Source organism: Arachis hypogaea, chromosome 6, assembly GCF_003086295.3.
Source record: "Arachis hypogaea cultivar Tifrunner chromosome 6, arahy.Tifrunner.gnm2.J5K5, whole genome shotgun sequence".
Lineage (NCBI taxonomy): Eukaryota > Viridiplantae > Streptophyta > Magnoliopsida > Fabales > Fabaceae > Arachis > Arachis hypogaea.
In genome coordinates, this window is record NC_092041.1 from 98795802 (window position 1) to 98867890 (window position 72089).

The 72089-nt window shown below is 33.5% G+C and overlaps 2 protein-coding genes across 2 annotated transcripts; one reads left to right on the plus strand and one right to left on the minus strand.

Annotated features, from left to right (window-relative positions):
- Positions 1-26360: 26360 nt before the first annotated feature.
- LOC112697097 (histone-lysine N-methyltransferase, H3 lysine-9 specific SUVH4) lies at positions 26361-40218 on the plus strand. Its single transcript, XM_025750104.3, has 16 exons — positions 26361-26635; positions 26758-27370; positions 27558-27632; positions 28186-28248; positions 28669-28723; positions 28909-29018; positions 29120-29293; positions 31335-31460; positions 34114-34212; positions 37476-37525; positions 37639-37727; positions 38062-38221; positions 38304-38409; positions 38504-38686; positions 38788-39021; positions 39822-40218. The coding sequence occupies exons 2-16, from the start codon at positions 26840-26842 to the stop codon at positions 39933-39935; spliced, it is 2169 nt and encodes a 722-aa protein (XP_025605889.1). The 5' UTR covers positions 26361-26635; positions 26758-26839; the 3' UTR covers positions 39936-40218.
- A 13456-nt stretch (positions 40219-53674) lies between these two features.
- On the minus strand, positions 53675-55819 carry LOC112697098 (uncharacterized). The gene is made up of 2 exons (XM_025750105.3): positions 55321-55819; positions 53675-55101 (listed from the first exon to the last, which is right to left on the minus strand). Exons 1-2 carry the CDS (start codon positions 55690-55692, stop codon positions 54163-54165), a joined length of 1311 nt encoding a protein of 436 aa, XP_025605890.1. The 5' UTR covers positions 55693-55819; the 3' UTR covers positions 53675-54162.
- Between the last annotated feature and the right edge of the window lie 16270 nt (positions 55820-72089).

Here is a 72089-nt window from a genome sequence, read left to right on the forward strand (position 1 = left end):
TATTATTAATATTATTATTAATATTAATAAATGGTTACTAACCGTTTAGTACCATTTGGTTGAAAGGACACAACCTTTTAAGGATTGTGTATGTTCAAAACATTGTGTCTATTGGCTAAAGGGACACAACTTTTTAAGAATTGTGTATGTTCAAAATATTGTATCTATTGACAATAGAAAAGACACAACCATTTGTATATGTAACTAATCATAATTGCTACGTGCAATATGTATAAATAAGTTCTTGTCCACTATTTCAAAAATACAAGTACTAAGTGTATATTTTAATCAACTATTAAGAAATTTTCTTTGTTTAAGAGAGTTGAAAATTTCTTACTATTGCTAATTAAGAAATTATTAGGTTTCATTGTATCCTGGGAGAGTATTGTCATCAATTCTATAGCAACTAAGTGTGGGGACAAATATCTCTCTAAAGAAAGCGATCTAATCGTACCTTGAAACCACTACACAAATATAAGATTTTGTCATCTTCTCATACTGATATACCCAACAATTTTAGGAGATATTTCTTGAAGATGGCACAAGATCAAAACACTACGTTCAAGGTCATGAATCAAGAGTTTGTCAAATTAGATCGCTTTGATGGAACGAACTTCAACCGTTGAAAATACAAGATAATGTTTCTTCTTTCAGTTCTTAATCTTGCATATGTGATTGACCCAAAAACTACACCAATTGCCAATGCCGCTGAAAATTCCACACCGGAAGAGAAAGAAAAGATTATTCAATTGAAAAAGAAACGTGATGAAGATACTTTTGCATGTCGAGGTCATATTCTCAATACTTTATCCGACCGACTCTGTGATCTCAACATGTCAATTCAATCACCATTAGAGATTTGGAAATCTTTGGAAGAAAAATACAATACCGAACGACAAGGAACAGATAAGTTTATTATGATGAAATATTTTGAATTTATTATGAATGATACTATGCCTGTCATGGATCAAATTCATGAATTACAAATCCTTGTAAGTAGACTTCGTGATCTACAAGTGGTGATCCCTTAATCATTACAAGTTGGAGCAATTATTTCAAAATTGCCTTCATCTTGGAATAGTTATAGGAAGAAACTTTTACATCTTGGTGAGGACTTCACAATTGAGAAATTACTAAGGCATATACTTATAGAGGAGGAAACTCGAAAACGTGATGCTGTGTAGCTTTCTCAAAGTTCTAAAGTGAATCATATTGGTGAAAATAACACCAATAAGAAGAAAAGAAAGTTCTCTAAAGATTCAAAGCAAGATAAGAAGAGACAAAGAGAGTGTTATCATTGTCATAAGAAAGGACACTATATCAAAGAATATAGACTTCTGAAAAAGGAAGCACCAAAGACCAACTTAGTGGAAGAGAAGGATCAAATTGCTATGGTTGTAGAACAAGTACAAAACATGCATATTGGCATGGTTACAGAAGTTAACATAGCAACACAAGAAAAATCACTTGAATGTTGGTTAGATTCAGGGGGCTACTGTTCACGTTTGCAATGATCACAACCAATTCAAAACATATGAAGAATTGAACAATAGAGAGGTCTTAATGGGCAGTGACAACTCAGTCAAAGTTTGTGGTCAAGGAACTGTGGAATTGAATTTTACATCTGGAAAGAAATTAAGTTTAATAAATGTACTTCATATTCCAGATTTGAGAAAAACTTTAGTTTCTGTTAGTCTCTTGTGTAAGAAAGGATTAAAAGTTGTAATGGAATCCGATAAAGTGATCTTGCTTAAGAATGATGTATTCATAGAAAAAGGATATTGTACTGAAGGCATGTTTAAACTTAGTATTAATAAAGTGAATGTTTCATTGTATGTTGTTGATTCTTGTGATTTATGGCATAGTAGATTAGCACACTTAAATTACAAATCAATTGAATATATGCAAAAGAATAACTATATTGATCTTAGTATCAAGGATTTTAATAAGAAATGTGATATTTGCATACAATCCAAAATTACTAAGAAACCTTTTCCTAAAGTTGAAAGAAATACACATTTATTGGAGTTGATTCATAGTGATATTTGTGAACTAAATGGCAATATTACTAGAGGAGGAAAAAGATATTTTATAACTTTTATTGATGATTGTTCTAGATTTACTTATGTGTATTTACTTAGAAATAAAGATAAAGATTTTGAAATGTTTAAGAAATATAAAATGGAAGTAGAAAATATGCATAATAAGAAAATAAAAGTTCTTCGTAGTGATCGAGGTGGAGAATATTTTTCTAACGAATTTGATCACTTTTGTGAATTACATGGTATTGTGCACGAATCTTCCGCTCCATATACTCCGCAACAAAATGGTTTGGCGGAAAGAAAAAATCGTACCTTAGTGGATATGGTTAATTCAATGTCACTAAATGCAAAATTGCCTTACAATTTGTGGGGTGAAGCATTATTGACATCATGTCATATCCATAATAGGATACCATCAAGACATAGAAAGGTTTCTCCTTATGAATTTTGGAAAGGAAGGAAACCTAATTTAAATTATCTTAATGTGTGGGGGTGTTTATCCTTTTATCGAGTTCTTGATCAAAAGAGAACCAAATTGGGGCCAAGAGCCATAAAAGGTACTTTTATAGGATATGCTCAAAATTCTAAAGCATATAGAATATTAGACTTAGTGTCTAATATAGTTGTTGAATCAAGAGAAGTAGAATTTATTGAAAATAAATTTATCAATGATTAAACTTCTAATTCAGAGTATCCCCAAAATGATACTAATATTTCACAAGAAATAAATAATCAAAATAAACATCTAAGCGACAAAGAGTTGATTGAACCAAGGAAGGGCTTGAGAGTAAGAAAAGAAAAGGACTTGGTTCCAGATTTTATTTCTTCTCAGGCTATCACCTTTTTGGTAGAAGGAACTAGGAATTCTGTAACAAACAAGATTTCTATTGTTATGAACATAGAGGGTGATCCTCAAACATTTAAAAAGGCTATGGTTTCAAGGGATCTGCTTTTTGGAAAGAAGCAATAAATGATGAAATAGACTCAATATTATCTAACAATACTTGGGTCTTGGTTGATTTGTCTCCGGGATCAAAGCCTATAGGATGTAAGTGGGTATTTAGAAGAAAGTATAATACTGATGGTTCATTACAAACCTTTAAAGCAAGGTTTATGGCCAAGGGGTTTAGACAACAAGAAGGTCTAGACTATTTTGATACCTACGCACCTGTGGCAAGAATGACTTCTATTAGGGCTCTTATAGCATTTGCATCCATACATAAGCTTCATATACATCAAATGGATGTTAAAACGGCTTTTCTAAATGGAGATCTTAATGAAGAAATTTATATGGAGCAACCGGAAGGCTATGTGCTACCTGAAAATGAAAAGAAAGTTTGCAAATTAATTTAAGTCTTTGTTTGGGCTAAAACAAGTGCCTAAACAATGGCATGAGAAGTTTGATTTAGTGGTGTTATCAAATGGGTTCTCACATAATAGTGCGGATAAATGTATTTACTCAAAATTTACCAAAGATTATGGAGTAATCATTTGTTTATATGTTGATGATATGTTAATCATCGGAACAAATTTAGAAGGTGATGAGTTTGGAAAACTCTAATTTAATTTGATGATGAACAAACATTATTAAAAATAATTAATTACAAAATTATTAATTTGATCTTAATTCATACTTGCTTAATTAATAATTTTGTGTGCAGATTTGCTATTGGGCCGAAAATAAAAGATAAATGTTGCAAGCCCAAGTGTGAATTTATGTTTAGCATTGATTCAAAAATAATCAATGAAGTATGGCTGAAATAAAATTTTGTTTCTTGGGCCGAAATGAAAAGAAAAGATCCTAAACCCAATAAAATCAAAATTCAGCCTTATGCAATTTTGTCATATGAATGTTGGCTGAAACATTTTATCATTTGGGCCAGAATTCAAACATTATCATAAGCCCAAATTATCTCTCATGCATGATTCGAAACCAATTGAGAAGGAAAGCAAATGTTTTTACTGCTTTATGCCTCCAACGGATCTCATGCTTCACCATGTGATGGAATTCAAATCTCATTAAAGTGAAGTTAATAAATGCATGGGAACTATGAGAGAGAAAAAGACATTTGATTTGATTGCAGCACTTAATGCTACACGCTACTCAGCAAGGGAAGAATCATTTCGTTTAATCTCATTCTCTTTCCTAATTCAATGCTTTTCAAATTTCTCTCTTCTCTCTTTACTTGCTTCTCACTTTCGATCATATCATAGCAGCAACTATGGAAGCTATAGCAAGCTACCATAGAGAAGAAGAAGCACGCCTAAAGACTATCAAAATGATGGCAAGAAAAAGAAAACTAAAAGTATGCTGTGGCTAAGATTTTCACCACTTATGGTAAGATTTAGTGATGAGATCTTGGCTTCTCCATACCAAAAATGGTTGAAGAAGATTTCGGCCAGCAAGGAGAAGATCTTTGGAGGGTGATGCACGAAATTGTGATCATCAATGGTGCCATCAACATGGTACGCACAATTGCAATCTCAACTCTTTATCACAACTTCGCACAACTAACCAGCAAGTGCACTGGGTCGTCCAAGTAATAAACCTTACGCGAGTAAGGGTCGATCCCACGGAGATTGTTGGTATGAAGCAAGCTATGGTCATCTTGTAAATCTCAGTCAGGCAGATTCAAATGGTTATAGATGATTTATGAATAAAGCATAAAATAAAGATAGAGATACTTATGTAATTCATTGGTGAGAATTTCAGATAAGTGTATGGAGATGCTTTGTCCCTTCCGTCTCTCTGCTTTCCTACTGTCTTCATCTAATCCTTCTTACTCCTTTCCATGGCAAGCTGTATGTTGGGCATCACCGTTGTCAATGGCTACAGTCCCGTCCTCTCAGTGAAAATGTTCAACGCGCTCTGTCACAGCACGGCTAATCATCTGTCGGTTCTCAATCAGGTTGGAATAGAATCCAGTGATTCTTTTGCGTCTGTCACTAACGCCCAGCCTTCAGGAGTTTGAAGCTCGTCACAGTCATTCAATCCTTGAATCCTACTCAGAATACCACAGACAAGGTTTAGACCTTCCGGATTCTCTTGAATGCCGCCATCAATTCTAGCTTATACCACGAAGATTCTGATTAAGGAATCCAAGAGATAAACATTCAAGCCTTGTTTGCTTGTAGAACGGAAGTGGTTGTCAGGCACGCGTTCATAGGTGAGAATGATGATGAGCGTCACATAATCATCACATTCATCATGTTCTTGGGTGAAAATGAATATCTTAGAACAAGAATAAGCCGAATTGAATAGAAGAACAATAGTAATTGCATTAATACTCGAGGTACAGCAGAGTTCCACACCTTAATCTATGGTGTGTAGAAAATCCACCGTTGAAAATACATAAGAACAAGGTCTAGGCATGGGAGAGTATTGTCATCAACCCTATAGCAACTAAGTATGAGGACAAATATCTCTCTAAAGAAAGCGATCTAATCGTGCCTTAAAACCACTACACAAATATAAGATTTTGTCATCTTCTCATACTGATATACCCAACAGAAGAATTAATAATGTAAAAGGAAGCAGGAGGAAGAATGAAAAAGGAGAATAAGTTTTGGACTTGTTGAGAGGATGAAGGTGGGAGAACGGAGTTGAGCAAACATAGTTTTAACAAAAACCTTATTAACAATACATTAATTATGCTAATTGTTAGTGAAGAATATGTCACTAGGATAACATTAATGCCATTTTAAATGTTTTGGGATAAAAATAAGATGATTAAAATATTAAGGACCAAAATAAGATTAACCCCAAAAGTTGAGGACCAAAACAGTACTTTACCCTAGTTTTTATATAATTCTATACCTTTTTGTTTTAAAAAATAATTTCTTTTTTAATATTAACATATTTAATATTTATATTATTATATAGAATATTAATAATGACTTACGTAGTTATCTTTTGGTTATCGCATTGTGTATTTTAGATGTTATTTTCTTATAAAAAATACTCATTATTCTATTAAATTTACGTTGTTAAAAAAATTATAAAGATATTCTTACTATGTCTTTCACATAATTAATCGTTTATAAATTGCTTTTAAACTTTCAAAATTTTTGAAAGAATTAATTTTAGTTAATAAAATATGTGATAATTTTTTAACTAAATACACAATAAATTATTGATATTTTATAATTTTATAATGTACTATTGATATTGTTATGTTTATTTTATATAGTCATTATACTAAAAATAAAATTATAAAAAAGAATTTATAATTTTTTTAATATATATTGCTAAACCTTTTGAAAAACCAACTCAATAACTATAAGTTATGTCTAAATTGTTTTTATAGAAAAAAATATAATAAAAAATTAATTAAAAATTTGTCTAAAATTTGGCCATTGCATATTAAAATTTCTGAATCCGTCGCTGTTGACAACTAACATTATTTTGTTTTTAGGTAAAATTGCATTTCACATAAAGTACTATGAGATCAATTTCTAGAAAAGAAATATCTTAAAACATTGGCGTTCGAGGCTTACAATCAATTTTGGAGAGTGTGTTGGTAGACATCATGTACGAGGTATGCTAGTTTTCTTTAAATGAATAATTTGTACGTAATGTACAACATAAGTGCATGTGTGGACTCTTAATATCCTTCATGTATTTTGATCGTTCTCTTTTATTTAGAAAAGCATAGTGAGAATACATGGCTTTTATAAAATACTACTTTCTAGCCAAGAAATTTTAGATGGGGTGTGGCATTGGTCTACAAATTATGTTCTTCATTAGGAGTATAGCGAATTAATTAAAATGTGTTTTTCATGATCTGTATTATTGTATTGCTTAATTTGCTAAATGTTTATGCATATCCCCGATACAAGAACAGGTGACGATATCATAGAGGTGGTTGTTGTTGATGAAGATATTTTTGGAGGCAAGGAGCGTGGAAAAAGGGGTAAGATTTTTTTTTTTTTGGCAAAGGCGTATTGGACCGTTATCTTTTAGCTCCAAAGAATGATTCAAAGGTTTGAACGTATCATTTGAAATGGCATCAAAGTTTCACTTTGGTTTTTCTTTCTAATTAAATTCCTAATCATGCTTATTCTGCATGTTGACCACAGAGGCATCGATTGGAACACGAAGCAGAGGCATAACCTCCTCCCATTGTTGGAAGCATGTAATGTATTGTTGATGTTTATTGTATTTATCTTTGTAGATAACAAGCTGATACATTTTTTGAATAATATGGAAGCGTCTAAGTCACATAATGTAATATCTTATAGTAACTTTCTATGGTTATTCTAACAAATCATAGTAAGGTAAACTAATTGCCCTATACCTCTTTTGAGCAGAATTGATGGAGCGAAAAATGTGCATTACTTAGATTTTGTCCCACTAATGTTTTTTATTGAACTTGCATCACAACCAATAATAGGTTCAATAAAAACAAGGTAGGGGTTACTTTTTGTCTGGAGTATTTTATTAAAGTGTGCTTAAAAAAATTCATAATTTCTTTACACAAGTGCATCATCTGCTGCATATAAATTGTTTGGAAAAAATTATAAGTGAAGTTTGGTGCCTATATTGTAATGATTTATTGGACAATACTTATGTCATAGGGTTCAATGCACCTTTTTAAATTGCACACTAGTTAAATCTCTGATTTTCATAAATGAGCAATTAAGTTCCTTAACAATCCACATCTGCATTGTTAAGACGACAATTCACCCAAGGACAAACGTGGGTGCATGTTTTTTAGTTTAAGGGACTTAGTTGGTCATTTATGAAATTTACAGACTTAATTAGTGTGCGATTTGAATTTTGGGGACCAAATTAGATATTTACTCAAAAAATGAAACAATCTAAAATATTTGTAAGATGAACGATCCCTTGGCCCATATTGCAAATAATAAGGTCCTCGTAGATTTGGTTGCACTCATTACTAAATTAATTAATAAGGTATGTGATTAGAGGCTTGATTCAAGTGGCACATCATGTGTCTTTCAAATAGCTACATTCGAATTTGAATCTCGCGGAAGCCATAACTAAAATTGGAACCCACTTATTGTGTGAATGTGTAGTGTGAGTGAATTGTGTACTAAGACAAAAAAAATGTTTAATTAAATTTTTGTCCCTTTGAAACATTATTTTTTTTATTTTAATCTTTACTAAAATAAAGATTTGCAAAATTTTAACACATCAAAATATAAAAAATTATAGAAAAGAATTTAAACCAATTAATAACCAAATTACATTATACAAGTGATTATAAGATCCAAGCTAAAGTTTGTGCCAAAAAGGATGAAGAAAGCAGAGAGAAACAGAGAAGAGAAATGGAAATGTGAATTGCAAAAATGAATATACTCTACTTCAGTAATGTGTACTCAGCTAATATATATACAACACTTTGTGCAAACTTAATCAAACTATGACTAACTTACTCAGTAATACCCACTCAAAATTAATTGTAGATTTTTAATCACTCTAAGTTTGAATTTGAATCTATTAAACATAGCAACTGAGAGAGGTTTTGTAAATGTATCAGCAATTTGATATGCTGCGGGAATATTGACAATATACAACTCTTTTCTATTGACTTTATCACGCAAGAAATGCAAGTCAATTTCTAGATGCTAGCACCGACTATGAAGAATTGGGTTTGCAGCAGGCAAACATGCATTCTGACTATCTGAATAGATAATGGAAGGGATCGACTGAGGGACTCGCAATTCTTGCAATAGTTATTGTAACAAAATAAGCTCCTCTTGAGCAGTTGCAAGAGCTAGATGTTTTGCCTCTGTTAAGGATCTTGACACCTTTGACTACTTGCCACTCTTTCAAGATATCAAATTGCTTTCCATGAACACACAATACCCACTGATGGATCTACAATCATCCAGATCTGCTCCCCAGTCTGCATCAGTAAAGGAACTTAAACGATAATCATCACACTTATGAAAAACTAAATCATGAATTACCGTTCCTTGAACATAATTCAAGATGCGTTTCACTACCTTCCAGTGATTCATTGATGGGAAAGTGTATGAACTGGGACACCTTGTTGACTGAATATGATAATTCTAGATGTGTAATAGTAAAATACTGCAAAGCACGTACAATGGAGCGATAATGCCGGCAATCTTCATAAATATTAGAATCATTATTTGTTAGTTTGAGGGACGCAATCATGGGAGTGGGGCATAGATTTTGCCCTACACATCCCTGATTTCTTTAATAACTCACCAACATACTTGGTCTGAGTTAATAGAATTCTACCACTGTCCAAATAATTTGCCTCTAAGCTTACAAAATAGTTTAGCTTTTCCAAATCTTTTAATGGAAAAATTTGATTTAAATTTATGATAAGAGCATCTATTTCTGAATTAGAGCTGCCAATTAAAATGATATCATCTACATAAGCTAGTAAATATAAAACAGATTCCTTAGTTCTTCTAATAAATAGAGAATGATCAGATTTTGTATTTTCAAAACCAAAATATTTTGAGGTGAGTGCAACAGTATTAAACCACACCCTAGGAGCCTATTTAAGGCCATAGATAGCTTTATGCAACTTACAAACCATGGTTAAATCAGATTATGCAAATTGGTCTAGTTGATGCATATAAACGTTTTCTTCAAGCATTCCATTAAGAAATTTTTTATCAAAATCAAATTGTCACATCTACCAGCCATTAGTAATAGCAAGGGAAATTATCATTCTTACATTCTGAGGTCTTATAACTAGGCTATATACTTCCTCAAAGTCTATACCTTCATGTTGAAGAAATCATTTTGCTACTAGGCGTGCCTTATAGTGCAAAATATCTCCAGTTGAATTTTTCTTTATTGCAAACACCCCCTTGTAAGGAACAACTATTGAATTGGGTGGAGGTTGTTGTAGAAACCAAGTTTTGCATTGCATCAAAGCATTGTAATCAGTTTGCATTGCATTTTTCCAATGATCAAACTGCATAGCATACTTAGCATTTTTTGGTATATTTCAGAAAGTTTGGATCAACTGTAGTTGTAGAGATATAAGTTTTAGGTTTAGTAATGCCATTTTTTGACCATGTAATCATTGGATGAGTATTTGTGGTTTGAAAGGTAGAGAGGGTGGATCAATTGACGGGAGGATGAACTTCAATTTCACTTATTAGAGTTGTGTGAGAGTGTTTCTGTTCTTATTCATGTAGAGGTGCAGGAATGTCATTAGTATTGTTGTCAATATGAATGGATTGGAAATTGGGTGGGGTGAATATAGAAGATGAGGGAAAGGGAATAATTTGTTCAGATTAGGAAGGAGAAAATGACTTGAAATTAATAGACGGGTTTGGCTTTTCTGTGCAGTGCTCATTATAAGGAAATAGTTTTTCCTCAAAAATCATATGTCTAGTAAAATATAGTTTGCCAGAGCTAGTTAGACATTTATATCCCTTGTGTTGACTATCATATCCAAGGAATAGGCACAATTCTGATATGTAGTCCATCTTCCTCTTGTTGTATGCTCTCAAATATGAATAGCAACCACACCCAAAAATTTTTAAATAATGATAATCTGGTTTTTGATTGAAAATTACCTTAAACGATGTCTTTGATTGTAACACAAGAATTGGTAGTCTATTGATGAGATGTACAACGATTGTGAATGCATCTTTCCAAAATTGAAATGATAAACCAGCTGTTGCAAGCATAGACAAGCCCATCTCTGTGATGTGTCTATATTTGTGTTCAACACTACCTTGTTGCTCATGTGTGTATGGACATGTCAACTTGTGAATAATACCTTGTTTTTGAAGAAAAGATGTATGTAAAAGCTTGTGACAAGAACTCCAAGCCATGGTCAGTTTGAAGAGATTTTATTTTGAAACCTATTTGTACTTCCATTAAGTGTTTAATGTTCTAAAAATCAAGTAAAGCTTGGGATTTATTAGTTAAAAGAAGGTTTAATTACTCTGTTGGTCCTTATAGTTTCGCAAAATTTTTAATTAGGTTCCTATACTTTTTTTCTTCTAATTGAGTCCTTGCACCAATTTTTTTTTAGTTGGATCCCTATAAAATTAAGCCAATTACTACCAAGAGAAACTTAATTGAAAAAAAAAAAGTGGTGCTGGGACCCAATTAAAAGGAAAAAAAGTATATGGACCTAATTGAAAATTTCGCGAAACTATAGGGACCAACAGAGTAATTAAACCTTAAAAGAAAAATGCAAGTAAACTTAGATAAAGTATCAACAAAACGCACATAGTATTTGAAGCCATTTTCTAGAAGCTATTAGTGAAGGTCCCCAAATATCTCCATATACTAGTTTTAAAGGGTGAGCGTAGGTATGTTCAGATAAGTAAAAGGGCTGTTTATGCATTTTAGCAAGGGAACAAAACTCACAAACTATATGAGCGTTTGGATTATAGTTAGATTTTATGTCACATTGTTTAAGAACATCAAGAACAAGTTTAATCCCAGAATGTCCAAGTCTCTTATGCCATATTTCAAAATTAGTAGGTGAATACAAAATAGAATTAAAAGCAATAGGAGACGAAGTAACAAAGGAAAAAGCATCACTATGGTGAGCAATCTTAATATTTCTATGTAAGAATGGTCCATAGTACACATCAGAAGCATTGTTAGATCCAAAACTCAAAGAACTATCAATCTTGACATCAGAATTGAAATGATTTACAGACTTGGACTCAAATTTATTCGTATTTATAGAAGATTCATGGGTGCTTCTGGACACAGCATCTAAATTTGGAAGCAAACAAAGGTTATTATGACAAGAATTAGATTTAAAATTAACAACAGAGGGCATAGGAGAATTATTCAAACTAAGTATTAGAACAACTAAATCTCAAAGCTTATGGATTCCTCCCTCAACAGTGCCATGGAGAAGAAGCTTCCAGGAATCCTGGTCACGGACATCACAATATTTAGGCCAAAACTCAAAATAAACGTGATTATTCTCAGTGAATTTCAACACACTTAAAAGATTTTGTGTTATAGTTGGTGCATGAAGAAGATTAGTCCATTTATAATACATATTATAAGAACAATCATATAATAAAAAAGAATTGATAGTAGGGATATGGATACATTGACCATTACCCACAAAGAGGTTTGGACCCTGAGTATTATCACTGGAATTCAAGAGATTTGTGTGATCATTGGTGACATCCTGACTGGCACCGAAATCGGGGTACCATGATGATCCTACAACAAATGATGGTGCTGTGTAATAGGTGCGAGGTTGATGGAAACTGGGTGGTGATGGTGGTGGGGCTGAATTGTCATAAGGAATCGGGGTGGCATTTTCAGTTTAGGAAGGATTATTTTGGAAGCTTTGATCAAAGCGGAAGTATCATTTTTGCACAACATGACCAAGATAGCCACAGAGTTGGCATTGAGGGTGAGGAGAGGCAAATCTTCCTCCTCTCCAAATCTGTCACCTCTCCCACAACGAGTAAAAGTGCCTCTGCCATCATTGTTAAAGAACATAAAGGATTGAGTTAAGTTGGGCATGGATATACATGATTCTGGTCACTTGAAGCGATCTAGCATATCTTCATATGCTTTCAAGAATGATTTTGCCTCAACTATAGTAAAGGAAGATAGTCTCGACATTACAGACAAAATATAGCCAGAATATTCCTCTAGAAGCCCATAAAAAATAATTTGGATATGATCATCATCTGGAACTTGATATCCAATGAAAAAAGGGCATCAACAACCTTTTGAATATTCGCAAGATATTCCTTTACTAAACCAATTTTTCTCACAGATCCCAATTGCGACTTTAAACTTTGAATTCTGGTCTTAGATGTAGTGGTGAAGTAAGATTGGATAATGATCCATGCCTCATGAAATTGAGTGCATCGATTAACCTTATTCTTGAACAAATTGGAGATGAAGGCAATGAGCCAAGTAAGAAGCGCAAAATCTTTCTTCTTTCATTCTTCGAAAATCTGAGATTCAATATTTGCTGCTTTTTCAGCATTGATGCTGAATCATGGAGGCATTTTGGATCTATTGAGATGATCTTGCATCTCAAGAATCTCTATTGTGAGAAGAACTTGTTGAGACCAGGTAGAGAAATTACTTTATTCCAATTTATCAGTTAGTGATATTAATGAAGCTTTGGTTGAGTTGTCAGCAAGAATTGACGACGTTGTTGGATAAATTACCAAAGAAATTTTTGTGCATGCTATAAAAAACAGAAGGGAGAAAAGATGATGAAAGCAAGAACAAAAAAAAGATGGAGAGAAATTTAGGCTCTTGATACCATGTTAGGGTTCGCCCAAGAAGCATGAAGAAAGCAAAGAGAGAAACAGAGAAGAGAAATGGAATTGTGAATAGCAAAAATGAATGTACTCTACTTCAGTAATGTGTACTCAATCAATATATATATACAACACCTTATCCACGCTTAATCAAACTATGACTAACTCACTAACAGTCCAACCTAAATTTTCTCGTAAGGAAGGATTAGTCTAAGTTGATTTGAGATTTGTTCTTTCAATGAGGCCACTTGAATTAGAAAAGTAAATGAATAATCAAAAATACTAAAATGAGCAATCTTTTTAAGGTTACAAGAATTCAAAATATCAGTTTAGACAAATTATGAAATACTTAATTATGTATAGATTGTATTTCTTACATTTTGAAGCCAAAATCTAATTCTAATCCTTTATCTAGTCAACTTATGGTAGAGAACAAAAACAGAAAGGAAAATATAGAAGAGAATCATGATGAGCTAGCCTCCATTGAGTATGAAACAATGACATGAAAAGGGAATGAAGAGTAGGAGTGTACATGAGTCGGATAAAATCGGGTTTGTCCTAAATCAGACCTAACCTTAAAAATATGTACTGGCCTTTTTTTAGACCTTAACTCAACTCTAGTTCTGATGAAACCTAACACTTTCGAGCTATAACTATACCAGTAAAAATCGGGTCTTTGATTATAATTTGTTAAAGAAGATAAAATCTTATTCGTTAGTTGTTACAAAGAAATTGGTTGCCAGTGCTGAACTTGAATCTCTCAATGAATTCCAATTACATATATCTTGAATCCTTTTCCTAGTTTTATAATTTTCATTAAAAACAACATAATCATTTTATAATTAATATTACATAATATTGGTTAGAAAAAAACAATTTTAAGACAAGACACATTACCTTAAAAGCTAGAATATGAGAATTTTCAAATCTCCAACAATAATTATTTCATAATATGGTAAGTTCACTTAAAAAATATATAGCAAGTAGTAACCAAACTCGAGAATTAAAGCATAATCATCCGTCATTACTAATAACATAAAATATTTAAGTCATATACAAATAACACAAAATATTATGTATTAGTCTGAAGTCTTATACTTCCTAAACACAAAACATTAACTTGTTGTCTTATATTAACTAATAATACAAAATATTAATGTCAGAAATAAATAAAATACTTAAATTCCATAGAAGTGTAGTCAACTCCTATCAATTGATTCATAAGTTGTTATCAATATTGTGAACTTACTTCTTGTGGTATGAATGCATTATTAAAAAAACTTACAAAACATGTAAAATTACTAATTTTACATAAAAATGATTATTACTATAATCAATTAATTCATAAATAATAAAGATATCATAAGTGTACCATCAACAATCTTTTTCTTGTTATTAAAATGATCAAACTCTTGATCTCTAATTCCATGTTTAAATTGGTACAACCAACTTTAAGTGCATATTAAAGCTTCTTTCATTTTTTGTGAAAACAATCTCTTGAGATCGTCACCCTAGATAATACTGCATATCAGCATAGCTTAGCTCAAATCAATTTATCATTTTACAAAACTCAATCCTCCCTAATAATTGAACAATATTTCATCGAGTACAGTAAACTTAGTTGCCAACCATTTACAATCTTCCAAGCTATAACCCGTAAAGCTTTTCCAGCTTCCCCTTCTTCATCAATTTTGGACATATAGGCTTGAAATGTCAAATTTTTCTATACTTTTGTAAATATCTACTTATAAGCATTTCAAGTGCTTATTTAGAGAATTTGTGCAATGTTTAGTAGGATAACAACTATACTTTTTTCTAGCAATGATTATATTTAGCCTTGTGTTATTCCTTAGTTTAATCAATAGAAGTTTAGTAAAATATGTTGAAACATAAAAATTTTTATTTTACAAATAGCTTCTTGATCCTTATTGCCAGCATTCTTGTTTTCTTCATCAACTTGTGGTGCAACAGGAGCTGTGGCAACATTAATAACAGAAGTAGCAATATTGTCAGGTTCTATATCCATCGTTTTATTTTCATTGTTGATATGTGGAAGAATATAATTAAGTTTTCCTTCTCCCCCGTTAGTATCTAATCAAACAAAAATGAGAATCTAGACCAATTCATCAACAAATAAATCAACCATGGTACTGCTAATATCACCCAAATTAGAACAAAATAATCAAAACAGATCAACCTTATAATCAGAACAATAAAAATTAACATACAATTAAAACAAAAAAGCATTAACACATATATAATCAGAACAAAATTTAACATTAGAAAAGATTAAGAATTAAAAGTTCAAAACAAATTAAGCAATAACATATTTTATTTAGAATAAATTAACATATAATCAGAACAAATTATAATTGGACCTTAATTAAGAAAAACATCAAAACAAATTATAATTGGAACCTAAGCTTAACCCTTAATTAAAATGTTAAAAAAAGAAAAAAATATTAGTTTACCTGAAATGAGCTTGAGAACAAAGGAAGGTGGCGGTGACTAACTTTTGCAAGAGTAGTGTGACTTGAGCAGTGATGGTAGTGTGACTGAGCTTTGCATGGAGCTGCTGGTGGTGGCGGGACTAATTTTTGCAGGACTATTGGTGGTAGTGTTAATGAGCTTCACCATTGAGGTTCGCAACAGCATGGGAGATGTTTGAGTAGTTGATATTTCATGAATCAATACAATATATATTACCATATTTCAGTGCAACAATAATCCTCTTAACAATACATTCACTTAGCATCATTTACTGCATCAATTGAATCTTGTATTTTCATGAAATAGTCAAAATTTCAATTCATGTTTGATGATCCATTACATGCAGAGATATTCCATGAAATCACTTGTTTATTAACTAAAAATTGTATGAAACTAAACTATAAACTAACTAAATTAGCTAAGATACACATGCATCAGTAGTGCAGTAGGGCAGAAAAAACAAAGTTTAGCAAAGCAGTGCTAGTGTAGAATAGAAGAAAGCAACACTGGTGCAGAGAGGTTGGTGATGATGGGTATCTAGGTGAGGTGGTGTGTCTGAGAAAGGGTTGAGAGTGAGAGGTCAGAAGCATGTCCTAATTTCAATTAAGAAAGAGGTAGTGCAGTACTGCGGTGTGCCGTTGTGCTGTCAATGTGCGACATATATGTTTTATTTACATACTCTTTCACTGGGTTAGGTCAGGTGACTCGAGCTCTGGCCCAACCGGTTGAGTGGTTTTTTGAGTCACGTTTTTTTTCCCGGGTTTGACTTGGAACACTACAAAATCGAGCCAAAATTCACCAAAGCACTTCAGGCCTGAACTGGATCTTTGAGCCAAACTTAGTTGTGTATTCCCTTAGTTAATTAAACTTGATGAACAGATGGCAACGATCTGCAATTCTAGGAGTCGCGGACAAGTATGAAATACAAAGAAGATTAGTAGGAGGCTAGACGCATGGTGTAGCAAATTGTGGTAACCAATTTTCAGCTCTGACACATTTTGTTATTCTCTTTGTCTTTTATATTCTCTCTTATTTCTTGAATCTTATTTTCCTCATTCAAGTATTCTCATGCATGTGAAGATGTACTGCTTTTTTTTCTATCTCAAACTCTATGTTAGCTCATAATTTGTTGCTTGTTCTAGATTTCCTTTTGCTATTGTTATATTCTACGTTTTGGTTCATCGTGTACTTTTTGTTTGATTCTCCTATTTTCATTTTATGTACTTCTTTTAATAAAATTATACTCGCGAGTTATTATCCTTCTATTTGATGTTTTCATTTGCCATCGCGGTAGCTAACAACACAAGGTTGAAGGAGATCGAGTTAATAAAGGAAGAGAATAGAAATGAAAAAGCTTGTGCTCTGAGGTGAGAAGCTAAAATTTGATGCTATTCAAATTTTCGGAGCTAAGATTATCAACGAACAAAATCATAGCCACTCTCCTTCAAATGAGTTCCTGCATGGATCGATCTTAAGTTATGATCGCACTGTGCAACAACATCGAAATATGATTTTCGATTTATGAAAATTTGATGGCAGTGATGCTTTAGACTTATAATTAAAATTATTTTTTAAATTTTATTTTAATAACAAAATTATTTTATTAATTTAATTTCATAATTGATAATAAAAAATGTTTTATTAAATTTAATTTAATATTAACTATAAATAATAAATAAAATATATACTTATCATTTTACTCTATTAAAGAAAAATCTAAATGTCACATTTTTTACTTTACTTATAACTATCGCCCTATTCTCTTCTCTTTACCTTTTCACATTCAAACCCTAATCTTTCGAATTCACTCTCAATCCACTTTCTTCTCTTATTTGGTCACTCTACTATCCTCTTTGCGCTCTCTTCATTTTTACTCTCTCACCCTACACTTTTACCCTACTTTCTATGAGGCTTTGGTCATCTTCTTTCTTTTTCTAATTTTTCAAAATTCGAATTCCAATCAAATAATATTATTAAGGATTCAAGGTATCTGTTTTATTTTTTATTTTCATTATTATTTTATTTATAATTTTGTTGTTTATTTTTCTACTTTTTCTTATATTATGAATTTCTAGTAATATAAATTTATGCAATTATGTTCGTTTGCTAGATTGATATAATATGTTGTATGCATTATATTTTTTTTGGCAATATTACAAAATTCATAATTTCTCAAAGTAAGGATGTGAGATTAGTTCCAAACAACAATATCATAAAATAATGTAAAACATAAACCATTAAACTAGAAAAACACAACCATCACCTAAATCATATGGATCAACTTCTATCACATCTAATTCAAACATAACACAACATATATTTAATCATTTAAAACATATAATTAAGTCATCTGATGCTTCTGGGCTTGCTTATGTTCTTTGTCTTTCACCCACCAAGTTACATCTTGGACTACTTCATATTTCATCTTTTCAATACTAATCTCTTCTTTTATAAAACTTTTATTATTTTGATCTCTCCAAGAATACCATATTTCAATGAAGAATAATGTCATCCACACTTCTTTTCTTCCTTTACCATTACTCATTAGTGTCTCTATTTACAATTCAAAACACTCTTTTGAGTTATCCGACTACAACCAACTTAACTTCTATTGATCTAAAATAGACTCATACCATCCTAGTCTCTTTATATGTAAAAAACAAATAATGCACCGACTCTAAATTAAGATATCAGTTTACATATTTTCATTCTGCTATAGGAATAATATACAACCCATTCAATCTCTCTCTAGTGTTCAATCTCTTAAACACCACAAACCACACCAGAAGTTCTACACGGGCAATATCTAAACTCTTTTGTAACTTTTTAGTAAAATTATATATATTTGTTTCAACACCTAACTCCATGTTCTTATACACAACTTGTAAAAAAGATTACAGAGTGATAACCATTTTTATCGTGTTCCCAAAGAGAATATTCACATCTTGGTGTTTAATCTCGACATTTACTAGTTTCAAAAGTATTTTTGCTAGTTCTTCCCCCTCCTACTCTCTTAGAGGACACCTCTATTGCACACTCTATCTCCAAGAGTACTTGTCCCACACCCCACACTCATTGACAGTATATTCTCTATCCAAGGCTACCCTATATAATTTTGTAAAGAGGAGTGCCAGGGGTTAGCACTTTTGTTAAATTCTGGCCAACACTTAACCATCAAAAGGAAATTGAATGATTCTACGCCATTAAATACAATCTCACACTATTAAAAACATCATTGATGGTTAATTGATGGCTAAAAACCACAAAATCTGCTGGCCCCCTAGACTTTCTCTTTTGTAAATTTTCGTTGAACTTTCCAACCTTGACCCACAAATCTTGCTAAAATTATCTTTGTATCATCACCCACCTGAATTTGTAGCCTTCCTTATAAATTATTACCAATTTAGTTTCTTTTTAATCTAGACCACCTATATCAACCCACACTCCACCGTTCTTTCTAATCTTTTGAGACTCCAATGCCAAATTGCCATTTAAATTATTACAAGAGCATATGATCTTATTATATAGTGAGAATTTTTCCTTATTAAATCTCCATTACCACTTTAGCAATAATAAATACTTTTCATTGTTACATCACCTAATGCCAAACTACCATAATTTTTTATTTCTGAATCACTATTCACTTAACAGAAGCCATCCCTCTCATAAGCTTTACTCCAAAAGAATCTCGATTACAATGCCACTAACTTTATTGTAACACCCTACCACACAAAATTTTAAACAGAGGTGGTGAAGTATTATGACCTCTAAAATAAAATATACATATATAGTAATAGTTGAAAAGTATTAATAACAAGGAGCCTTGAAAGGAGGCTTAAACAAAATCGTGAAAAGAAAAAGGGCAACCTCACTTACGAAAACTAGAATTAGATGGAAAACAAAGAAATAGATACATAAGAGTGGAAAAACAAAAGATACAGAATATCAAGCTCCGAGCTCGACTTATGAAGTCAAGGGCAGCCGGAGAATATCATATACATACATATATATATATATATATATATATATCCAAATATTCCAAAATACAAAAAACCAAACTCCTATTTCTCCAAAATAGCCTCTATGAGGATTAAACACACACACACACACACACAGAGAGACATATAGGACAGTCTATAAACATAAATACATAACCAACAGTCTAAAATATAACATCCCAACTTCGCTTGCCATAGGAGCATCCAAACGCTCACCGAGGTACATCTTGACCTCCATCTGAAAACAACAATATATGTATGGAATGAGAATCATAGGTTCTCAGTATGGTAAAGGTGCCAACGTACATAATATATAAGGTCTCGGAAAAGTCAGAGGCAATCCTGGAATTCTGACACTCAGATTTAAAACTTAAGGAATAAACTAAACCAGAATTTAGGTAAACTATCTAAGGTTCTCAAGTTCCGAATCTAATCCTAACTCTAACACTTTAATTTTACCTCCTCCAATCCTCCGAAACACCGGTGGAACTACATTCGTCCCACTTCTGCTATACGAGGGGTCTCTCAGTTGCATAGACATACAATTCAAGCAAAGAAAACACAGATAGAATGTAGTTACAGTAGGTAGAACATATAGCAAATAAATATAGATATTCAAATAGGCAAACTCAAGTAATGCAAACTCAAACAAGACACACAAATGCATATGATGTATGCCTTTTTTACTGGCCGTGAGCTCACGTATCGATTACTTGCCAGAACCCGACACACCCAGTAGCTGATTCGAATATCGTTTCTCTGACATGCCTCTACACTCTTAAGATATAGTACCCGTCACACTCTTGGAATATAGTGCTTGATACATTCATGGGATATAGTGTCCGTCGCATTTTCTGGGAGAAAGTGTTCCCACACTCTTGGGATATAATGCCGGCCATACTCATGAGATATAGTCCCTGACACACTTTCCATGGTAAAATACTCCCACACTCTTGGGATATAGTGCCCATCACATTCTTAGTATATAGTGTCCTACACACTCATAAAATATAGTGTCCGACACACCTTACAAACAGAGAGAAAACATAAACATACTCATCCTCAATCATGTCCTATTTATCATATTCATTCAATATTAATCAATCATCATCAAGTTAGCCTTCATTCATAATAGTCTCAATATGCCGCACTTCCTTAATCAACCAACCCTTCATTATTTTAGTTAACACGTCACAAAACTCTTCCAAATGTCTTCTCCTTCGTATTTAACGAACTCATCCTCATTCTAAGGCTTAAAAACTTACTAACGGACCTTAAACAAGTGTAAGCGAGGTTCAAAAAGATAGAGCATTGACTTAACATTCAAAAATCTCATTAACAGAGGCCATCCCTCTCATAAGCTTTATTCCAAAAGAATCTCGATTACAATGCCACTAACTTTGTTATAACACCCTACCACACAAAGCTTTAAACAGAGGTGGTGAAATATTATGACCTCTAAAATAAAATATACATATATAGTAATAATTGAAAAGTATTAATAACGAGGAGCCTTGAAAGGAGGTTTAAACAAAATCGTGAAAAGAAAAAGTGCAACCTCACTTACGAAAACTAGAATTAGATGGAAAACAAAGAAATATATACATAAGAGTGGAAAAACAAAAGATACAGAATATCAAGTTTCGAGCTCGACTTATGAAGTCAAGGCTGGCCAGATAATATATATATATATATATATATATATATATATATATATATATATATATATATATATATATATATAACCCAAATATTCCAAAATACAAAAAACCAAACTCCTATTTCTCCAAAATAGCCTCTAGGAGGATTAAACACACACACACACACAGACATATAGGAGAGTCTATAAACATAAATACATAACCAACGGTCCAAAATATAACATCCCAACTTCGTTTGTCATAGGAGCATCCAAACGCTCACCGAGGTACATCTTGACCTACATCTGAAAATAATAATATATGTATGGAATGAGAACCGTAGGTTTTCAGTATGGTAAAGGTGCCAACGTACATAATATATAAGGTCCCGGGAAAGTCAGAGGCAATCCTAGAATTCTGACACTCAGATTTAAAACTTAAGGAATAAACTAAACCAGAATTTAGGTAAACTGTCTAAGGTTCTCAAGTTCCGAATCTAATCCTTACTAACACTTCAATTTTACCTCCTCCAATCCTCCGAAACACCGGTGGAACTACCTTCGTCCCACCTTTGCTATACGAGGGGTCTCTCAGTTGCACAGACATACAATTCAAGCAAAGAAAACACGGATAGAATGCAGTTATAGTAGATAGAACATATATCAACTAAATATAGATATTCAAATAGGCAAACCTAAGTAATGCAAACTCAAACAAGACACACAATACATATGATGTATGCCTTTTTTACTGGCCGTGAGCTCACGTGTAGATTACTTGCCAGAATCCGACACATCCGGTAGCTAATTCGGATATCGTTTCTCTGACATGCCTCTACACTCTTAAGATATAGTACCCGTCACACTCTCGGAATATAATGTCCGTCGCATTTTCCGGGATAAAGTGTTCCCATACTCTTGGGATATAATGTCGGCCATACTCATGGGATATAGTCCCTGACACACTTCCCAGGGTAAAATACTCCCACACTCTTGGGATATAGTGTCCATCACACTTATAGAATATAGTGTCCGACACACCTTACAAATAGAGAGAAAACATAAACATACTCATCCTCAATCATGTCCCATTTATCATATTCATTCAATATTAATCAATCATCATCAAGTTAGCCTTCATTCATAATAGTCTCAATATTCCGCACTTCCTCAATCAACCAACCCTTCATTATTTCAGTTAACACTTCACAAAACTCTTCCAAATGTCTTATCCTTCGTATTTAACGAACTCATCCTTATTCTAAGGCTTAAAAACTTACTAACGGACCTTAAACAAGTGTAAGCGAGGTTCAAAAAGATAGAGCATTGACTTAACATTCAAAAATATCATTTTTGGCTAAAATATGGGGCTTGCGTATGCGAGACTGTGTCCGCATACGCGAGATTGCAAAACAATGGGGAGTGATTGCATCGCGTATATTGTTGGTGCACGAAATTGTTATCACGAGGCATGACTTCAAGAACTTGGTGCACAATACCATGATTCACACGTCTCTTCACAACTTCGCACAGCTGACCAGCAAGTGCACTGGGTCGTCCAAGTAATATCTTACGTGAGTAAGAGTCGATCTCACGGAGATTGTCGGCTTGAAGCAAGCTATGGTCATCTTATAAATCTCAGTCAGGCGGATTCAGATGGTTATAGAGTTTTGATAATTAAAAGATAAATAAACATAAAATAAAGATAGAGATACTTATGTAATTCATTGGTGGGAATTTCAGATAAGCGTATGGAGATGCGTTCTTCCTTCTGAATCTCTACTTTCCTACTGTTTTCATTCAATCATTCATACTCCTTTCCATGGCAAGCTGTATGTTGGGGATCATCGTTATCAATGGATACCTCCCGTCCTCTCAATGAAAATAGTCCTCTACGATTTCTGTACGACTAATCAACTGTCAGATTTCTCGTCTCGGATGAAAAATACCAGGCACAGCTACCGCATGGCTAATCATTCGATTAGTTTATTTCAATAAAAAATTCTTAGGATTCAATAGAAAAATCTTAATAGCTAATCTTAGAGATTGATCTAAGATTTTAATTTATGAACTAATTGATGAAGATAAAATTAGATAAGCTTATTTGAAAAAAGAGTTATCAACTAAAATTTTTTTGCAAACATATATCATGAAATTTCTATTTAAAAATTTAATGTTGTTTGGTTTGATATATTTTGAATTTATATTTAATTTATATGTGATGAAAAATATATTGAGAGTTGTTAATAAATTGTCTCAACCATCATAAAGAAGTGAGCAATAAATTATAAATATCATGACGTTGATTAAAGTGGCCAAGTAATAATTACAAAGTATAAATGATAGTTGACATCATGGACAAAACTGTGTGTTGCTAAAACAGCGGTGGCCTCCCCCAAAATTGTAATTAATTATGAAAATTTGGAGTTAATATTCAGTTCCTGAATTTTGTATATAAACTTTAATTTAATTTTTAAAATTTTAATTGTTTTTTATATGATTTTTAAATTTTATAAATATACTTCACATTAGTTTTTAGGATGATTTCAGTACAAAAATATTAATGAAGCGATATATACAGTTAGATACTATGTTAAAATTGATAAAAATATAGTTTTAATTTTGACATTTAAATAATCTAAATACGATGTTATATCACTTATTTTGTTAGATAATTAAAATTTTAATAAACACTACTTAAATATTATTTTTGAATTATTTGAGTGTTAAAATTAAAACGACATTATTTTATAGAATCTAATATGACATTCAACTGTTTACCACAATATTCTGTTATTGTCTGTATGTTAAAAAATGTTTTAAAAATTAACATAAATTATGTTCGTAAAGTTTAAAAACTAAATAAAAATAATTAAATTTTTAAAAAATAAATTAAGGCTCATATATAAATTTAAAGACAAAATTGAATATTACTTTGAGAATTTGGTTATTCTTTTAAACTGTTGCCTCGTTACCAAATTTTTAATTCATTAATAAATATATAGACATTTTTAATTAAAGGTATTGAAAATAAAGGGGTTGGAGGTTAATTACTCCAAAAAAAAATCCTAAACTGCTTCTCTTTTCAAATTTTATTGGTTAGTTTTTTATTTGAATGAGACTCTTATTTATTTTTAAAATAAAAATTAAGTTAGTTTATAAGTAAAAAATATTTTAAACACAAGTTTTTTTATTATTATATTTTTTTAATTTGCCATATATCAGTATATATTATACAAAGGTTATATCATATACAAAAGTTTTTTAACAACACATTTTGAAAAAAATTTAAAATAATTTAATTACTCAAATATACTTTCTAATAGTTTTTTCTCATCCTCTAATTGATGACTATTATTTTTCCTTCGCATAAGATTTGACCACCTTCAAATATGGCCTAACTTTGTCCTGGTTGACCTCTTTTGCTCAATGAAATTTTATTATTTTCTGATAGTCATTAGAATATTTATGTTTTAAATACAGATAATATATTTATAATACAAAGAAGATTAAGATACAAAATTCAAAAAATCTCAAACTTGTACCATTTTTAAATTAAGTTATTTTATCAAGTGGTTGTTAATAACTTTAAGAATTTAATAATTATTTTACAAAAATAAATACCGAGTTACTTTTTTCATAATTTGTTTAAATCCAAATAATTTATTTTCTGCATTTGATAAAAAAATTGATTTATTTAGTTGAATTTTATCCATGTGAATTTTCTTTTTCTCACTTTTGATATCTGATAGTCAAATTAAGAATTTTGTATTATATATGTATTTTAATAATCAACTCTAAATCATAAAAGAGATTAATAAAATATCTCAATAATTTGTTGAAATAATAAAGCATATTATTTATTTATGAGTGTTTCTCCTATTAAAATTAGTTTTGATCAGAAAAAGTTAATTTCGTAATCAAATGCAAAATGTGTGGTTGCATAATGTTTAGTGACATACATATAAAAAAAGAGAAATTTTTTTTAACATGAGAAGAATTGTAAAATATTAAAGTAAGTAGTTAATTACTATTAAATTTATAATTTTCACTATCTTAGTTTAAGGGTAATCTTCACTTTTTTACTTGATTAATTTTCTCATTTTAGAAGAAGAAAGAGAAATATCTAATATTGATAATAAACAATTTTTTGATATTTTAAAAATATAGAAATAAAAAGTAGATAAATATCTCTAAGATTGGAACATATAAAGAAAGTTGATTAATGTGTTTTTTTTTTTTACTTTTAACAATTAATATGTATTTAATTTTATGATTTAAGATTAATATATTTTTGATAGAAAGATGAATATCTAGAGTGTTTTTCAAATGCGATATTTTCAAATAAAATATTTAAAAAAGTTTATTCATATGCTAAATGCTTGTACAATTAATTTTATTATCTAATAATATATAAAAAATTAATTTGTTAACAATTTTCTAAGAACATTGGAGTAACTAAAAGATTAATATAATATAATAGGGTAAACTAATAAGAATGTACTTGAATTATTTTGTTATTAATAAAAATATTTTTAAAATTTATTATTAATAAAAATATCTTTAAATTATTTAAAAATATAATAAAAATACACTTTTATAAACTGAAATATTTTATATTAATAAAAAAAGAATAATGTGTCAATTAGAGAATATCAGAATCTCATTTATTATATAAAATATTCTGTTAGTCAGTCACATTTTTTTTTTATTAAAAAAGCATGTCTTTGACAATGACTGATATTTTTAAATTATTTACGAATATTTTTACTAATAATAAAATTCAAAATATTTTTATCAGTGATAAAATAATTCTAATGCATTTTTGTTGTTTTACGCTAAATGTAATGTAATAAGTAATAAGTAATAACAAAAACAAAAACAATAATAAATATTGAATCATTTTGTCTTATTATTTCCGAATCGTATATTTCAAACACGCGTTACCATTCGTGTGTGCTTACGAGGAGGGAAATCAAAGTCCGAAGCGGGAATCCAAAAGGCAACCAAAAGAAAAATAACCAAAAGAAAAAAAAAAACAAATAAAATTAATTTGAAAAAGAATTTCAAGAGTCCACAGTCCACTCTAGTTCTCGGACAGTGGAGCCTATTATTAATAACACGGGACGAAACATTGCGTCTTCTCGTTTTCTCTCTCCCTTGACAACACTCTCTCTGCATTCTCTCTTTCCTTCTCCCCAAACCCTAGGAGCTTCTAATCCAAGCTACACTTCGAGGTTTTTCGCTCATTTCGTAAAATCTTCAATGGTTTCGGTGTTTATCTTCTCGATCACTGCTCTGAGTTTCTTGCATTTCGGTATTGATTTTAGTTTTTCTCGTTTTCATTTCTGTCTTGCAGATTTGCATGCTTGCAGGTTGAAGGTGCAGTTGCGCTTATTCAGAACTCAATCGTGCTCGGCGGCGTTTATTCTCAATATTCGATGGTTCCGAAGACGGAAAAGAGCTCTGATTTCGAAATGCCGGCGAGGAACAGTGACGAAACGGTAGAGAAGAAGAACGTGGCGAAGGACATGTCGGTGCAGCGCAGAGCCAGTGCGAGAATCCAAGCGGCGAAGCAGAAGGCCGAGGAGGAGCTTCATGCTCGCCGTGGAGCGGTGGTAGTAGAAGAAGAGAAAGAAAAAGAGGAGAAACGTGTGAAAGTGGCGAAGAAGTGGAGCAAGAAGCGCGTGAGGAATGGGGAGTACTTGGGAGAGGGAGAGGTTGTTGTTGGCGTTGCTTCCCCAAAGAAGGGGAACAATGGCAGCGGAAACGAGGATGGTGTTGGCGAGGGAGAGGGAGGTGTTGCTTCTTCCTTGGCGAAGAAGCCGAATAGGCGCCCGTTTATGCAGGATCAAAATGGAGTAGGGGATTCTGAGAATGCTGTGGCTAATTCTGCTGAAAATAAAGGAGCTGCCTTAAGGGTGAAGGAGACTATTAGGGTCTACAACAAGCATTACCTTCATTTTGTTCAGGTTAGTTCTATTGGTTCTGAATTTGCTGCTGCTGATTTTGTTGCTTCTCTGTTGTTTGCATTTGTGTGGGTAATGGTGAATTCCGGTAGAAATATTATAATTTGCTTGTAGCTGCTTTCATTTTAGTTTGTTAGAGGAATAGTCAGTGGTAATAGCTCTTGTTTGAGCATCTTTTTGGTATTTACAGGAGGAAGAGAAGAGGTGTGGGAAAGCGAAGGCTGAATCTGAAGCTGCTAAGAAGTCAAAGTCTTCAAAATCGAAGGTTGGATTCTCGTTAATCACTTGTTACTTGTGGATTCTCTTATCTATCTGAGTCCCTGGTTTCATGGCGGACATAGGTTGTTTGCAAACAATGATAACAATAGTCCTTTAAGTTAAAGAGGAATGCTAGAGGGATAGTAGAATTTATTGTTTTTAGCCATTAATTAGTAATCAATGTTTAAAAGTATGGTATAAAATATGTTGTTGAATTACTAGACTAAAGGAACTAGACTAAAGGGATTGAGTTGATGACTAAGTGATGGCAAAAAACAATTTCTGATGGTCCCCTAGCATTTTTCTAAGTTAAATTCAATATGTTAGAGAATAATTTGAATATGATACTAGTGACTGATTTTTCTAACAGGAATAAACTTATTTGACCAAAAAAAGTGTTGCTCACTAAAATGAGAATGGTAATCTTTTAAACATCAGAATTCCATGGATCAATTTGAGGGTTTACTTTATCATTGTCCTATTCCTGGTATACTTAATTAAATCTGAATGCTTTACTGAATTCTTTTAATGTGATAAATTTGACATGTTTATCTGTATAGAAAGCGGGACCACTTGAAGTTAAGAAAACTCATCAGCGACCTGATCTAAAGGCACTATCCATGGTAAGTCAGAATTCAGTGACTTGATTGTTTTTTATTGACATCTTAATTTAAGTATAATGACATTATATTGAAATATGATGATCTAGTATAAAAATTGCCTTCTTGATTTCATCAATAACATGGCATTAGAGCTAGCTTTTATTCGTCTCTTGTTTGTAGTAGTTGTGTTTTTCGTTTTTTCATTTTATTTAAATTGTTGCCTTATATGGTTCCAGTTCTTTTATTTCTAGTGCCTCTTCCCCCTTTTCTGCATTATAGATGCCAAAAGTTGTTTTCTTTCTCCAAGTGATTTATCATGTTGGGTTTTATTACTAAGTTGGAACGATGCTTGGTTTTGATTAAACGATATTGATTAAATTTTACTGTGCAATCCTACATCTTATTTTTTGACATTACCTTGAAAATTGGGATTTTCGGCAGATGATGACGAATAATGAGATTTTGTACCCCGAGAAAAGAATTGGTGACCTTCCAGGTTTGTGGTTTTGTCTTCTTGTGTTTTCATGTCTTTTGTCATTTGCCATAATAACAGTGTTATTTTTTATTTTCTATGTATCAAACCAGGTAGGAGTTATTTCTTATAAGTCATTGATTATCATAATTTCCTATTGTGATTACTTCCTTATTTTGATATGGGTTGAACTTTTCTATTAATGTCAGGTATTGAAGCTGGACATCAGTTCTTTTCTCGAGGTGAAATGGTTGCTGTTGGTTTTCATAGTCATTGGTTAAATGGGATTGATTATATGGGCAAATCCTATGGCAAAGTGGTACTTTATTTTCATTGTGCTGTTCTCTTTGTTTGTGTGTAGAATATGAAGGTTACACACACCTTATGTTTTGTTTTGTTTTCACCTCTTGGTTGCCACAGAACAGCATTTATGAATACCCTATTGCCGTGGCCATTGTTTTGTCGGGCCAGTATGAAGATGATGTTGATAATGCTGATGATGTTGTGTATACTGGTCAAGGTGGGCATAACTTGACAGGTGATAAGCGCCAAATCAACGACCAAAAGTTGGAGCGGGGTAACTTAGCACTCAAGGTGTGCTTTTTTTTTTTTAAATCTCTTGGAACATTTAACCCATGGTAATTTCTTGTTTCTTCTATGTGGTTGATTTGTTTATTTTATTTGGCTTTGTTAGAGGAAGGGTATGGAAGGCTATACCTTATATAAATGTTTTGTTTGCTTTGCTTTTGTATAGGGGAACTCTTATCCCCAGTTTCCAGTTTGTGTTATCCTACTCGACTTAATGAAATTATTCCTTTACCCTAAAAAAAGAAGGGCATTGAAGGAAAGGGCTCTCTCTTTTTTTTTTTTTGGGGGGGGGGGGTGTTGGCTTTGTTAATGTATAGTGTAGTACATAGAGTATGGAAGGAACCAACATGAACCAGCACTACGGTAAAATATAAATAAAAAAAACAGCTCCAACCCCTTGTCAAAGGCTGCCACCATTTTGACTGCAATCATCCTACAGATAAGGATGTCCCACACGGATACCTTTTTCTCTGTGTCTATAAGGCTGCGTTTGGAAAGAAGATTGAGACTGAGAGATAGAGACTAAATTAATTTTCTAGTGTTTGGTGTAAAATCTACTAGACTGAGTTATGCCTTAGTATTATATTTAATTTAAGATAAATATGGTAATTAAATGTAGATTTGGAATTTTAAAGGTTAATTGGGGTATTTTTGAGAAGAAATGTTATTGAAGTTTTAGTGTTTATTCCAAAAAGTTTCAGTTTCCTGTGTCCTTATTGAGTTCCAGTCCTGTTCTGCAAACAAATGCTACCTAACTATACTCTTTTAATTGTTCGTCTATCATTATTGGGAAATAAATGAGAGGTTAGAAAATTGAAAGCTCATTGCATTTGTATAGAAACAACTACAAAGCCTTATTTTACTAAGTGGGATTGGTTACATGATTCAATAACGTTTATGCACCTTATCATGAATCACGTCTGAACTCAACCCATTCCAAGTTCCAACTCATCCATCCTCCTCTTGATTAGATGCTCTGTTGTTATTCTCCAAAACTTTCCAAACTCTAAATCATCAAAGGTGAAATTCCACCATCTTTTCAACCATAGGTTCTACTCTAAATTTCTCCCTCATGACTTTGTTCTTTATTTTTGTCCATTCCATTATGACTACTTTGGAAGGAAACTTTGGAACAACCGTTGAGTTTTTTCAAGGCCATAGGTTCAAGTTGTGGAATCAATCATTGATGCTTGTATCAGGTTTGGCTACATGTATAGACCCTTTTAGATTTGGGTGTGACCTTTCCACGGACCCTGCATAATGTAGGGTGCTTTGCAGTAGTCTGCCTTTTAGAATTAGCAACAATGCTTGAGTTACACTATATAAAATTTTAGTGATGCAAGAGAGCCCTTATTTTAGAACAAGGGTGAAAAACAAAAACAATACCATACCATAATCACATGGTTTAACTATCCTAATCTCATTAGGTGGGACCGGTAGTTAAACAATATTGCATATTTCTTCCCCCCCTCCCCTCCCCTATTTTGAATTGTGAATGTTAGTAGAAGTTCAAGGGAAGAAGCCACTTCAGCCGTTGACTTATAAGCTATGTGCACTTCTGCCTTTGAATTTATAAGAATGGTATTAATTGATGCTTTGGACTTCCTAACAATTCATTTAAATCATGTGCACCCTGATATGTAAATTATATTAAATGCAATCTAGTTTCCTTATCATTCAAATATTAGGTGGGTTGAATTGCACATCTGGGAAGGTAAAGGAGTTTGTTTTTTTTCAAAATGAAGACTAAAGTTCATAATTGAACATAACCCTTAACTTGTGAGGTAAGTTGCTCTTTTCTCCTGAAGATGGGTTCATCGTAGTTATCGTCCAATAGTATTGCAAAGCCTCCAACCACAATGGGTAAATTGGATATGGGGATAGATGTTGTCCTCTTTGTGTAATCCCACTAAGTTGAAGCTTCATGCATTAGGTTGCCTTTGTGTGTGTGTTGAGTGGTATGTGGTGTGTTATCATTTGCATTGTTCTTGTTTATATTGTTCTTTTGTTCATGCGAAGTTGACATTTTTTTTGTATTTCATTGTAGAATTGCATAGAGCAAGATGTGCCTGTTAGAGTGATCCGTGGTCATAAATCTTCAAACGGTAAATCTTCAAACGGTAAATCTTCAAATGGTGCTACTAAAATCTATACATATGATGGCTTGTACAAGGTAACTCTTAAAGAATCTCACTAATTTGTTTGAGTAAGAATTTGTCACTATTTTGGTGAACATTTATGTAGCATGCCTATTATATTGGTTCCTCATGACCTCATCTTTAAATATTAAGAAGTTTAACTACATATAATGGTGTATAATTTCACTCGAACTTTGTTTGTCCTGAGATTTAACAAGAATTTCGAGTTCAATTAGGTTCTTATAATTAAAACATAATGATTGGTATTTTAATTCTTACATTTTACAGATAATTTTCAACTGAATTCCATTTAGTTTAAAATTCTTATAATCAAATCCTTTATACAACTACAACAACAACAACAACAACAACAACAACAAAGTCTTATCCATTAGGCTCCGTCCACGATCAAGCCCCTTATATGTTATTAAAATTTCAGGAACTAAAATATCTATAAACATATCACTTCCTCTCCTCCCCTCTGTCACCGTCGCCACAAACGACGGCGAGCTTCCCAATGCTTCTACCTCTGTCATTTGCCTCTGCATACACTGTTCAGTGTTCACCTAGCTTCTGGCCTTCTGCCTCTGTTTGACTCTATTGCCTCTGACAAAGTTAGACTCTGCTGCAACTTTCGTGTCTTTGTCTTCTCCAGCAATGTTCGCCTCTGCGTTTGCTTTGCCGCCATTTGCCGCTTTCTCTATCCCTCTTTCTCTTTGCCCTGCTTGGAGTCTGTCTTTGATCTCTTATTTTTTTGTCACTGATTTTGATTCTGGTTCTGTTATGTTGTTGCTGTTGGTGGTGGTGGGAGAGATGGTGGTGATATTCATGTTGTTGTGGTTGTGTTTGTCGGGTGAGGTTGTGAGGCATGAGTGGTGGTAGTTGTTGGGTTGGGGAGGAGAGGCGGCAGTGGGAGAGAGTGAAGGAGGCGCTGATGATGGGTGGGGTGGGGTGTTGATGAAGACGACGATGATGATGGGTGCAGCGATGAGTGCGGGTGGTGGTGGTGTTGTGATGGCAGTGTTGACTAGTGAGTTGAAGCAACTGCGATGGCAATGGTGAGGTGAGGTGAAGGGTGCAACAGTTGGTGGGGATGGAAGGTCGAGCTATGGAGGTTGAATGGTTCTGTCTTGGGGGAATTGGGATTATTGTTTAGGATTAGATTTAAGAAGGTAAAATTGGAAAAGAAAATATTAAATCAGAGTTAACTGTCGAAAAATTGACGGTAAGGATAAAATTGAATCAAATTAAATGTTAAGGGCAATTTTAAAAATGCTGAAAACCTTTAGAACAAAATATATACTTTTTTTTTCCTGGCATAGTAGATATCTTGTGCATTTTGACTGTTAGAAATGTTTTTGTGGCAAGAAGACTTGCTTGATTCATCAATCCTAATGTGTTTTGACTTATGTCTGACGTTTTCAAATTGTGAATGTAAGTTCCAAAAAACATGGTATTAGGGTTTTCCCCCCCACTACTAATTGTATGGAAAGAAGTGTTAATAAGGGTACAATCAATTTGGTTTATCCAAAATCAAGTTGTTTTAAATGATTTTTTTAAACCATATACTTAACTATAATTTGACATCTAGGGGGCACCAGTTTCATATATTTTATGAGTCCGCACACATCAATGAAATTTCGAAAAACAGTTAAATTTCACATCTTACCACTTACCACAAAAAATTCCTTTATTTTTTATAAACGAAGAATTTTGTTAAGATGGAGAGAATAATATATAGGAAGGGGGTGTGTTTTTGTTATACGGGAGCAAAAGGCAACTAACAGAGTAATTTATAAATCGTAGCTTTCTGATTTCTTAACAAATTTTAATGGTAAAGCCCTTTATAATGATCATGAGCTTTATCCAAAGTAGATGTTAGATGCCTAGTCCTATCCAATAAAACTTGCTTGTTAGAAAATTTGTCATTGAAGGTGTGTGCAGTGTGCATCAACCAAATAGTTCAAATAGTGTATGTTGCATAGTGCCAGAATGAATTTTCCTCTTTCCTACTTCAAAAAATAATCAAACCTAGTCAAGAGGATGAAGTTAACCATGGTTGTAGGACAGGCCTAACATTCTTCAAAATATACAAGAAGAGGTTTTAAATAGAAACACAAACAAATGACAATGTAAGAGTTGATTTGAATTTGATTTTTATTTTGCCCCACTCCTAACATGCAAATCAGGGGAGATAGCTTTATATGGTCTTTGAACCTACAAACTTTAGTTCCAATCATGTTCGCCATGTTGGAAGGAGACTATATTTGAGATTGAGTAAAATCATAAGGTGCATATAATATACATGATTTGTTGTATTGCCCATACTTTTGGAAAGATCCATATAACAACTGGATAAATAAATTATATACTATAAGATTTAAATAGTCAACTACCAAGAAAATCTCTTGAAATTGTTTTCTTTACATAATTTATTTTTAAGTTAATCTGTAAGCAACTTTAGTTTCAAGAGGAGTGCATCCTTTTTAAAATTCCTTCTGATATTTGCCATATTTCAAAGTTTCTAATTTATGTCTTGTATGCTTTACTTTTATGATTGTATTAAATTAAATGGCATTTACATATGGCTATTAATTGATTATTTTAACTAGTGAGACATGAAAGATGGAGATCAATTAGCATTCTATTTTATAGGTGAAATTTAAAATTTCTGCCCTGTTGTGTCAGGTGATCAAGTATTGGGCAGAGAAGGGAATATCTGGATTTACAGTCTACAAATTTCAACTTAAGAGAATTGAAGGGCAGCCATTAATGACCACAAATCAGGTGCTACTATTTTCTGCTCATTTGCCATGATACTTGATACATCTCTTGGTTTGGTTGAAGATGTGGTTTTTGTAAGCATGCTGCCAATTAAACATGAAGTAGGTTGCGGAATCTTTTATAGTGTTGTATGAGCATAATCTATTCATTAAAATACATTATGAAGATTGACATTTAGTTAATCATTTAATAATCTAGTGCAACTTGCAACTAACTTGAAAATGTGTAGCAACTAGCAAAATATATCTACCTTCTCATCTTGGAGGTTTCATGATCAACTATTTCCTGCAATGTTCCATGCAAAGAAAATGCTAAAAGTCAAGTTGGCAATTTTCTGCGGCTGATGTATATCATGTGCACTATTCATTTCATTTTCACCAAAGTCAAGTTAGTTTATTTTCCTTTTTTAGTAGCTTGAATACCTTTTGCAGAGTATTGTCATGACCCAATCTTTTTAGTTGTAAATTGTAATTCTAGTGTACTTTTTGTGTGTGTGTGCTATATATATAATTTCAGTAAGATGAGAAGGATTATACAATCTGGGGGATAAGGTTTCCCCTATACCAAAGCAAAAGCAAAAAACACAAGATTTATCTATAAAGCATAGCTTTCCAATCTTTCTACTTGCTTTTCCCTTTAAATATTATGATCTTTACACCAACCAGAAACTAGGCGTCTAATTCTATCCCATACATCATGTTTGTAAAAAATTTTCCATTGAAGGTGTGTGCATTTCACTCCAACCAAATAAGTCCAAATTATGGCAAAATTTTCAGATTGACACAAATTTTGCCTCTTCTCTCTACCACACCCAACAAAAATAGACTCAAGAAATTGTTATATGGCTCCAGGGCACACTCAACAAGCATCAGCTATGCTAAACAAATTGTTCTACAAGAATACAGCTTTTGGGAAATGCAAAAATTGATGTGAATTTGACTTTGAATTTCCCCCACACATAACAAACACATCAGGAGTTGAGTTGTCTCTGAGTGATCTCAATGTTAGGGGTTCAAGCTGTGGGAACACCTAATGGGCAATGATGTAATTTCAGGTTAGGTTGCATACGTTTCACCTTTTTGATGCAGCCCTTCTTTGGGCCTTGCATTATTGGGGATGCTTGTGCACCAAGCTACCCGTTTGTATTACAAACACATCAAAGTAGATATCCTTATGTGGCTATTGAACTTGCAACAATTCATTAGTATTAATTCTGTTAGGTAGCTTTTGTTTTGAGGTACTGGGAGTGGGATTGGGGGACTAAGACTCATTACTTTGTTTGGTAGTCAGAGTTTGGAGTTAAAATTTTAGTCCTGGGGCACAAAATTTCACTCCCATCAGTTCCTCTAGAAAGTAAGGACACATGGGACAAATTTTTGGCGACGGAGACTGAAACTTTAATAATGTTTATTTCTAAAATTACCCTGATCCAACTTTTCAAATTCCAAGTCTAACCCCACCTTTCCTTTTCCTCCCAAACCATGCCTCCCTTTCTTGCAACCTCCATCTCCACCACCGCCACCACCATTACCGTTGCCGTGATAGACAAAATTAATAGAGACAAAGGCAGTGAAGAGAGACAAGACGTTGGCCAGACCTAGCCATGGAAGACAAGTCAGAGAAGAGATCCTCTTACCATCCGTTATTTGCTTGAATAATCTATTGGAGATGCAACTACTTTTTTTATTCCCCTTAATTGTAACCTCAGTTCCCCTCCACTTTCCAAGATAAACAATTCCAAAGGTTCCAGAACCTAGCTCTTTTAATTCTTCAAGATCAATATAGGTATCAACATAAAGCAAAGAACTTTCTAAAAGTAGTGTAACCTTGTGAAATGAATTTCCATTGACTAGAATGGGTATCAACATTAGCATTACTACTCTTGTTTGTACCATATTTGCTCTTGATAACTTGATACCAAAGAGATTGCATTTTTACGGGAACATACCATAGTCATTTTGCCACCAAAGTAATGTTGTTACCGACAATATTGCCGAGACCCATGCCACCGTCAATCTTAGGACAACAAAATTTCCAATTTTCCACGTGATCCAATGCTGCATCCCAAGGTCCACACCAAAGAAATTCCCTCAATCCTTTCAATGGTGTTTGACACTCCCTTGGAATATAGAACAACAATAAGAAGTGAATAGTAATAATTCAGAGGTAAGACCATTTGAGTGTGACACGAACACCTAAAGAGAAAATTTAGTTAGACTCTTAGAGACAAAGAACAAGCTCAAGTGGGCCATGGTTGGCGATTGATATTCTAAACCTTTTCTGGAGGTGCAATCCGGAGAATGAGGAAAAGTTTAATTGACGAAAATTGGAAAAGGGGAAGGCTGAATTTGGAGGATAACCACTCTAGATATTTGCTAGAAGCTTTGATTGGCTCTTTTTATACCCTGATGAAATAAGTCACCTTTATAGACACATTAATGAAAAAGGTCACCTTTTAAAGTATGGTAAATTTACCAGGCTATTTGCAGTATGGACTGAGGTACTTGGTTTTGATTGTTTTACTTAGCTCTTCAGGAAGTTTCTATTGGTGCGTCATGAAAGTTGACCTTTTGAAGGTATTCAGTAAACTCCTTAGCAATGGATAGATCGGTATTGACTTTTATCTCCTTAGAGTTAAATATTACTAGCTAATAAAATTTGTCTAGTCAATAGCCACTTGAGTGAGGTTTAGGAAATACATTGTTAGAGAATCAAATTGCTTTTGTTGTTGGATGCCATATGAAAGTTCAAAGCTCTCTTCAAATTGTTTTTTTGAGTGAAAACTCTTTTAATTTTGGTAAACCCATTTGAATGTTCAAATCCCATTTCAAAATCCTAAATTTAAATCGATTATTCGAATGGCTGTGCATTGACTTTTGGCTGACTTTTTGCAATACTTGTTTCATATCTTTTATTTGTATTGGGTGTTCCGTGCAACTTAGATTAGTCATATTGGTTTGGTTTCTTGGCTAACTGATGTCTGGCCTCTATATGCTGTAAATTCCTTTTATCTTTAGTGTATATTCTAATCGTGAAGAGAAATTGGAAAAATATGCTTCTTTGTTTTTTTATGTACATTTTTTATTTTTGATTTGTATATGTTGGTTTTTTGCTTGAAAAAAAATATTTTGCTCGTATTACAGGGATCATACATTCACATCTTGTATTTTGCTCTCCATCTTTATGATATTTTTCTTTCATGAAAAGATGATTGTGTAGATCGTAATGGAATCCCTTCTGGTATTTTCTTTTCTGTGCAATGTTAGGTTTATTTCACTCGTGGACGTGTACCACAGTCTACTGCAGAAATACGAGGGTAATTTAAGGAGAAAAATGAGTACATATTTTTTGTGCCTTTTTTATTTCAATTTTGCAAGGGATTTGTTATGGAATTCTTGTTTATAATATAACAACTTATACATTGCTTAGGTTGGTATGTGAGGATATAACTGGAGGTCAAGAAAATATTCCAATTCCTGCTACAAATTTGGTTGATGATCCCCCTGTTGCACCAACGGGCAAGTCGAGATCAATTTTTATTTTTTGGTTATCAAATTCATGCTTATACACATTTTTTTCTTTGCTTTATTTTACGTTGAGAATATATTTTGGCAGACTCAATCGGATGATTCTTCTGCTTTGAAATTTTAGTCATGCCTATTTGTATTTAAGTATAACTGTATATATTGTTGAAAATTTCTTGCCTCTTATCTTATTTAGTATGCTCTGAAACTAATTTATATGTTAATTATCTAAAATTCTATCAAGTATTCATCATTCCAGACTGCAAATAAGCGTTTTCAGTGCTCGGTTTTGCTTCATGACAATTTAGTTAACTTTTTTATACTATAGGTTTTACGTATTGCAACTCTGTTAAGGTTGCAAAAAATGTGAAGTTTCCCAAGGCTGCCACTGGATGCAAGTGCAAGGGTGTCTGCATTGATTCTACGACATGTGAATGTGCATTGCGAAATGGCTCTGAATTTCCCTACGTAGCTCAAAATGGTGGCAGGTTTGAACCAGACCGGTGAAATGCAAATTAAATTATGTTTGGTGTTATATATGAATTTATTTCTTTTATTTTGGACTGACAGGTTAGTTGAAGCTAAAGATGTTGTCTTTGAATGTGGTCCCAACTGTGGCTGTGATGAGACTTGTGTGAACCGGACTTCACAGAAAGGGATTCGATATCGTCTGGAGGTTGCATATTGTTTTAGTTTCCTTAATCCTTTCATATGATTAATTGTTAAAGTACTGGACTTCTTAAATGTGCATTCAACAAATCATCAAATAGGTTTTCCGTACTGCAAAGAAAGGGTGGGCTGTTAGATCATGGGATTTTATACCAGCTGGTGCACCAGTTTGTGAGTACACAGGAATACTTGCTAGGACTGAAGACATGGACAGTGTATTAGAGAATAATTATATTTTTGAGATAGATTGCTTACAGACAATCAAGGGTCTTGGTGGAAGAGAGGTAGTAAATTGAATCCTATGGAACCTTTTAATGTAATTATACTTTCCAGACACTTAAGCTGTATTATGATCTTATCTTCTTGCCTACTTTTAATTTGACAGAGGCGATCGCAAAGTGGTACATTTCCATCAAATCTTTTGGATAAATATGATGACCATGGTTCAGATGGTGCACCAGAATACTGTATCGATGCTGGACCTACTGGAAATATTGCTAGGTTTATAAACCACTGTTGTGAGCCTAATTTGTTTGTTCAATGTGTCTTGAGCACCCACCATAACTTGAAATTTGCACGGGTAGTGCTGTTTGCTGCTGACAACATACCCCCACTGCAGGTAAATTCCTTTTCCTCCATTTTTACAAACTTATTTCCAACACATGCCTGCCAAGATTTTTTGGTCCGCATGCTGGTGTAGCTTTTCTTGTTATTTAATAACTTGATAACAATGGTTATAGCTGATATTATTTTATGATATCCCTACTGTACACAATCAGGTCAGTTTAGATAAACACTTTATATTGTTAAAATTGTTAACTTTTATGTTTCATTCATTCATTTTAGTATGAAGCTAAAACTGTTCCACATTAATCATAAACATTGTTTTACTATAGTTATTATAAAATAAGTTCTATGTTACCGCGAGTTGATGATTGTTTTTATTAGAACTGATAATGGTATTAATCTGAAGTTTATATCCATGTTTGAGTATGATCGTTGTCAGTTTTGGTTGTAGTTAAAACAGATAACAGTAATAATCTGAAGTTTATTGTGAGGGTATTGTGAGTGATTTTATCCATGTTATTAAAGATGACAACAATTATGATATTGGACTGTGAATACTGAAGCTGTGAAAGAGTTTAGAAGGAAAATAGTGACCAGGCTTGGCATCTTCATCCTAGCATTTGGACCATCATTACCATAATTACCCATAGTTACCCCAGCCATAGTCAGCAGAGAAAGCATCTAAAAGGATATAAGTCTTATTTTTCAATGTGTAAATTGTGTTTATCACTATCAGAACCATTCAGTTTGACGACATGGATGTTGGAGATACAATACTGCAGTTTAAATTATTCTAGTCTGTTCAAATTGGTACCATTAATGACATTTTTTTAAATCTCCAATTGCTTGCAGGAGCTGACGTATGACTATGGTTATGAGCTTGATAGTGTATTGGGTCCCGATGGAAAGGTCAAACAAGTGACATGCTACTGTGGAGCTCCAGGTTGCAGGAAGCGATTATTCTAAAGCTAGTATGCTTATGCTCCATTGCGCTAAAATGTTGTATGTTGGTATATTTTGAAAAACTAGTGTGGATGCCATATATGTTTGTGTAACTGGCTCCCAAAACCTGGGCTGCCAGATCTCAGTAGGAAAAATCGGTTTCAAATTGTAGGAGAATGACAACGGCAATGTAAATTTTTTTATGTAAATCCCAGGCCCAGTAAAATGACATTGAGGCTCTGATTGTACTGCCTGGATATTACAAGTAATAGGAATCAAAGGGAAAATTACATTCATGATTGTAAAATGTAGTTTCAGAACATAAAATTCAGTTAGGTGAAAATATGGCGGCCTTCAAGATTGATCTTGAAAAGGTATATGATATGGCTTAGTTGAGATTTTATAGCAATTTGCATTTAGGTCTTTGGTTTCCGTGTTCATACTTAATGATATACACTGGCAGATTTCATTAGGAAAAATCCGTTGGATGACTTAATGTTGTTATTCATGAAAGCTAGTGAAAGTCAGATGCAAGTCTTTTTTGTTTCCTTCCTTCGTTTCAATATTTTTGGAAGCATCAGGTCATCATCAAGCAGAAAAATGTGGGTTATATGATGAGACTAAGATAAATACGAAATAAAAATGTTGAGTGGGTTCCAAGAGGTCAAAGAAGTTGGCACATAACTTGGGTTGCCTATCTCTTGTGGAACCTCCAAGAAGATATAGCAACATTCTTGAAGACACAACTCAAACTCAGAAACGGTGGCAGGTTCAGCCCCTATCCCTTGTACTTAACTTTAGTCCAACCTAACCTTGGCTCTCTTGCTAGTGTCCTATGCAGCATGTCAAAATTCCAGCCTCAGTTTGTACAAAAGGGAGGCATGAACCCTTGGAAAAGGCCTGCTAACATTAGGCACAAGGTTACTGTCAATTTATTCCACATGTGATGTCATTGATGGAATGTGGGGGCGGAGAGTCCTTGTTTCCTTTCCCCGAGTTCCCAAACCCTCCCCATTCCTATTCCTCGCCTCCGTATTCGTCCTTGCGGAGATTTCGAAAGTTTTAAAAAACATGCATCGAGACAAGTACAATATGGAATACAAAGTATACAAGGATATAATTAAAAATGATTTTGTTAACATGAGTGAAAGGACTTTGAGATATTAGGATTTTTTTTTTTATGTAAAGGATTAGTTAAATGAATGTGAAATGTCACAAAAATCTCTTTAAACAAATTATGATTTTACTAATAAATTTAATTTTTATTTATTGTCAATAGAAAATAGTTTTACACATACAATCAATTACGTAACCGTTAACAAAAATATATCTTTTATATTAACAGTATGAATAATTATTCAAAAAAAACATGTAATTGTATGACTTTAAAATATTTTATACAAAAAATTTATCAAAATTAAATATTTTTACTAGTTATTAGATATATTTTAGCATACTTATGTTTAGAGTCCATGTGGATTGAGGGAAGTAATTTCCAGCCTATAATCACAAGAATTAGGTCCCAATATAACATCTTAGTTTTCGAAAAGACGTGACTTTTTTCTGAAGAGACGGAGTTTTGTGAAGCAAGCACCTCCACTGCATCATCAACAAGCAAGCACCTCTATGGATCTAAGCTCGTCGACTCAGTCGCGAAAAATCTAGTTTTTGAACCGTTTCGGCAAGAAATTTTAAAATTTTGATTTTCGTGGTTAAATTCATTTTGGCAAACCGGACTCAAATCTCGAGAGAAAAAAATATAAATTATTATTATATTATTATTTTACCTGCTATAATATTATTATATTATTATTTGATCTGCTTTAGTTAAAACAGAAGATAAATTTAATAATATAATAACCGAACTCAGAATCTATTGGTATAGGTTAATACTGGCACTTTCTGATGAACTTAACTATACTAATGCTTTATTATATATCTTCTAATCTCATGATTATCATGTTACTAGTGATATTTATACTAGTAACTCAAATGTTTATCTCTAGATATGTTATTACTTGTGTTCTGTTACATCTAGTTTTAGTAATTATCCGTTTAAAATATTTGTAAAATTTTTTTAGTGACTAAGCACCCTTAAATGCCACACCTCCTCTTTTAATGACGCCATCTGCCCTTCTTCAACCAGCCGAAAATAAGAAAGAAAAAATGATAAAACTTCCATGACGATTCATTCTTTCAAGCTCTGTTTCTTCCTCACCAAAATTCTAATAATTTCTTCTTCCTCTTCACATCCATACCATTTTTTATGGAGTGAATCAAAGTATGGTGATTGTTCTTCCTCTATATTGGTTTGGCCATAGCTGAAGCTTGGCTAAATGGCACGGGCCAAACGTCGATATAGAATTTCTCAAAAAGAATCTCGTCACAAGTATAATTCCAAACCAACAAATGACTCGTATCAGAGTTTAGTTTATTTATCACAAATTCAATTCAATAAAAATCGGGAGTTTTAAATTTCGAATCGTCTCTCAAAAGAATTGCAGTGAGATGTGCGTATCATTGGCTATGAAAAAAAAGGGTTTTAAAAGTAATTGATAAGAAATTAAATGACAAGAAAGTAAAGAGCAAACAAATAATTTAAATGCTAAAAAACATCTTGGCAAGGAATAAGAGTTAAGGTTTCCTACCCAAGTCATTAACCACAAATATGGTAATTAAAAAGAGTTAATCCCACTTCGTCATCTCCAAACATCGAGAAAAAGTCAAATAAGCATAATTGATCTTAATCCACAAGTTCTAGCCAACTCACTAATTAGACTTAGTGAAAGACTAGTGTCAGTAGAAACAAAACTAATTAACAACCCTAAATTACCAATTAATATTGGACATCAATGACTCAAGGTTACCTAAGTCCTCAATTTCAAGCCGAAAATGCAAAATTCTACTCTAAAACTAGAAAAGACATTTTAACAAATATTTAAAAGGCATAAAAGAAAAATATGGTAAATTGTAATAATAATAAAATTTATAACAACCAAATTTAAGAAAGCAACCATAACAATTCAAATGAGCAACAATAAATATAAAAACATCAAATTGTATTAAAAAAATAAAAATTCAACAAAAAAGTTCATAAATTAAAATTGACAAAATAAAAAAATAACAAGTAAAACTAAGCAAATTAAGATGTTAGAACAATAAAAAGTGAAAAAACTAAACTAACATAAGATCAAAACCTAAAACTAGAAAAAAATTTAGCTAAAAATTCTAAAATTTTAGAGAGAAATTAGAACTTCTTTCTCTACGAATTAACCTAAAACATGGTCCTAAACTGCTACTATGCTATTTATTTGATCCCCCCGAGTCTTGCCTTCAAATGCTTCAGAAATGAGTTGGATTGGGACCAAAATAAGCTCGAAATCGTGATCCACAGCAAACACGTGCTACTACTCGTGCGTACGCATAAATCCAAGGAGATGCATACACACAATTGGGCAGATTTCTAAAACTTTAATTTATTATTTCTCCACTTTTGTATGGTTTTTTTTTCTATTTTTTCAAGTCATCCTTGCCTTCTAAACCTTAAATCACTCAAAAAAATACATCAAGAAATCGAATGGGATAACAATGAATTAAATTTGACAATTTAAAGGCTTAAAAAGCATGTTTTTAACAATTAAGCATATTTAGAAGAAATTCACAAAAGTATACAATTTGAATGAATAAATGTAAGATAAGTTGATAAATTCTATTTTTTTAACCCGAAATTAATCATAAAATAAAGGATTATCACTAAATTAGTGATTTTTTTATGTTTTTTCTTTAGATCTCTTGTTTAGGTGTCTTGGAGATCAAGAAAGCTTCATTTTTGTAAGGTTAAGGTGAGGAAATCCTTCTTTACATGCTAACGATGGTTTGACTATGTGAGCATCATGGTTTTAAAGTTTGTTTTTGGTTGAAAACTAGGTGAAAAAGTGACTTAGAAATCACACAAGTACAGCTGGTTTAAGAGCAGCACTAAAAGGTAGAATCTGATGAAATTATTTTTGATTAATTTTGTTTATGTTGTGTGATTGCTGGACTATTGGTTTGTGCTTGAAATTGAATGTTTAATTACTTGATTATTGATGAAATTTTTGTAATTTTTGGGCTAAACAATTCAGTTCCAAGGTGCTGCTGATTTTTTAACCCTATTTTGAGGTTATTTATAAGCTGGAATCTTGATGAAATTGATATAAATTGGTGGCTGAAAAGTGATTGAAAAAGTTGAGAAAAATCGATTCGAAAAGATTAAAAACTAGATAAAAATCAAGTAAACATTGATGAATTTTTGAAGTTGTTGATTTGGTTTCTTGAAAAATAAGAAAGCCCACAGCTTTGATTATTTTGAGGTCAAAATATAAATATAAAAAAATTTGGAATTGAAAGTTAATTAAAAGAGAGTTTTAGAGTCAATGTAAAATTTTCAAAAGTTAGAAATTTAAAGTGCTATTTCTAAAAGTTTAAGGTTTGAAAATAAAATTTTTAAAAGTTTAAGAATTAAACATTATTAAATGAACTTTAATAATAAAATATTATGATATTATTATTTTATTAAATTATTATGTAATTAATAAAAATATAATTAAAAAGTGATAAAAAAAAAGACAAGTTTTCTTAAAAGATTTAGGAAGATAATTTTAAGTCTAGAATCTTACAAATTCTTTCATAAAACATCTAAAAGTGGTAAGAATTTACTAATGAGATAGAGGTCAATAATAGGAAGAATATTAAAGAAAAGTCAAGAATCAGTTAAAAAAGTGAACATAAAATATCAATATAAATGTTAAAGAGAGAAACAGAAGTAGAATGAAGAAACAGAAAAAGAAAAGAGATTATGACCAAGAGCTGATAAAGATAAAAATCGAGTATCAATTAAAAGTCTACCATAGAGTGTAGAATTGTTTGACATCTGCCACAGAAGAGTAGATATGCCTTCTACAGAAGAGTAGAACAATTGTAATGATGGAGGCATCTATAGACTGAGAACTGTTTTCCAACTCGTAAACTACCACAGAAAAGCAGAGTTGCCACAGAAGAGTAGTGTAAAGTTATGTTGCGCACCGGTTGAAAAATCATATCCGGGACTTGTGACCGGGTAATGTCGGGAGCGGGCAGACAACCGACACATGAGCTCATAACCTGCACTAGAGTTAGACATGCATCATCCTTGTGTGAACATCATTCTCTGCTATGCATTCTCTTTATTTATATCCTGCTTCTTGTATTTCTCTATTTGTATTCTATTTTTTGTTTTATCTATTTACTGTATAGTTATGTTCTTGAAATATTCTATTGTTTGGTCATAACGACGGAAGCAATTAACTCAACTAATTAACCTGACCTTACTAAGAACTTCCCAGTTCTTATCCCTTCCTTTTTCCCTTAGATAATGACGGACGTCATTTTCTATGAGTTAGAGCAGTCCTATATATACAAGGGCCCAGTGTTTCATAGCTACTATATATTAGCCGCGGAGCCTCGGATACGACTATATGCATTACTTGACCGCTTTTAGCACTCGTTAGATACTCATTTCTTTGATCCTGACGCTCTCTACAAGTTCCTGCTATCATGACTTTATCTCGATGCTCCAGAACATCCTTTTTCTGATGGACTCAGACATCCACATCCAGCACAGCCAGAGGACCAGGTGGTACCTGAGCCTACGGAGTTTGCTTAGTCAATTCTAGTTGATGATTATATTCCTGCGATTCTTGTAGAGTGGGATTTTTCTCTAGAACACATAGTTCCAGATGTATAGCCAGACGACCAGCCTAGACTTTCTGGAGAGGAAGATGCTCCGATATATTTGAACAAACCTGTGCTCGACAACAGGCACGTGAGTAGTGATAGCAGAACCGCAGGAGGTACTGGTGATATTATGGTGATCTCAGACAACGACGATGACAATGAGAATCTGGAGATAGATTTCAAGCAGGAGGAGTTACCATCATTGGGTAGTGATCAGCCAGTGGGTGAGCCCCACGGAGACTTGCCCAATGGTGACATATGATGGCGTTCAGTTAGTTTTCGGAAGCATTCTTTTGAAGACACTCCAGCACAGCACTAACTTTTGTATAGACTCCCGATTGTGTTAGTACACTAGAGAGATTAGGAGCTTTAGTGTTGTTAGGCTAGTTTGGGCATCAGCTTAGAGGCTTTTTATATGGGACAGGTCCCAGGGTGTCGTATATTATATTTGTAATATTTTTAGTAGAGGCTGAAAAAGGGTGTACCTTGACTAGATCCTTTGTATAAGAGCTACTTGTGATATTTATGATATATATTATCAGTTTGGATATTTATTTCTTATATTCTTTTATATTTTTGTTCATGTGAGTTTGGTTATTTTATTCTTGTAAACGTTTAAAAAAAATTTATCTGTAAAAACGAACGCTTTAACAAGGTAACATGCTCATATACTAAATACTAATTATAAACTAAGGAAGCAAGTTGGTGAAACTCGATTTTCTAGTATGATCATGACATATCGAAAGTTGGGTTGTTATACCCAATGTATTTAAGATTGAATAAGTTTCCAACAAATTTTTATTTGCTAAAAATATTCGAGCATTACACTAAACGAATTGGTCTTTCTTGTTGGAAAAAAATCAAGGTTCAGATAAGAATCTGTCTAACAGCGGAAGCATCAAAATAATTTTTTCACAACCTGTACAATTAAATAGGCAACTCCAAAGACACTCCAAATATCAAATAAAATGGTAAAAATTAAATAATCAAATACTGAAATTTTTATCGTTGGAAAATCCTCAAAAAAGAGGCACAAAAAATCTATGGCACCTAGTCCAATAAAATCTTTCACTATAAAAAATAATAGGTACACAATCAATCTTTCTAGTAGGATTAGGGTTTCTCAATAATCAATAAAATATATCAAAACTGATAGAATCAACATAAATCCTCCACAAAGTAAATATTCAAATCAGACAAAAGAAAAGACAATACAACTTGCAAGTTATATTCTAACGTTCATCTCTACAAAGAAATGGAGCAAGTTTACCAATTCAATAGGATAAAAAAGGAACTATTATTTTTCTCCAATTTCTTCTTCTCTTCGGTGCCGATGAATCCCTCTCTCACTCTTGATTCTTTTTCTTTCTTTTTTCAAATGTGTGAGTTAATACTTCATCTCAAGCACATGAAGTATCCAATGATACCTTACTTCTATGTGCTTTGATCTGAAATGAAATGTCAGATTGTTACTAAGATGGATAACACTTTTGTTGTCATAAAATAATACAAACTTCTCTTGATTGATGTCTAACTCTTGTAGAAATTTTTTCATCCACAAGAGTTCCTTAAAAGCTTCAACAACAACAATGTACTATGCCTCTATAGTAGACAGAGCAAAACATTTATGAAGTCGAGAATACCACGAAATAGCTCCTCCTGCAAAAGTCATCATATAACCAGAAGTAGACTTTTTTTAATCAAGATTCCTAGCCATATCTGCATCTGTGTAACCATCCAACACAGGTTGGCCACTTCTAAAGTATAAACAAACTCTAGAAGTATCATTAAGGTATTTGATAATCCTCTTCACTGCTTACCAGTGTTTCTTGCCAGAATTAGAGAGAAATTAACTAACAACTCCAACAGCGTGAGCAATATCTGTCCTGTTGCAAACCATAGCATACATCAAACTGCCAACTATAGATGCATATGGAATCTTCTTCATTTTTTCATTTTCTTTCTCACTTGTAGGACATTGTCGCGAACTCATCTTAAAATGACTAGCAAGTGGAGTACTACCAAGTTTGGAATTACTCATGCTAAACTTTTCTAAAACTTTCTCAATATACTTCTGCTGCAACAACTATATTTTTTCATTCTTCCTGTCATGAGTGATATTCATGCCAAGAATTTTCTTTGTTGGACCCAAATCTTTCATAGCAAAGGATTTATTCAAGTCTTTCTTAAGACTTTCAATCTTCTTAGTGTCATGACCAATAATCATTATGTCATCAACATAAAATAAGAGAATGATAAAGTCATCATCAGAGATTTTCTTGACATACACACAATGATCAGAAGAAATCTTACTATACTCATGAATTTTTATGAAGGAATCAAACTTTGTGTATCACTTCCTTGACAGTTGCTTCAACCCATATAAGCTCTTCTTCAACTTGCATACAAGATGCTCATTTCTTTTAACTTCAAAATTCTCTGGTTTTTCCATATAATTTTCTTTATCAATGTCACCATGAAGGAATATAGCCTTAACATCAAGCTGCTTAATATCTAAATTCAAGCTATCCGCTAATTCAAGTACAACTCGAATAGAGGACATCTTCACAATTGGAGAGAAAATTTCTTTAAAATCAATATATTTCTTTTGCTCAAAGTCTTTCACAACCAACCGAGCTTTATACCTTAGTCGTGAGACATTTTCATCTGCTTTCAATTTAAACACCCATTTGTTCTTAAATGTTTTCTTACCCTTTAGTAGCATTACCAATTCAAATGTACGATAATCATGCAAGGATTTCATTTTTTCTTACATGGCCTTCAACTAATCTTCTTTATGCTCATCAGACATAGATTCTTGGTTGCTCTCTGACTCCCCAGTCTTAGTGTTCATCACATACTCATGAGCAGAGTATCTCTAAGAAGGATGACACTCTCTAGTAGATCTTTTTAATTTAGACTCAACTGGTGGTTCAGGTAGAACTTCAACATCCAGTGGAATTTCTACATCTGGCACCTCGGATTGAGGTGTGAATTCATCATGCAAATCATCACCATCATTATCAACTTTTACATCTCTTCCATCAACAGAAGGTCTAATGGAAGGATTAAGTTCATCATCAGCAGAACGTCTAATAGTTGTTGGCTTATCTATTTTCTCAAGGTCTTCAATTGTTTGGTCTTCAAGAAAAATTACATCTCGGCTTATAATTATTTTCTTGCCCACCAGAATCCATAATCTGTAACCAAATCTTCGTGACCATAACCCATGAAGATACATTGTTTTGACTTCCCATCAAATTTGGACCTTTCATTTCTTATAATGTGAACAAACGCCCTATAGCCAAAACTCTCAAGTGACTATAAGAGACATATTTTTCTCTCTAGACTTTCTCTGGAACTTCACCATTTAGTGAAATTGAAGGAGAAATATTGATCAAATCAACTGCATCCCTCGTTACTTCACCCCAAAAGAATTTAAGCAAATTTGCATGAGAGCATACACCTGACTCTATTATTGATAGTGTGATTTATTCTCTCTGCAACTCCATTATATTGAGAAATCTTAGCAACTGTCTTTTCAAACTTGATCACATGTCCTTTGCAATACTCTTCAAATGGACCCTTGTATTCACTACCATTATCTGCTTGATCACATTTCAATTTCCTTCATGTTCCTCTTTCAATACTTGCATGAAAGTGTTTGAAGATACCGAACACTTGGTCTTTAGATTTCAAAACAAAAGCCCACACTTTTTAAAAGTAGTCGTCAATGAAAATAACAAAGTATGATGCATTGCCTAGTGTGCAAACATCAATATAAACTAAATCTAGAACATGTGATCTCCTATGAGGTCCAGAACTATGAATTGATACTCTAGCATGCTTTCCAACAAAACAATGAGTACAAGTATTTAAAGTTTTACCTTTCACTGGAAGAATGCTTCTTAGCTAAGACGCTTAATCCTTTCTCGCTCAAGTGACCAAGACGCATATGCCACAAATCAAAGAGGAATCATTAGCTATATTCAACTCTTTTTTATACAACTTTGCTTGCAACCGGTAGAGAATAGTGAGACTATTCTCTTCTTTAACAACAATGAGAGTTTCTTTAGTAATCTTGTATTTTTCACTATCAAAAGAAGTACATTACTCCTTTTGATCTAATGCCTTCACTGAAATCAGATTGAACCACATATCTGGAGCATGTCTAACATTCTTTAACTGCAACTTGCATCTCATGTTAGTTATAATGTCAATGATATTATACACCCGTTTATCTCCCAATTTGAGCTTGCCAAAATTTTTAACAGTATAAGAAGTAAAAATTTCACACCTCGGAATGACATGACATGAGGCACCAAAGTCCATAATCTAAGTAGAATCATCACAGACAAGATTAACATAATTTTCATCATATGTGATAAAAATATCTTCATAAATAATAGTAGCAATTTCTTTATCACTATCTTTACCTTTTTCTTCATTTTTTTCCTTGATTGTTCTCTTTTCAAGAACCTACAATACCTCTTGATATGCCCCGACTTGCCACAATAGTGACAAATGAACTCTTTTTTGGCTTGTACTTTTGTCTTGACTTGCTTCGACTCTGTGACTTGTCAGAACTGTAAGATTTTCTGCTTTGACTTCTCTCCCGTGACTCTGAAACAAGTGCTTCTGATAAGGAGGAGATATTAATCAAACTTCGCTCTCTTTTTCTAGCTTCTTCATTCAACATACTCTCTTTAACCATTGCTAACGTCAACTTCTCTTTTGGAACTGAATTAGTCAGTGTCACAACTAGAACTTCCTAACTATCAGACAAAGAACTCAGCAACAACAAGGCTTGCAACTCATCATTTAAAGAGATGTCATTATTTGTCAATTGGTTCACAGTCTCCTAAAATATGCTCAAGTGCTCTGGCATGGATTTACTTTCAATATATTTCATATTGACCAGCTTCATAATTAAGAATGCTTTGTTTTGCACATTCTTCCTCTCATATAATTCCTTCAATCTCTTCCACATCTTCTCGGCATTAGTTTCGGTATCAACATGTGGATACACACTAAGATCAAGTCATTGCCTAATTAAAGCAACTATCTTCCGATTCAACTTCTTCAATTTAGCATTGGATTTGGTACCTATGGATTTATCTCCCTCCACAAGATCATACAAGCTCTTGCTATATAGCATATCTTCCATGAGGATCTTTCAAATTGAGTAAGTTTTGGAATTTAATCCGACCATATTTGGTCTATGAGTATTTTCTTTCATTTAATCCGCACAAAAATAAGCAACCAAAGCTTTGGATGCCACTTTGTTGGAAAAAAAATCGATGTTTAGATAAGAACCTGTCTAACAACGGAAGCACCGCAATGATTTTTTCACAACCTATGCAATTAAAAAGGCAACTCTAAAGATACTCCAAGTAAAAAATATAATGGTAGAAATTAAATAATCAAACACTGGAATTTTATCATGGAAAAATTCCTAATAAAGAGGCACAAAAAATTCATGGGACCTAGTCTAGAAAATCTTCCACTATCAAAATAGTGAGTACACAATCAATCTTTCTAGTTGCATTAGGGCATCTCAACAATCAACAAAATATATCATCAAAATTGATGAAATCAATATAAACCTTTCACAAAGTGGGCACATCAAATTAGACAAAAAAAAAAGGTAATACAACTAATAAGTTATATTCTAATGTTCATATTTACACCAGAAACAACATACTAAAATTTTATAAGAAATATAATAAGTTTACTAATTTAATAGGATAAAAAAGGCACTGCTCTTTCCCCTTAATTTCTTCTTCTCTTTGGTTCCGATGAACCCTCTCTCTCGGTTCTTTTTCTTTCTTTTTCAAATGTGGGAGTTAATACTCTTTCCCCTAATTTCTTCTTTTTTTCAGCACGGATGAACATCTCTCTTAAAAACTACTTCTTCTTTCTTTTATTTATTTTTTTTTCTATTTTTTTGTTTTAAAGTTGTAGATCTTACTTGAGTTGGAAACTCACCAATATTTTTAGAGTTTTAACCAAATTTTTTATGTGCTGTTGGACAAATAAATTCCTAACTAATTTTATATTTAAGACAATTATATCAAAAAATATCTTTATAAACAAATCAATTCGCTTCAAGATGACGGAGACCAATCTCAGAATAACTCTTGAGAACTTTTAGAGAATAAAAATTTGTTAAAAAATAAAGTATCTGAAATCTCTTGAGGACCAATTTGAATGTTTATTCAAATTAAATTTAGTGAATTTAGGTTATGTAGATCCGAAAGATGTATGATCTCAAAGTGGGGAACCACATGAATGCAAGTGGGTTTGGGACCTGAAACTGATGAGTGATACAATGCCTCAAACAATGCTGCTTTAACAATAAAGATCTCTTACTGTGTTATTAAGAAACATGATCTGTTAGGCTTTCCCTCTTGGATGAAGAAATGGAACGGTAAACAGAGGATCAAATATTTTGTCTAGCTACTCAAGGCATGGTTTCCTGATGTTCGTGAGTAGGAAGGGACTATGGCATTTCAGGTGAGCCCAAAAACTATTCTTGAAGGGTTGAGAATTTTGTGCCATAGATGAACTGATCACTTGTGGAATCAAATTCCTTAACCGTTTTAGTTATAATCAAGCGTCTAAATGAAGTTGGGAAGAATCCTGCGAAGTATCATAAAGTTGCCTAAGTTGGTCAGTCAAGCTGGAATTCGTAAAAGGAGGACAAAAAAGGAGGTGTGTAAGTAAAGTATGTAATTTCCGATTGGATTAATGTTTGCAAAGAAACGTTCATATCTAGGGGTGAGCACGGGTTGGTTTGGTTCGGGTTTAAGGTAAAATTAGAACCGAACCGATCAAAAAGTAATTGGTTCGGTTTGGTTCGGATTTACGTTTTTTTGTGCTTGTACCCGAACCAAACCAAACCGATTAAGAGCGGATTGGTTCGGTTCGGATAGCGGGTACCCGATGATTTTGAAATTCATAAAAAAAAAAATTAAATTGGCAAATTTTTATCTTAAAAATTCAAGAAATACAATAAACATGTAACATCAACAGAAATAATGCAAACATATTAAATACGAAATACATTAAAAACTAAACTCATCAAAATCCAAACATATTAATAGTAAATAATCTTGTCTAATGAAAATATAAAAGTGCAATAGAAATATTAGAAGTTAAATACAAAAGTTTAGTGAATAATCTTTGAAAGAAGCTAAAACCAAAACACATTAAAATCTAAACATTAGTGAGATATGATTAGCGTTATGAGTTAGAAAACACATAAAAAGTCATATATATATATATGATCGGGTATACGGGTTGGTTCGGGTTCCGCACCCCCAAAACCGATACCCGAACCAATCATCAGCAAATGTCATTGGTTTGGTTCGGGTTGGACCCGATTACCCGTCGGTTCTAGAACCAATTTGATTGGTTTGGTTCAGGTTCGGGTGGGTAATCGGGTACCCGCTACCCGTGCTCACCCCTATTCATATCAAAGTACTTTTGTATAATTAATTTTGATTATAGTTGGATTGGTATCAACTTAATTTGTGTTAGAATAATTTTTGCCAAACTTGATCCATTATGGATTTATGGTAACTATGAACTTCTATTATTTTAGATTGAGACTGTAAGACACCCATTTTAGCTTTTAAGTTGTCATTGCAGCTTTGTGAAAACGGCTGTTTGAAATAACAATTTGAGTTAAGCGATGATGATGAAAAATACCTTAACATTTATTTTGGGCAACATAAGATATCAAATGTGCATTTGATGGATGAAATAAAATGGCTATCCAAATAAGTGTTAAGGATCTGTTTGATTTGCGTTTTTATTTTCTGTTTTTATTTTTAATATTTTTTATTTTTCAGATTTTGTAAGAAAAAAAAGAGATAGTGAAAACAATAAAATCCTGTTTTTCAGTTTCACCTCCTGATTTCTCTTTTTTCTTCATAAAATTCTGAAAACAGAAAACACTGAAAATTAAAACAGAAAATAAAAACACAAATCAAACACACCCTAAATTTTCCAGTGTTTTTAAAGAATTTCTCCCGCAGACGTATCGAGAGCCAAAAGCTATGCTTTATTGAGGGGATTTTGTTTTTTCCTTTAATTTCCTACTCTTGCTAAATTTCCGCTACACAATAGCGCCGATGATGTCACTTGATCCATGTTGATAAGTCTTTGTTGTTCTTGTTGCTGCAGCCACGCTTCTTTAACAGATGTCCTAACCAAACCCCTCCCAAAACATAGTCTAGCCAATATTCCAACATCAGGATTTATAACATGGCCGCACGATTTAATTTAGTTAACACCATGTCAACCAATAAGATAGTATGACACTACCTAAGTTGGCTAGACCAGAATCTAGACGCAAGATTGTTGCACAAATTTATAAAACAAACAAGTAGCCGCAACAGGCAACAAGAAAGATAAACAACCGATTGTAAAATGCTGATCCTGGCAAAGTTGGCAGTGTCTCAAAGAAACACACCTTAGGCAGTTAGCTAACTTAGACATCAGGCTCATCCAGCTCGTCTTGTGTTTTCTTCCTGTACTTGCGGTTCAACCTTTGAGAGCTCTTCTTAACATCTTCAATGGCTTCTCCTGGCATATCCTCCTCCATTGCACAAACATCAGTATCCTCATTCTCACCAGCTGCTATACTAACACTGAAAGCTCTTTTATTCTCCTTCCCAACATCCTCTTTTTGCTTTGAAACATTCTTATGCTCTACCATTGAAACATCACCGGATTTCTTCCTTGATATGAATGTAACCGATGGAAGATCATCCTCGGCATCCTCTCCCTGTGATCCGGTTCCAGCAGCAGCATTTGATGCCTTTAACTGCGAAAGGAAACTCATATACGCTGCCTTATTCGATTTATCATCAATGTCATCGTTGGAATCATCGAAAGTATATCGCGTGTATCTCGACGGATTTCGAATGTAATCTGGAACAGCTGAAGCAAATTCTTGTGCTTTTGATGGCTGCTCGAAAACTGCTTCTTCTTCAATCAAAGAAGTCTTCATTCGAACATCCCTCGTTCCTTCATATTCATCGTCCTCACCATATCTAACATCGCAATCAGGATCAAACCGAACACGTTTCTGGGACTTCTGTTCTGGAGGCTTATCCTTACTCTTCAAAATGGGCTTGAGATTAATACTATCGACACCACCGTCGCCACCGCCGGTGTCAGCCCCTGGTGCTGATTTATCAGAGACGTGCAAAGCATCAATTTTTTTAGCTGCTTCATCATCCTGCTTCAGCCTCATTTTTGCAGCCAAGTGGTTGGCACGTGGATCCCTCACGTGTTCTCCGAACCTAGATGGAAGAGCGTAGCAAGAATCAATCTCAACACCATCATCAGCTATATCCTTCATATAAACTCGATCCCCCTGGTTCTCTTTCCCAATTGCTTGTTTATCATATTTATCTTCCTCTTCCTGCACAAACCAATTGATTCAAGATTTTCAATCAAAAATATTATCTAAATTAAATATCTTAAATATTTAACCAGCAAAAATGGCACAAACCCTAGTTGATTCAAATGCAGCTATATTTTCAGCATCCGAATTTCAATTCGTGTAGGTTCCAATTGTAATTTCAAATATTCAGTGAAAATTGATCAAAATATAAAACAAGAGATAAGGGATTAGTAGTACCTCGTGATCAAGGGTGCAATCGAGGCCAATACCAGACCTAATTTGCCACTGTTCATCGTCGTAATCGTCGGGTTTGAGCTGAGTACGACGAAACCCCGCGTCACCATCTTCGTTATCGTCGTCTTCGTCGTTGAGATCATCGAGGTCATTCTCTAGCTGAACCCGGAAGCTGGAAGAAAAAGAGGAGGAGGTTGCGGCGGTGGACCATGCGGAGGGTTTAGGGTCGGGTTTAGGTTCGGATTGGTTGGATGGTGTGGAGTTGATTTCGTCGTCGGCGAGGGACCAGAGAGAGGAGAGAGAAGAAGGGGAGGTTGAAGAAAGAGGAAGAGAACCGAAGGCTTTGTCGACGCGGACTCTGAAACTGTCTTCCATTGCTATCGATGCCTAAGCTAATGCTTCGTTCAGGTTTAGTTTCGTTGGTGATGTGGCTTGTGTTGTGAATTTGCGGCGAAAGGGATTTGTATTGGGTAAGGCCCAATGTTAGTCTAATCGATTGATTGAATTATAAATGTAAACCTAAATATATATAGAGTATTATCTATGAATGATAAAAATAAAGATAAGATAAAATAAGAAGATAATATAAAGATAAGATAAGATTAAAATTATAATTAAATTTATGTATTTTATTATACTAATTTTATGAACTGTAAGACTTTTTTATTATTGTCATAGACTAAGATAAAAGAATGATTTAATAAACTTTCTAATTCATATAGAGAGGATCATGTAATACGTAATGCAAAGAAAGTAAAGAAAAGAGAAGGAAAAATAACGTTTTCTTAAGAGGTCTCTCTTATTCTCAGAAACAAAGATTAGATGTTAGGAAATAAGAAAGAAGCATAGAGAGAAGATCCACAAAAAAGATTTTTTAGTGAAGCTGTGAAAGGAAGAAAGTAGCCAATCATAGCAAATAAAGATAATAGTTTTCATCATCGTCATTGAAAGAGGATGATAAAAAGATGAAGGGTGCAGAAAAAGAAAATACTAAAAGTAAGAAAGAAGAGAAAAAACAAAAATCAGAAATAAGAGTAGAGAAAATTAATGGCATTTTTAATTTTGTGATCAATGAGGCTGCAATAAAAAATCTGAGACATTTTTGGTGGGATACCTTCATTGTCAAGCTAATAGGGAGAAAGATTTCATTGGCAGCACTAACTAGGAAGTTGGAGGCGGAAAAACAAGGAAGCATTGAAGCGATTAACCTAATTAGGTAATGATTTTTTCGTTGTCAAATTTTTCTCTCAAGAAGATTTAGACTTTGTTGTAACGGAAGGTCTTTGGAAGATCTTCGATCACTACCTTACTCTAAGATTTTGGAAACCTGATTTTAATCCTACGGAGGCTACCATAGATACAGTGGCAGTGTGGGTGAGACTTTCTAGACTAGCTATTGAGTACTATGAGCAAGAGATGTTGGAGAGAATTGACAACATAGTAGGTAGAATTCTGAGGGTGAATTCTAATACGATAGATAAGTGCAAAAGCAAGTTTGCAAGGCTTTATGTAGAACTTGACCTCACTAAGCTTCTAGTATCTCAATACTCCATTAGTGGACTTAGATACAAGGCAGAATATGAAGGGAGCTATAATATATGTTTCGCATGTGCCATTGTGGGACATGAGAAAGCTAACTGCCTTGAAAATAAAAATCCAGCACAATCTAACCAATCTACTACAATTATAGCGATCAAGGGAGGAGAAAAATCAACAGAGGAAGACAGTGCAAGGAGGAGAATAGTCAAAAATAATGAATGAAATTCAATTCAAGGAAATGACAAAAAAGTAATAGAAAGAGAGATTGACCCATATGGTCCTTGGATGATGGTATAGGAGCCAATACGTGGTAAGACAGCAAAAAAGATTTGAGGTTGGTACAACTGTACAAGTAGTGGGATGAATAGTAATGAGAGAAAGAAAGAAAAGCAAAAAATGATAAGTACTAAGTTTGCAATATTAGGGGAGGAGGTTCCAATTGTTTTTTCACCTAATAATGTAAATACAGAGAATAATCTCCTAAAAAAATACAATAAAGAGATCTCAACCATTTTTCACCTCTAAAAATACACCAAATCAAATTGTTCGGCCAAATAAAGAAAACAATGGCCCAATTAAAAACCTAATTACAACAACCCAACCAAAAAAGAACACCAACAAAGTTAATAGCCATAGAATCTATATGACTAAACCAATGAATGACAATACCATACAAATACAACCTAGTCCAATAACCAAAGATACCACTAATGAACCTATAAGACAACCACAACTCAAGAATCTTAATAACAAACCTCCTAAAATACAACAACTGAACGACCCATAAGATTCACCTGACCATATCATGACCTCACCTGATCAATTCTATGAAGGAACTGTCATCCCAGAAACAGTGAAAATGGAAGAGGAGATTGAAGAAATACTGATGCGTGAGTATCTTGTCTATCTTTTCCTAGTGAATTTGCATCTAAATTGTTGAGTTTAATTTAGAATTAATTATATTTTAGCCACTATAGATGCTATTTTGAGTTTTGTGCAATTTTATTCATTTTAGGCAGCATTTAGAGGGATTTGATGAAGTTTCTGCAGAGAAAAAGAAGAAACCAAAGAGATGACCAGCGAAGACCAACGCGGACGCATGGCTCACGCGACCGCGCGGAATGGAGAAATTGCAATGACGCGATCGCGTGCCTGACGCGAACACGTGGACTGGAATCTGCACAAATGACGCGAGCGCATGGACGACGCGGACGCATCACATACGTGATCTGCAATAATACAGAAAACGCTAGGGTGATTTCTGGGCTGTTTTGACCCATTTTCCAGCCCAGAAAACACAGATTAGAAGCTGCAGAATGGACAAAGCAAGTGGTCCCCACCCATCAACTGAAAATCTGTTAATTAATTCGAATTTAAATTCAAATCTTATCTTTTAGGAAAAGATATTATTTTTATTTTTAGATAATTAGATTTTAAATTAATTAGGATTAGTTATAAATAGGGGAGACTTCTCTTCTATTAGGTACATGACATTAAATTAAGGGGATTTTATTAGGAAATTCTATACAAATTTACATTCTACATTCCATGAGCAACTAAACCTCCACTATTAAGGTTAGGAGCTCTGTCTATTTGTATGGATTGATTTTATTACTTTTTCTATTTTAATTTATGTTTTGGATTTATATTTAAGAATTGTTTTCGTTCTTTATCTTATGAATTTGGGTGGAACGGAAGTATGACCCTCTTTCTACTTGAGTTCTTGTATAACTTGGAAAAGCTCTATACTTAAACAACAGCTTGAAAACATATTCTCCTAAATTCTAATTATCTGGATTTAACGGGATACGTGACATATAATCCTTTTATTATTTGGGTAAGTAGAGTTTTTGTAGCATGCAAACTGGAATTTGATCATGTACCCTTTAATTGGAATTAATTGACCAAGGAATTGGCAGTTAATGAATTTTAGAGGATACTAGGAAGGTCTAAGGAATTAGGGTCTAGTCACATATAGTTTGCCATAAATTAAATCCTACATAATTAAAATAGTTAGTAAGAAAAGTTAATCCGGAAAAATAGATAACTCTGAAGTCTTAACTGTTTATCCATATTTTATTCCCAATTTATTTAATTGTCTATACTTTTGATATTCTGAATTCGAACTTAAACCTTTTGATCCATCAATCCTCGTGGGATCGACCCTTACTCACGTAAGGTATTACTTGGTACAATCCGGTGCACTTGCCGGTTAGTAGTGTGGGTTGTAAAATTCTGCATCAAGTTTTTGGCGCCGTTGGCAGGAATTGATTGTGATTAACAACTATTAGTTGTTTGATTGTTTAGATTAGACATTTTAATTTTAATTTAAAAAAATTTGTTTTATTATTTTTTAAAAAAATAAAAAATAAAAAATAATTCCTTTCTTCCGTTTTTTTTCCTGTTTCCTGTTTCCTTTTTTTTTTATTTTACTCCTTTTTATTTTTTTTCCTTTCTCTAAAAAAAAATTTCCTTGTTTCGCGTTAGTAATCCCCCTCCCCTGTTTCATTTTCTTTAAATTTTTTTCTCTTTTTTCTTTTATTATTTAAAAATAATAAAAAAAATTTTTAGCACTAATATTTTTCTTAATTTCTGAAATTAAGTTTGGTATTTCCTAGTTAGTTTTATTTTAATTCTTAGAATTCTGTTTTTTTTCTTCTTTGCTTTCCTATTTACCACATGGTGCGTTTAATCGTTTTTGGTGTCTTGTGCTGAGAAAAAAATAATGGAGAAAGATTACGTGGGTTACTACTTACACCCAAGTAGTGATTCATACTATGGTGGATGGAGGAACTATCAAAATTTTTCGTTGGCAAAGCCAATACCAAAGAAACTTCAGTGCTCCATGTTCCAACTACCAAGAACCATCATCTTTCTACCCATGTCAAGAGCCACCATCAGATATTGAGACTTCTCAGAAGAAGAGTGTTATGGAAGTAGAAACTCTTAATGATATTCTTTCCCAGAACAAGCTTATGACTCAGCAATTAAGTCTACTTGCTCAGCAGATGAGTGGCATGCAAGTCCCAACTATCAACACCCAACACCCAAATTTTGAGTGGGGAGAGCAACCTCAGAGGCCACAAAATTTTAATCATAGTTCTCAGAGTATTTTTCAACAGAATAGTTCTAATAACCACCAGTTTCAGTCTTCTCAGCCCCAACAGAACAATGATTTGGAAGTAATCTTGAAAAGTTTTATGCATGAAACCAGAGCCTCAATAAAAAACTTGGAAGTGCAAATGAGTCAAATAACCAAGCAATTAGAAGAAGAGGAAGATGCAAAACCTCCAATGCCCTTGGTAAGTAATGAAGAAGAGATTGCATTAGAAGAAAGCTAACAAGAGGAAGAGGTTGAAATTGAGGAAGCTTGCAAAGAAGTAGAAGAATTCAAGGAAGAACACAAGGAAGTGAAACTTGCAAGACCTCTTCCAAAGCCATCACCATCCAATACAACATTCAAGTGGGTAAAATTCATATCCTTAATCCTTACCTTCCCACTTGAATATGGGCTACTAGAGACGGATGGTCAACTTAGAGCTCTTTGTGGTATTAAGAGTAAGAGGAAGACGGTTAGTGGCAAGAGATGTCAAGCAAGGTTCAATATGGTTGCATGCTCCAAATCGAAGTGTAAGGATTGGTGTAGAGCTCACTTAAATGGGTCTAGAAGGTAGTTTGGATGTCTCTGTGAGAATCCAGATTGCTTGCCACCAGGTGGAAATAATGGTGATCCACAAGAAGACGGACGTAAAAGCAAGATTTGGGACCCTAGAATTCATTCCCACAATCAACTCTCTTGGGGCCTTGTCACTTACTTCAATTTGCTCAAAGGCATTATACGCCTGGTTTGGGATCCCGGTAGCCATTGGAATTACAAACATTGGTGGAGATTCCTGGATCAGTACAAGCATAAGCCACCATGACAAGGAGCTCACCAGATGTCCAACTTAAGGACTTTAACTAAAAGTGCTTGGTGGGAGACAACCCACCGTGGTATGATCGTTTCTTTCCATTCTTAGTTATTTTTCGTAGTAGTAGTTTCTGCATTTATTTTATTCTTATTTAGTTCTTACTAATTTTCTGATCATGCAGCTATGTTCTCCCAGGAACCGAACACCTCAAGTTATATAAAAAAATGCCACGCGACGCGACCGCCTCAGCGACGCATCCGCGTCGCAAGGAGAGGGGAAAAAAATAAAAAGGAACAGAGAGTCACGCTAAAGTGTGGCTGGAGGCGTGCCAGTGGCACAAATCGCCCAACGCGACCGCATCGCCGACGCGTCCGCGTCATGTGGGAATATTAGCCCCCACGCAACCGCGTGACCAACGCAGCCGCGTGCCCTGATTTTCGACGTAAAAAAGGTGCACAATCAAATATTGTGCTGGAGTGGTGATGGCTTGGTGCTAGACGCATAATCCCTATCACGCGAATGCGTTGCCGACGCGTCCGCGTCACTTCCTTCTGAAGCCACTCACGCGATCGCATGCCCCACGCGATCGCGTCACCCCAAATTTGGCAAATATTTAAATTCGAACAGAGAGTTGTGCAGGCGCGAGGCTGCACTCGCGCCCGAAGCATAACATGGGTCACGCGACCGCGTGACCGACGCGACCGCGTCAACTAACTAAAACGCAATCACGCGAACGCGTGCCCCACGTGGCCGCGTCGCTTGCGCCACACTAGTTCGCCGCCCAGTTTTCTTTCTCTCTCTCTCCAATCCTAATTCTCTCTTATTCTTTTATCCTTTTACTTTTCTTTCCTCATAATATTTATCTCTTTCTATTTTCAGTTCTTATTTGCTTGAGGAAAAGCAAACCTTTAAGTTTGGTGTTGACGCTGCGCTTATTGGTTTTCTGGCACAAAAGGGAGGCGAATCATCTTCATTGAGGAGCACAACCTGAAGAATAAAGCGACAGCTAGGATAACTAAGGTGATTAAGTTCCTTTCATTTTTATTCCTCCTTTCTTTTTCTATGTTATATTTCGGTTTTCTGCTATTTTACTTTGTCTGTTGCATGATCTTTTATTAGTTAGAATCCTAGGATTAGTTTTCTTTTAATTGCTTTAATGCTGAAAAGATGTTTCATGTACCACTCACTAAACTTGAATCTAAAAAGAAAAGAAAAGAAGTGATGTATTGCATGAGAAATTGAGTTTAATTCTAAGAATAGTCTTATTTACTTAAATGTGGTGGTATTTTCTGTGATTTTTGAATGCATGATATGAACAGTGCATATTTGAATTTGAATCAAGGGATGTTGATGTATAAGGAACAGGAATTTAGAGAATTATTATGACTTCTCTGAAATAAACAAAAATTTAATCCTTGAAGCAAAAGAAACAGCAAAAAAAAATCATTATATAAATAAATAAATAAATAATAATAAAAGCAAGGTCCAAGGCTCTGAGCATCAATGACTAGGGAGGTAGACATATTAAAAGCTCAAAGAGTTGTTTCCCTAGTCATATGCTTTTGGTGTGATTGTGTCAAGTAATCCTTGAGACAGAACACTTAGAGTCGAGACCAAGTGCGTTTAACAGAGTATGCCAAAGGCTTTGAGCACCACTGTCTGGGAGTAATTGAAAGAAAAATTAGAACTCGAAAAGAGTTCCCCAGTTAAGTGCTTGTGGTGTTTCTGTGTCAAGTAATCCTTGAGACAAAACATTTAAAGTCACGGCTAGGCTCAAGGTGCAAAGCACGAAAGAAAAATAAATTAAACTAAATTTTGTTGTGTTCAAGGAATAAACTGAAATATAAAAGATCAGAGAATTCATAATATTATCTGGATTCTAATTCCAAATGACAATGACATCCTTCTGATTTAAAGGAGAGTGAGATGCCAAATCTATTCAGGATTACAGTTATAAACCCCACTATAAAAAGAGACATGAGCTTAATCGAACTCTCATTCTCATGCAAATTCACATCATAAGCTTATATTAGTTTTGGTTGCTTGAGGACAAGTAACAGTTTAAGTTTGGTGTTGTGATGCGTGAGCATCTTGTCTATCTTTTCCTAGTGAATTTACATCTAAATTATTGAGTTTAATTTAGAATTAATTATATTTTAGTCACTATAGATGCTATTTTGAGTTTTGTGCAATTTTATTCATTTTAGGTAGCATTCAGAGGGATTTGATGAAGTTTCTGCAGAGAAAAAGAAGAAACCAAAGAGATGACCAGCGAAGACCAACGCAGACGCATGGCTCACGCGACCGCGCGGAATGGAGAAATTGCAATGACGCGATGGCGTGCCTGACGCGAACGCGTGGACTGGAATCTGCACAAATGACGCTAGCGCGTGGACGATGCGGACGCGTCACATACGTGATCTGCAATAATACAGAAAACGCTAGGGTGATTTCTGGGCTGTTTTGACCCACTTACCAGCCCAGAAAACATAGATTAGAAGCTGCAGAATGGACAAAGCAAGTGGTCCCCACCCATCAACTGAAAATCTGTTAATTAATTCGAATTTAAATTCAAATCTTATCTTTTAGGAAAAGATATTATTTTTATTTTTAGATAATTAGATTTTAAATTAATTAGGATTAGTTATAAATAGGGGAGACTTCTCTTCTATTAGGTACATGACATTACATTAGGGGGATTCCATTAGGGAATTCTATACAAATTTACATTCTACATTCCATGAGCAACTAAACCTCCACTGTTAAGGTTAGGAGCTCTGTCTATTTGTATGGATTGATTTTATTACTTTTTCTATTTTAATTTATGTTTTGGATTTATATTTAAGAATTGTTTTCGTTCTTTATCTTATGAATTTGGGTGGAACGGAAGTATGACCCTCTTTCTATTTGAGTTCTTGTATAACTTGGAAAAGCTCTATACTTGAACAACAGCTTGAAAATATATTCTCCTAAATTCTAATTATCTGGATTTAACGGGATACGTGACATATAATCCTTTTATTATTTGGGTAATTAGAGTTTTTATGGCATGCAAACTGAAATTTGATCAAGTACCCTTTAATTGGAATTAATTGACCAAGAAATTGGCGGTTAATGAATTTTAGAGGATACTAGGAAGGTCTAAGGAATTAGGGTCTAGTCACATATAGTTTGCCATAAATTAAATCCTACATAATTAAAATAGTTAGTAAGAAAAGTTAATCCGGAAAAATAGATAACTCTGAAGTCTTAACTGTTTATCCATATTTTATTCCTAATTTATTTAATTGTCTATACTTTTAATATTCCGAATTCAAACTTAAACCTTTTGAACATTTCAAAACCAATTTCTGCTTGCCTAACTAAGCCAATCAATCAATCATTGTTGCTTGATCCATCAATCCTCGTGGGATTGACCCTTACTCACGTAAGGTATTACTTGGTACGACCCGGTGCACTTGCCGGTTAGTAGTGTGGGTTGTAAATTCCGCATCAAATACCTGAACCCAAACCTCCGAATCTATATCCTATAGACATTGCCATTATGATTGAAGCAACCTTATTCTAAGGAAACTTAATCATATTGGCATTGAAGGAAGTGATCTCAATATGAAAGATGGTGATTCAAGAAAGGAAGAAAATGGTGAAGAGGAAAACAATAAGATCGAAATGAATGGGAGGGTAAATGATGAATATACAAAGGATGAGAGCTTTTGGAGCATTGAGGTATATTCCAACTTTCCTTAGTCTTTATTATTATTTTTAGTTGGAATTGTAGAAGCACTGCTCAAAGAGTATATGAGAATTTATAATCCGGATGTTGTTATTTTAATTGAAACTAGATGTAATGGAGATCAAGTCATGAGAGTTATAAGAAGGAATGTGTTTGATTTTAGTCATGTAGAAGAAGCGGAAGGCTTTAGTGGAGGTATATGGGTGTTATGAAAAGATCCTAGTATCTCTATTATAGTGAAAAGGTCACAAAAATATTGTGTACATAAAAATATCAAAAGATAATAATAGGAGCTAGATGATTATAGCAGTGTATGCTAGCCCTAATGAGAGAGTTAGAAAGGATGCATAGAGGGACCTAAAATCTATAGTTGCCAACATGATGGAAGAATGGTTAATTATGGGAGACTTTAATGAAATAGCCTGCTCGTTAGAAAGGAAATGAGGAGGAAGATGTGATGTTAGTGTTTGCAAAAGATTCCAAAGATAGATAAATGAGTGCTACCTTGTTGATTTGGATTTTGTTGGCTCTAAGTACACGTGGAGAGGGCCACAGTGGGAGGATCTTGAGAGAGTTTACAAGCGATTGGATAGAGCTCTATCTAATGCCAGTTGGAGAACTTGGTTTGAAGAAGCTAAATTTGAGGTACTCATGAGAACGAACTCAAACCATTACCCCCTGTTAATTACTACGGAACCACCCTTGCCAAAGAATAAAAATAGGTTGTTCCACTATGAAACTATGTGGAATCTCCAACCGGATTTTGAGGAAGTCATCAAAGAGAGTTGGAACTTGGGTGTGCCTTTTATACCTACCCTTGCTAACATGACATAACGACTAAAATGGTGGAATGTAGAGATTTTTGGCCATGTTGTTAGGCAGAAAAGGAGGCTGATGAACAGAATTTGTGGTATACAAAGTGCTCGAGACTATGCTAGTAATACTTTTCTACCGAAAGTTAAAGAAGCAACTTATGAAATGGGTGGTTGAAGGGGATAGAAATACACACTACTATCATATCAAAACCATTATTAGGAGAAAAAGAAATAAGGTCCTAAAGTTAAAGAACTCAGACGAAAAGTGGATCGAAGGAGCTGAGACTTTAGAGAAAATGGCAGTTGACTATTTTAAATGGCTGTATAAGGAAGAGAATACAATAGCACAGAACCTCGATATGACTAAGAGCTATCCATCGTTGGAGTAAAAAAATAGTTTTATCTAGAAATAATCCCAATTGGGGAGAAAATAAGAAGAGCCATCATTAACATTGGCTCTCTAAATGTGCTAGGTTTGGATGGTTACCCTGCCATATTCTATATTGAGAACAGGGGGTTGATCAAGAGTAGTGTGGTGGAACATGTTAGGTTGATATGGGAGGAACCAGAAAATATAAAGGAGCGAAATGGCATGCTGATATCCCTTATACCAAAGGTCTATATACCTGAGTTTATGTCTCAATTTCAGCCTATATCTCTTTGTAATGTCATTTACAAGTGTCTCTCCAAGATTGTAGTTGAAAGACTAAAATCTACCTTAAAGGACCGAATTGCTCTACATCAATTCAGTTTTGTTCTTGGCCAAAAATACAAGATAACATAATGATAGCAAAGGAGTTGACACATGTCATGAAGAGAATGAAAGGGAAGACGGATTTTATAGCGATTAAATTTGATTTTGAAAAAGTCTATGATAGAGTGAGGTGGTCTTTTATTGAAGAGTGCTGGAAGGAGTTTGGGGTGAATGAAAAGCTGCTAAGAATCATTATGGACAGCATCACTACAGTGAATTATAGTGTATTATGGAATGGAGACAAAATAAAAAAGATTAACCCTATGAAAGGGATAAGACAAAAAGACCCATCCTCCCCTTATATCTTCATGATAGTATGGACAAACTCTCACAATTAATTGAAAAAAATGGTAATAACTAATAAGTGGAGACCTATGAAAGTTGGTAGGAAGAGGCCTATGATATCACACCTTTTTGCAGATGATTTATTAGTGTTTGTAGAGGCTAAAGAGGAGAAGATCAAAATAGTGATGGAGGTAATAACTTTGTTTCTGAGTTGAAAGTTAATAGTGCTAAAACTACAATAGTTTTTTTTTTCAAAAATGTCAATTTGATGGATAGAAAAAAGAGTACATAGAGTTGATAAAGAAAGAGTTGATAGAAAAAGACTGAGAGAGAAAATGGTATAAAAATCAATGCCTTAAGTTTTTATTTGTCTCAATATTTTTTAAAAATACAAAATACATGTTATTTATGGATAATTGTGTGTAACTGTGTTTTTTATAATTTTTTGTCTCACCAAACAAACACCATACACATACCACTATCACTGCGTCTATGTCTTGATGGATATGTTCACCAAAAACAAATATTACCTAATTGCTTAGGCAAGTATTTGGGTGTAATAATAACAGATCATAAGAAAGGAAATGAGAAGTTTAAAACTGTGTTACAGAGAGTTCATAGAAAATTAAAGGGTTGGAAGGCTCAATGTCTCTCTTTTTGGCGGGTAGAATTACTTTAACAAAAGCAGTCTTGAGTCTACCAGCGAACTATGAAATGCAGCACAGTAACGTTCCAAAAGGTATTTGTGCAGAATTGGAAAAAGCTCAAAGAAGTTTCGTTTGAGGAGGTCAACTAAACCAAAGAAAAATTTATCATGTGAGGTGGGACACTTATTATCTTAGCAAACAAATGAGAGGACTTGGATTCAAGAGGCTTGACACCATAAATGAAAATTTTTTAATGAAGCTAATATGAAAAATATTCTCAAAACCAGAAGTTCTATGAGTTAAAGTAATCACCCAGATCTTACTAGTAATGTAACTAGAAATTATAAGAATCTCAAATCAAACTTTATCTCCTAGTTAAAATTGGAGGCTACAAATCAAATTGAAAGAATCATGTATGAAGCATATATATATATTTAAAAGTAATAAAAGTATAAAAATTACTTGTTTAAATAGTCAAAATTTAAAAGTAAAGTTGGATAATTATGTGTATTAGGAAGCTAATAGAGTCATGAATTATTAGTACGAAGCATTGTTTATATAAAGGCACATATGCCTTATGAATTTTGTGTCTTTTATGAAATGAAAAATGTATTCTGAGAATTGAGAGGTGTTCATTGATTTTTTATTTCATGAGTGTTAGTGAGTTTTAGAGATAAAAAAATATGATAACGCTATTTATGTGAATAAGTGATTTTGGGACTAATATAATGTGGATATTATACTTATAATGTGTATTTATAAATAAAAAATCCAAAAAATGTATTATTTAATATTATATATATTTGTTTTAAAAAATCAAAATTTTTATAAGGATTTTAATATTGGTTGAGTAATAATACACACAAGTAACAACATTAATGAGGTCGGCCAATCGATATCTATCTACAATTCTATACTATGCAGCGGGTGAGAGAGATAGGATTATTATGTTATGCATCATTTCTTCTAGTAAATCGAGGGATTAATATGTGTGTATGTTTTTTTTTCTAACGCAAAAAACTCCAAAAAAAATCCAACGATTTATATATGTTTTTTTTTTGCCAAATAAATCGTTGGTTCTGTCTACGTTTTATTGTAAAACTTAAGATTTGTAAAAATAATTTGTTTTTAGGACAATCTAGTAGTTTTAGAATGCAAATAGTTTAAATAAGTAAATTATTCAAAATAATTTAATGTCCAAAAAAAAGATGTATAATTTTAATTGAATTTTTATCATCATAATTAAAAAAATTCTAGATTAATTAGAATAGAATGATAAATAAATTTTTAAAAATTTACATCGAACATATTTGCATTTAAAAAAAATATCAATAAAATTTTGTATAATAACTGACGAAGAAATATATTACTTTTAGATTAACTTCTATAATCAAAATACAAATTTTTAATTTAAATATAACTTATCTATATTTGTTATTAGAAAAGATTTTATTGATATTTTTTTTCGATGACTAATCTATTTGAAGTATAAATCTTCGTAGACTTTTATAAGTTTACTCTAAATTATAATGTGATAACATGGAAAACTAGAAAAAAAAACTAAAATTATACCAAAAAAAGAATAAAAAACAAAGACAAAAAAACATCGAAAAATATATACAACAACACATTCGATAACGAAATATTCAAAATTAGGAAAACTAATCATCCAAAATTAAGAAAAAGAAGAAGAAGAAGGGCATCACAACTACGACAGACGTGGGGAGGAGGAAAAGAAGAAGCGACAACAGACGCAAGACGAAGAAGAAGGAGGAGGAAGAGGAAGAAGAAGAAAGTCAACGTCGTCGACGATCTGTGACTCGCACCGATAGAGGGGGAGAGGTGGTTGCGACTCCTACGGTGACGATGACGATGTGGGGGATGTCGCTACATGGACGGCGCAAGTGTCTTCCTCGCTGATTCTTCCTTCTTGAGTACCCCCTGGAACAATGGTGGCTGCCCGTGACGGATCTTCGAACGACGTAGCAGCAGCTTTCTTCTCCTTCATGATGGCTCCTGCGTCAACGTCAATGGCTGCGGTAGACTACAACAAGAACGATGGGTGACAAAACTCTTGACGGTGTGACACCAATGCGGTGGTGGCACGACGAATGGCTCTACGGAGGGCTTAAGATAAAGGGTTGCTTGACGTGGGGGGCTTAGGTGGAAAGGATTAGGATTTGTGTGGTGGTTCTTTTACTGTGGGTGAGAATGGAATTAAAATTAGGGTAGTTTTTGAGAAGTAGATTGTTTTTTTTAGAGAAAGTATACGGAGATAACAAACAAACCTGCCAACTTAAACAATTCCTTTAATAACTAATTTAAATTTTTTTAAAAATTAGAATTTGAGGTTTTGAATAATTAGAATTTGGCAAATAATCTCCCTACAAATCCTAATTCCTTTCTCTCAAGCCCCGCAGTCACTCCTAACCACATGCCGTGTCGCTTCATCGCGCCTCCACCACACCACCGTAGCACCAACAAGAGTTTACGCACTCCCAGTGGTTGTTGCAAACCGCTGCAACCTCCACCATTGACACAGGACTCCTCGCAAACAAGAGCAACATGCCATCGTACCGCTGCTTCATCGATTGGCGATCACTCCCCCTCCTCGGTGATGAAACCATCCCCAACCATCATATCCCCCTAGTCGAGCTGTTGTTGTTGCGTCGCCATTCTCACGCGAGCTGTGCATGCGGTCCTTCATGTTGTTCACGTCACCGCTGCAGGGAGAAGGCGTGAGTGATATGATCGCGCTCTCTTTCTTCCATCACGCTACAATGGGCCCATCTTCCCTCCCGTTGCCGTCCTACCTGCGTCGCCATGTCTTTTTCTTCTTCTTCTATTGTGATTTTGATTTTTTTCTATGTGATTTGGATGTATTTTCATGTAATTTGAATATTTTTTTTAATATAATTTGGATATTTTTTGGTATATTGTGGATATTTTTCCGTCCCTTAGTAGAAAATATATTGGAGTTTAGAATGTGGATGTTTCTTTTACAAAGAAAGAAACATCCAATTAAAAAAAATATTCACAACCGCTTGAAAATAAATTGAGTAAAGTATCTTTTTTGTCTCCAACGTTTGAGATACATCCTATTTGTGCCCCTAACGTTTATAAAAGTGATTTAATATTATCTTACCGTCAATTATATTAACAAGTCAGATTGTATTTTTCAATTTTTCTCACTTGGATATATTCATTCTCAATTAGGTCTCATTTGGATGTGTTCAATTTTAATATTGTACCCACTATTTGTGTTCAGGTTTAATTATATCCATAAAAGTGAATTATGTGAATGTTGTTGGGATTAGTTTCAACTTTTGATGAGCTATTTCCCGGAATGGATCATTAATTCTATCTCAAACATTTGTATTCTAACTTCAAGAAGAGATTTTTCAGAACTCCAACTAAAGTTCATTATGTGTAATTGAGGATAGAATAACATTGAATCACTTTTATAAACGTTAAATATACAAATATGGCGGTTTAAATGTTAGAAACACAAATAGGACTTACTCCAAACGTTAAGAGATAAAAACGATACTTTACTCAGATGAATTTAATGTAATTTAGATTTTTTTGATGTGATTTGGATATTTTTTATGTAAGGTTTATGTTTTTTTAATATAATTTGATTTTTTCGCTATAATTTGGATATATTTTTATACCTTAATAGGAAATGTATTGAGATTTAGGATGCGAATATTTCTTTTACAAAGAAAAAACATCCACCACTCTTTGAGAATGAATGAATTTAATATGATTTTAATTTTTTTCGATTATATAATTTAGATTTTTTTTTATATATTATAGATTTTTTTATGCAGAAAAGCTCTGCATACAAGCGCTAACCACTTGTATGCTTTACAAGTTACTTAAAACCCTAAAACCTAAAACGCGCTCCAATGGTTACGTCATATACACGCGCTATATATAACTACCAAATTTAAAAGATTTGTTTCCTTTCTTCGTTCTTCTTCTCCTTCTTCTTCTTATGGTTCTTCTTCTTCTCGTTCTTCTCTCCTTATTTGTAGATTTGTTTCGTTCTTCGTTCTTCTCCTCGTTTTCTTCTTCTTCTCGTATTTTTTTTCTCATTCTTCTCTCTTTTAACTCCAGCTTCGTTTTCTATCAATTTTTGTTTACTGAAATCAAAGTTTGGATTCGTTTTGAAGATAATGGTTGATTCAACGTCAGATTCTCAGCTGAATCAGGGCAAAGTGGATTATGAATTTGAATCTAACGAAGTTCCTGAGGTTTGATTTACATACGTTTACTCTGAATTTTGCTGTAGTAATTTGTATAGCATTGTGTAGCTGAATAATTCGTGAACATTGACTGTGAGACTAACGCGTCAACATAAATCTGTGGATTGAATGTAATGTATTAGTTTTGATTGATTATCTGGAATTTATAGGAGATGCTCAGGTGTAGATCAGAGCTTTCTTTGGGTGTATTTGTTTCGGTAGTATGGGTGTATTTACATTTATGGTTTTTTCTGTTATTTTTAGCTGTTGTTGTCGTTCGGGTGTATTATATCAGACATGATTGGGTGTTTTTTTATTTTTTGTGACGGTGTATTCTGCAGCATGTGTGTTTACAACTTATGGCTTTTATTTTCATTTTAGTTGAGTTGGTGCCCGTTTGGGTGTATTATATTTGCAATAGTTGGGTGTATTCACAGTTTTTGACATGGTGTATTGTGCAGTCTCTCTCGGTTGTTGATGACGAGCTTGTTCCGAAGGTTGGAATGACCTTTACCACCCTTGAAGATGCTGGAAAATTTTACAGGAACTACGCCAAGGCTGCAGGTTTCTCTACAAGAGTTCGGTGCACAAATAGGAAGGAAAATGAGATTAAGAATCAACTAATTACATGTAGCAGAGAGAGAAAATGGAAATCTAAAATATCTCCGACCGAGAAGACCAATCTGACAGCCGGTCTAAACTGTCCTGCAAGAATTCATATACACACATTGAAGGATGTCGGTGCTTGGATCATTTCAAAGGTTGTGCTGGATCATTCACACCCCTGCTGTCCAAGTAAAGCAGAGATGCTCAAACAGCACAGGGAATTAAGCATGTC

Coding starts and splice junctions, on each gene's coding strand:
- LOC112697097 (XM_025750104.3), top strand. CDS start 26,840: ATGGTTCCGAAGACGGAAAAGAGCTCTGATTTCGAAATGCCGGCGAGG. Junction 28,249..28,668: donor ATCTAAAGGCACTATCCATG/GTAAGTCAGAAT, acceptor GATTTTCGGCAG/ATGATGACGAATAATGAGAT. Junction 34,213..37,475: donor CATTAATGACCACAAATCAG/GTGCTACTATTT, acceptor GTGCAATGTTAG/GTTTATTTCACTCGTGGACG.
- LOC112697098 (XM_025750105.3), bottom strand. CDS start 55,692: ATGGAAGACAGTTTCAGAGTCCGCGTCGACAAAGCCTTCGGTTCTCTT. Junction 55,102..55,320: donor ATTGCACCCTTGATCACGAG/GTACTACTAATC, acceptor TGGTTTGTGCAG/GAAGAGGAAGATAAATATGA.